Below are 72089 nucleotides of genomic sequence, written 5' to 3'. Positions count from 1 at the left end.
TGTGTGTATTTACCCAGGGCTCAGTGGGGAAGAAAGGAGCTACTGGGCTGAGTGGAGCACCTGGTGTTGAAGTGAGTATCACATCACCTCAGTGCAACAATGACAATTCAGTGGGGGGGCTTCTTTACTGTGAATAGGAATGTGACAGTGATGCGGCTGAGTGTGGAGCATAGTTAACTACTATATCACCAAAGGCCTGTTTTTTTGCTTTTTTGCTATAAGGAAAACTTATCACTCCCCCAACTCAAAGTAATGTACACAAATGAGAACAAAAAGCCAGAAAGGTCAATATCAAGCTCTATTTTACATAAAAAATCACTGTCATGCCTAGTTGTGCTAAAACTACTCATTGTGTAAACCTGATTAACAAGGGCACATCACTATCTTGATAAGATTCCCTTAAAATAACAGTGAAAACTGTGCCACTGACTTCAGACCTGTTTTTTATCACTTTCAACTGCCTCAAGACAGCATTGTGCCAACAGTGCACCCGATCACACATCATTTTATGGCCAACGCACCCAAGGGTGCACAGATAGGCACAAATGCATTTGCTATTTCCACAATGTGGGCACTGGATGGAAAAATGCCAACTGTGCTGGCTGGAAACTAGCAAAGACACTTGCGTTGTGCTTGGCACCACATTGTGCCTGGTGTAAGATAGGGCCTCTAGAGCGAAAAATGAGGCCACCGAAGGGTGGGGAAATTTTTGTGGGCTATAGAGTTGCTGGACACATCAAACTTTAAAAAAAATGAATAGGTGAACATTTTGAGGAAAGAAATCAAACACTTATAATTTTCAGCAAATGATCAAAAAGTATTCAACTGATGCTGTGGCCAGCTTTAGTTGCAAGCTTAAAGAAAATCTTACTCCCCTGTGATTTTACAACAAAGAGCTACAGTAGGTAGCCCATCTGTCAGTGTCAGTCAGGAACAGACCTGTCTCAAATAGTACTTGGACCTAATTCCTACTGTTATTTTATCCTGCTTGGAATACCAGATGGATAAGGTTTAGTATATCAGAATAAGTCCAGTGTCATTCAGTGTTAGGCACGTTGTCCATCGTTGGAAAAGCACATAAAAATGACTACTGACTCTTGTACTTAGTGTCCTACTTGGCAAACTGTACATGTCTTGCAATATAAAGGGCAAAAAAGTATTATCAAATATTATTTTGATCAGGTCTGGTTTGGAGTACATCTTTTTGTAGCAGTACAGGTCATAGAGGGGGAATATGAGAGCACAACTGAGGCAGTAGAAAGCTGGTATGATTGTTAAAAAAAACACATAGTCATAGTAATACTGGAGTAATACTGGAATAGTAAGGCTATAAATCTCCCTTGGCTGACTGATATTTGGCCTTGATTGTAAGAGACATGGGTATGCAATGGGTCGTTTTTCCCACCAAAAAGACAGTGTGACATTGGGGTTGTTGTGGAAATTTCCCAGGGACCAGTTGGTTTACCTGGACCTAAAGGAATGGAGGGATACCCCGGGCAGGACGGTGCCCCAGGACTACCAGGCTTACCAGGACTGCCAGGAAAACGAGGACGACAGGTACTCGGCATGGGCGTCATCATATTCAAAGCCCTGTATAGTTTAGGACACAAGTAATCCAGCCATTAGTGTTATCAACATTGAAATATTGTTGATAGGGTCATGGTATACCTAATAGATGCAAATCATAGTTTGTTCTTGTGCCCACACCAATTATACTCTACCTGCCACACTGAACTCATAGTCACTGGTGCAGCCACAAGGATGTTGGCATTTAGCTACACGATTGATGATGCCAGGTCTTCATTTTAACTGGATAAACATATGTGTGCCGACACACATACACACACACACACACACACACACACACACACACACACACACACACACACACACACACGCACACACACACACACACACACACACACACTCATACACATACAAATACTCACAAACACACAGGGTCCCAATTATATACTGTGCATAAAAACATCCTTGCTCAGCAGTATAAATGTAGGTCACAGGAGGAGTCTGATTTACTTGCATAACTGAACTTTAAAGAGGGCATTTCGTACTTTGTGCTAAATTTCTCTTGCAGACATGTGGTTTCTATGGAAGGATTTAAGGATCCAATGATCCTCCATCATCTTTAGCTCTACAGAACTTTATTTTCAAATTCTAAAAGCTCAGTCAGTAAGCATACAAGATGTTTAATCTCTAATGCACTGTTTGACAACTGAAAAAGGTCACAGTAAATAAAGCTGTATGAAAATTATTGCAGTCACTGGGTTGCTTGTCTGAGAAGTTTGGTGCCATCAGCCATCTAAATTACCTGTGCTTTGCTGCATGAGATTACACTTATGAAAACCACAGAAACCAGACTACCCAATCTGACCTGTGACATATTCTTCTGTTGTCTTTTGTACTGCTTTATTAGACTGTGGATCATTTAACTAGCAGCTTCTGAATGCTGAATCCTTTCTCTTGGCTCTTACCAGCTGTAATTTTAAGACTGAGACTGAAAATGATGGTCATTAAATGCCCTGTTTGACTTGATTGGCTTTTACTGGTCTCAGCTCAGTGGGAATCTTTATACCAAGTGTGCAGCCACAGTTGATCATGATTTCATGCATGGATGTCCTTGTCCTCCTTAGCCAGAAAACTAAGTAAGAGATGAGGCCAAGTCCCGTCTGCCAGTTACATAATGCTGATGTTGTGTGAAAACCTAGTAACTTGAATTCTAAGGACTGATAATGTTTTTGTTCAGATTAAAACTTGATAAAGCCCCTCATGGACAGAATGAGTTCCATAACCCTAAACCCCATGAAACTCAAGCAGATCCCTTGTATAATTTCAAAAAGACATAGCTGACAATTTGAAAATGAAAGACCATTTAGACCATTTTAATCACAACTCTTTGAAGATAGCAGTTTTTCTTGCAGTGGCAGTTACAGGCCAGTCTGGATTTTTGGCCTAGAGTTGGGGCGCTCTTTTAATGCAGGGAACACAAGGCTCTCATAGTGGGAGAGCGTGGCAGGAAACTGAGTGATTTCACACTACATACCTCCTTGGTGGGAAACAGAGTATGGCTTCCTTGTGCCTTTCCTGACAGACTGAGTCCCTGCAGAGCTATAGTTTTCCTCTTTGTCCTTGTGAAGTCATCATCACTCCCATAGTGATTGTTGGTTATCTTCCTCCTCATAGTCTTAATTTTTTCCTGCCTTGTATCCACTTGTCCACTGTTCACATAGCCAGATGGATGTATGCGTACAGAAAAAATAGCAGATTTTTTAAACATTATTTTTTGGAGCATTTCTTCTGTATTGGATATAATCATGGAAAAGTGCAGGAAAGATGATACATAAAGCAGGAAGGAAATGCAATATAGGTCATGCTGTTGGTTCAAGTTCAAACCCCACAGGAGAAGATGCATTTTGGCTCAGTGAAGACCAAGCTGATAAATTAATTTAGGGCACCAGCCAAATGCTGCTCAGTTTTGGCTGTACTTTGTCTACTGTATAAGCCAGATTTGCATGGAAACAACCATCCTTTGTGGTTCTGTTACATTCCAAAAATTTGGCAGGTTATGGTAGCTTTACATTTTGAATCCACACACTGCTGTGATCAGCGAAAAGTGTGTTTCCTAGCTCAGCAGAGACCCAGAATTTAGGTCTAAATGTTCAGGAAGCTTGTGATAATAGGCATGATGACAAAATAGATTATGGAATGTAAAACTACTTGCCCTATTTGGATACAGAATGGAGCAACAAGTGGGGAGAGCATCACAGAGCCTGTGTCACATTAAGTACTTGCCCTGCCTCAGTGTCCTTGAGCAAGACATTGAATCCCTACTAGCTCAAGCACTGCTGTCCTTCCTGGTGCCCTGACCTCCTTTTAGAGGGAAGCAAAAAAAAAAAAAAAAAAAAGAGAGAGAGAGAGAATGATTAAATTCTTATATCATTATTATAATATGCACTCAAATACAATTTTTTTCTGTGCAGTGGCAATGTTTGGAAGCAAGACAAATTGTGCAAACCATAACCTTAACCCTAACCCTAACCTTAACCCAATAAAAACTAACACCTACCCACTTTATCTCTCCATCTGACCTCTTTCTCTCTTGCTTGGCCCTGTGCCACTTTTTGTTCCTATCCTCTCATTTCAGCCTCATTTTTTCTCCTTGTGAAGCTGCATTGATGTTATAGTGTTGTTTTCTTACTTCATGTGGTTTCTTGAGAGAACTCCTCTGATACATTGTGTTTGTTTGTGTGTGTGTGTGTGTGTGTGTGTGTATGTGTGTGCGTGTGTGTGCGTGCGTGCGTACGTGCGTCCGTGCGTGTGTGTGTCTTTGCGTGTGTCTGTGAAAGTATGTGAAGTTGGAACACTGGGTCAGCCTTAATTAAATCTCTGAGTGATCCTATGAGCTGACAGGCACAGTGGCCTTTTCTTATGCAAGAGCTCCTCAGCAGTCTGGGCTGTGGGTTCAACCAGCAAACCTACAGTGGTGTAATTCCAAACCGCTTCCTGGCGATCAGAGGATTATTTTTTCATGACTTATCCTTTCCCCTCATGGTAATCTAGGAACAGAAGCCATACGTGAGGTGGCGACCCACTCGATCTGTTATTCTAATATCAATCCCTAACTTCTGCCACCCCACACCGCTGATGGAGCAGGAAACCGTTGTGGTCTGTGGTGTGAGAAAGAATGCAGCAACCGACAGTCAGTTTTATGGCTCCACATTAGGATCACATTGTCAAGAAATATTATAAGAGAGAGGGAAGCAGACTTCAGCGCTGTGGTTCACAGCTCTGACTGTACGACAGATTTAGGTGTATGTTTAAATATATGTTGAAATATGTGTCGAAACAGCAATATGGTTTGAAGTGACTGTTGAGTTATGCGTTGAAAGGCTTTGAAGGGAGAGGAATCATTTACAGTTATGATCTATTTTTGCGACATGATTTTTTCCCTTGGTTTCACTCTGCAAATACAGTGGATTGTATCCAGTTATGTTTTTATAAAGGACATGGTGGGCAAACTATTACCTCCAAACAGTGATCATCATAAAGCCAACAGCCACCACTAATAAAACAGATAAATCAAATACAAAAGGAGTTTTGTTTTGTTTAGTTTGGTTTGGTTTTTCTGTAAAAGATGTTAACCTTATACCTCTGACTTCCTTCAGTTGGTCAAATTTAGTATGAACTAAACGTGCTCTATGTTGGATAAGAGATCACTAGTATGTAAATTTCCATTCAGGAAGTCATTTTTAGTTAGGATAATTAGATTTTTAAAATATTTCATATTTTTAACTACCCATTTGTTTAAATCTTATTATGAAGTAATCATATCATATTTAAACAGTTCAAATTGAAATTTTAATTGACTCCAACCCTGGTGTGTGTTCAGGGTCAAAGGGGTGCAGTGGGACAGGAGGGACCCACTGGACGTCCAGGGCTCAGAGGAGAGGCTGGACTTCCTGGTCCACCCGGAGAGAGAGGACCACCTGGTCAGAAGGTGAAGACCACAATAGCACTAAAGTCAGTATTGACTTGAGATGCTCTCAATGATTGAATGTATTCTGGCAGGAAAAACTCAAACACTTGGGTGGTTAAGAAACAACAAGAATGGCATTTTCTATTGTTTCCTAATACTTAAATCTCTTTAACCCCTTGACCAATGACCTGTCTCTGCTCAGGGGGAGCCTGGCCTGGCAGGAGAGAGGGGAACCACAGGAATCAAAGGCATGGAGGGGGCTACAGGTGACCAGGGCAGGAAAGGAGACCCAGGACCCAAAGGACAACCAGTGAGTAGATACAGTTTTACATTTGTGAGGTGAAGCAAAAGCACAAATCAGGATTCACAAAATGTTATTTTTGTAATCTTCAATAGTTGTTATTCAGTTTGTGAACATGAAGAAGGCGTGAACTTCTATGTCAAAATGCTGCCATAGCTATATGACACAAGACCGCAACGTCTGTGATTGGTCCACTAGACCATTTTTTACTTTTGTGTTTTGTGGTTGATTTCCACTGAGTGAAGACAGCCAGATGCCAGTTGCTGATTGCAAATATGTTAGGACATTGCCAGTTCATCACTAAATTATGTACACTGCAAGATATCACTAAATTTGTGGTGAGAAATAGCTCAAAACATTGCTTTGGGCACTACCTGTGTGTCTGTGAGAGAACTTTCTGTTTCAAATAATGTAAACAAATTGCTTGTATTCTTATCTGTGCTTTATTAGTGCGGAATTAATAAAATCTTGACCCTGCTACCCAGCATTTAATCAACTGCTTCAGTGTGTGCACAGACTCCACTGTGAAATTACAAATGCTCACACCGACTGAGGCGGTGTAGCTACAGTGACACTTGACTGCAGAAGCGTACAGTAATTTGACCTTGAGAAGTGTAGTGACATGTTGCAGAGCTTTTGGAATGAATGGGAGAACAATGTTATGGACACGCTCATCTGGGAATGAGAGCAGTAAATAGTCTGAGCCAGCCTCCCATTTATTGTCTGTTTCTATATTTCCCAAAGAGTTTCTCCTGTTTACAAATATTAACTGAACTGTTTGTGACCAATGGAATAACATGTGTTTGGAATGCACAGCACTAAGTTTCATTTGAAGTCAAAGTTAGTGGGCAATTTGAATGATTGACAATTACAAAAAAAATTCTATAGCCAAATAAATTGTGGTTCTGGTTGGTTTTGAACCAGTTCCAATGTTGATTTTTCACTGTTTTGCAACCTAATTCATGCCTGTTTCATCAATGGCCCATCAAATTTTGTGTCTCTCAGATACAACATCTCTGAACACTTTGAATCTGAGTTGTTGAAATCACCACAGTGTTCTTGTTGTAGATTACCAAAATCCCAAGGAATGTTTTTCTCTCTTTAAGAAGGGGTTTATATACATTCTTTAATACCCCTCTCTAAATATAGCTACAGGGGCCTAGGTAGCCAAGCTGTGGTGGGGTTCAAAATGTGCGTGACTGACACTTTTCCACCCTGAGCAGAGTAACAAATTATTTGGGCGAGACAAGGAATGGAAACATTCCGCCTGGCAAGGCCAAGTTATGTAAGATCCTTTCACTCCAGGGACCTGAAAATGAGGCGCTCCACTTTACTTACATAACACCTCAAAGAAAAGAAAAAAAAAAAACTCTCAATCCCCTCTGCCTCCTCTCTCCCCTGGTCATCTCCATTAATGCTGGTGAAATAGAGAGTGGCATGTGGCCCCTGGGTCAGATCCCTTTACGCTTTTCAGGCAATGGAGTTTCTGGGCCAAAGCCACTGGCCAGAAAGTAGAACTGCTTGGAGGATGTGGATGACTGGCTTTGCAAACATAATGTCTGCCACCCTGGACGACAGACAGAACTCAGACACAGAAGGGGCACAGACACTCAACCCCTATCTCTGTCTCTGTGTGGGTGGGTGGGTGGATTTGTGTTAGCATTACTGTAGACACAGCTTTCTCTGTGCTCCAGTTTCCCATGCCTGCCACTTCTTTTACACTGGACAAGGAAGTATATCAGAGGGCAATCGTAGACCCAGTGTGTTGGGGCATTGGCCATCCAGATAAAATGGGACTCAATAATGGAATGAATTGTTTCATAGATCACTCACTCGTCCTACTTTAGTTATATGAACTATGTTAAATGAATATGCTGATGTGCAGTCCCAGCTCCTCTGTTGCTATGATACTTGTCTTTTCTTGCAGGGGGAATCTGGAGACCTAGGAATGATTGGTTTGCAGGGGTTTCCAGGACCAAAGGTGAGAGGTTGTATAGCAAAAAAAAAAAAAAAAAAAGAGGAAAATAGATTAGTAGCAAAAGTTTGAATAAAATCACTAACAAGATGAGCTGAAATTAAACAAGGAATGTTGAAATGGGAGATCAGGTTAGATAAAATTAAATAAGATGAAACATGAAGGACCAAGGGAGATAAGAAAGGAGAGAAGAGAGAGGAGGAGGAGCAGAGGTGATGATTAAACATAATAAAATCTGGCAGAAGGTGAGAAGAGATTATATACGCTACTTCACTAACTGGAATTGCTTAAGAAATCGCTTTGCCAGAATACACTGTATTGTCCCTGTGTCATGATACATCTTCAACTGACAAGATCTTGTTTTGTCTGGAACAGGGACCAAATGGCGACTTGGGATTGAAAGGTGTCCCTGGTCCTAAAGGCCCTATGGGTATTCTGGTAAGTATAATAGAAAGAGACAGTAGGTACACTGCTGTGCTTTCTTCAAATGTAGCACTGGGAATCATGCCCCACAGAGTGGAACTGATGTGAAAAAGAAAACAGGATATACCTCTACCCAGTTGTGTAACCAAGAACTTATAAAGGCATAAGCTGAATATCCTCTTTACTCTCAGGGAATGTAAAAGATATACCAACCTTTCAGGGTAATAACTCAACATTTTGAAGTCTTCTGGGATATACTATAACCACCCTCTCAGCAGTATACACACCTCTTGAACTACAATTACAGCATAGCCTGTAGTGAATAGGGTGTGCAGGATCCTTATTCACATGTGTATTCTTTAAACTCTCGCAGATTTTGTTTGTAAATTCCAGCAGAGTGGTTTATGCATGTTCTTGCTGTGTTTGTTTCAGGGATTCACTGGACCTGTAGGCCCTGAAGGAATGATGGGCCCAATGGGAAAACCTGTAGGTTTCTGAGTGTCTGTCTGTGTGTCTTTGTGATGTTCATGAGTGTGTAGGGGTGTGCATGTGTGCATGTTTTGTGTATATATAACTATGTCCATGCCCCACCTGAATTAGACTGAAGGGGGTCGTGTGAATGTGTCTTTTGTTAACTGGGCCATAACTGCGTCTCTGATAATGCACCCATATGAACTGATAAATCCCTTTTTGTGGAAGCAGAGGCAGGTAGAGGAAACTTCTTTTTAGTTCTCCTCATACTTTAAGCCATGCCAACATGGCTATTCTTTGCTTTGCTTTATTGGCCTAGTCTCAAATTTGAGTAGAAAACTGCAGTGATGATGCTTATTGTGGCGATGCTTATTGTTGCTGTGGGGTTAAAACAACAGCGAAATGTCAGAAAGCCAATATCAGTAAAGGAATTATCTGAACTCTAGGAATGCTTTAAGTTAGAGGTTTTTTTCTGAAGACTAAACACTCCATAAATTTATCGTGTACTTAGGGTTTAGCATTACCTGTGAGTAAAATGATATACACTGCTATATTTGAAGTTGTCGTTTTTTTAATTTTTATTTATTTATTTATTTTTTTGTGTGTGTTTTTCCCCACAGGGGTTAAGGGGTCCAAAAGGAAGCAATGGCGAAATGGTGAGATCTGAATTAGTAGTTATACTCATTTCTAACAAGTAAGCCAAAACTAGAAAAGACTTCCAAGATGATTAAAATGCACTGCAGTGTCAGACTTCCTAATTTCTTACAGAGGAAGCAACACCACCTCAAAGCACATCCTGGGTGTTAGAAGACTCACCATGGATGATGAACACTCTGTTTACAGACACATGAAAGCTTGCTGGGGTTCACCGGTGGTTCTGTTTATATGATGGTCTGAAGCGACAGCAGATGGTTGTGGCTGAGTCATAGCGAAAGTAGTTGTTTCACAGCATATCCCAGAACTCTCCATGGGGTCTTACTGTACTGTGACACCTCCTCGTGTAAACGCTGGTGAGGAAATGCCTTGTCATAATGTTAGCATGGCAAGCCACAATGCCGTCACTTCATATCCCTGGTCCCTCTCTGTAGTGTAAACTGTTGTACAATTCTCAGTTCTGCCCAAATCCCATGGCAACTCACACTCCATCTGCTTACCACACACAGTGTATAAGCACACCTCAAGTTGTCTTTTTAGTCTTGCCTTTTTCTTTGACAGTTACAAATATGAAATATGCATGTATTCCCACATGAAACACATACATGCAAACATCGATGTACACACATACAGACCACCCTCTCTACAGTAATACAGACCAGCTGCACTAGACGGCTGCTATTGGACTCCACAGTGTTATGTCCCTAAACAGCCAGAGGGGGCAGTGCAGGGCTACTTTAGATGTGAATGACAGTCAAACTCGCCTTCCAGCATCATGGAGAAGGGTGAAGGGAGAAACTGGCTCTGATTCTGCTTACTTTGCTATTGTAGTTTCCCAATAGAAATCACCTGAAAAGTCTTGCAATACTAATGGAGGATACCCTGTAGATTCATAATGACAACATATGGACATTGGCTACCACTCTAGAAACAAAATGTTCAAGTTCACAATTTCCGCACTACGGTTTTATCTACAAGCAGGTTAGCTGATGCCTTCTTAGCAATGAAAAGCAACTCACTCCAAGTATAACACATTTGGTCACTGTAAAATGGATTTAAGTAGCAGCTATTTTTTTTTTTTTTAAACTCTGGGGAATAAAGTGGAGTATATTGTTACTTGAAGCATTTTAACGTTTTGATTTTGTGTGTTTTTAAATCACAGGGGCCTCAAGGGCCACAGGGGAGCCCAGGTCCCAGAGTAAGTATTGTCTCTCCATTGTTTCTCAATTTCAACACTTAAACTTAGTGCCATACTCCAACAACTTGTAATGCTAAATGCAGTGCTGTTCTGGTAACTGTAAAGCATGACTTTGTTGTGCCAGGGGAACCAGAGATTGGGTCAGTTCACTTTTATTTTAATCAGTCCCGACAGGCCTATGACGGCATATTGTAGTGTAAATTTATACTGCCAGTACCCCAGATGTTGCATGTTTCTGGCTGCATGCTCAGGTATCTCTATATAACTACTCAGAGCTCACAGACAGAGAATTGACTGAATAGTAGAAAGTGAACTAACTCCTCATAAAATGAGATCACTTTGTACTGTAACCTTTATGTTGTCTATGTTTATTTCATCTCCCTGCAGGGACCCCCTGGTGCTCCTGGTCCCACAGTAAGTGCTCTGAGTCACATATTGATTAGATTCCCTGAGGAAGCAGCACAGTAGGAGAATAGAGGAACAGCTATGGGGTAGCTATTAGAACTATAGATTGTTCAAGGTCTTGAGTGTAGAGGTAATAGGGAACAGTTAGAGGACCTTCTAGTTTATTCTCTAAGTGTATCATTGTGGATCTAGAATTATGAAATGCTGATCTTATGTAATTGTTCTTCTTTTTTTACATTTTACTGAACCATATATCATCAACTAAGGTGTATCATTCAAATCACAGTTCAAGAATGTTGGTTTGAGTGAAGTCTTTTATCCATCCTGTTGTATGTTCTTCCTCTCATTGTGGTTTGAGAATATTGCTATGGCCTCTCTCTTCCTTCTTGAGACACAAGCTTTGTGCCAGGCCAAACATAAACCTTTACCTAGGGAAAGTTAGGCATTTTTTTGGCCAATCTGCAAAAAAATCTCTTACCAATAGCTTTTTTTACCATGTGTTCCTAAAGGTGTCTCCTAACACCTCCCAATTTATCCAAGGCCAAATCCTCGGGGAAACGTACTTTCAGAGAAGTAGGGAGAAGTGACAGATGCCATTCAGTTGACAGCAAAGCAAAGTGTGGAGATGATAGAGACAGGCCCAACTCAATGTGTTTGCAGGACAAGAGTGAAAGAAAAAAAAGCTGTTTGCTTGAAGCTATAACCAAGCTTCCACATAATCTGTTGTGCTGATAAGATGTGCGAAAAGACCTGTGGTGATGTTGTTCAGTTGGGGAATTGATTAATACTGGCAACAGCTATCCCCTGGTGAGCTTTTTTGGCATTGTTGTAGAAAGAAACTTCTTATCTCTTAAAGCTTCTGGGTAAAGGGAAGCTTACTGTTGCTTCTCACTATCTCCGTGACCCCTTTTCTGTTTGAACAGTTCTAAGAAAGAATGAAAAAAAAAAAATCTGGATTAGACATCTTTTCCCGTTTACACATATTACCTGATAATCATAGTGTTTATGCTGAATGGAATGTGTTGGTGTTCCCCCCTGCTGCAGTCAGGACTGGAATGTGAATGTGGAGTTTATTGACCTAGGACTTATTTTACTGTTTCTCTCTGGTATTAAGATGTATTCTCAGTAACAATTAGAGCTTTCACTACAAACTTTAAGCATTTTAGAACTTATTTTTTTCTCTTACCAGTTAGCAAGCCCCTGGATGAAAAGCTTTTAGTTTAATAATGAATGGTGCAATGGACTTCTTTTGTTTTTCATTAAACTGAATTTGTTGATGTTGATTTCACAGAGGCAGATATATGCTGACTCCGAGGTCGACAGTCTGTATGACTCCAACGCTGCCCTTAGGACAGAGGTAAAGCTTAATTCACTCTCTTAATACACTCCTAATACTCTTAATAAACTTGATACACTCTCAATCAGTGAAATGAATGCAGGGATGAATGAGCAGATAGAAAATTGTTGGACGGATTTTATATAGGTTGGCAGAATGATCGGTGACTGATGAATGAATTTAATCTATTTAGGATCTTAATGTAAATTTTAAAAAATAGTGGTTTTCGACTAATTAGATTTTGAGCTGGATGTTGGTGCCATTACTATGATTAAATTGCTCCAGTGTACTTGGAGAATATGAGAGTTTACAGTGATTGCTTTGTGTACAAACACACCTCTCATTCATTGTCTCCATTGCTGGCCCACTCTTAACCAGAGTTTCCAGAACACGGAAATGACACTGCCGGACCAGAATTCGGAGATCCTGAAGACTCTGCGTTACCTGAGCAGTGTGATCGAGAGCATCAAAAAGCCTCTGGGTACACGGGAGAACCCGGCCCGTGTCTGTAAAGACCTGCTGGACTGTCATCACAAGCTCAGTGACGGTGAGAACTTAATATACTGGATAAATAAGGGATGGCAAAAGATTTTTTGGTAACACAACTTTCATTCTTCATGTAGATTCCTATTTGCCCACTTCTCTCATTTTGTACATACGTGTGTGTTCACCTGATAGCACCCCTGAATATTATTCTGTCATGAAAAACCACAGTGGTCACATCGATGTTCCTCTGTACCCTAAGTGCCATAATCACAATGCAGTTGGATGCAGTTATGATTTAATACACAGGGTGTATAGTAGCATTGATTGTTTGAAGGAGTGTTCTTTCCGTGCCAAATGGATAGTGACAGTGTTAGAAACCATATAAAACTGGTGGAGCACAGCCATTGGTTGTTAGCATCTTGTACTCTGTAGCCTTCTGGATTTCATTACACCTGACTCATTAGTTTGTTTTTTACCAGATACATTCCAGTGTTTTTGTCAGAGTTGCAAGTTCAAAACCTTATCCAGAGCCGTTGGAGTTTATTTTTGGTGGGCACACATTGTATCATTTTTTAAATAACCTTGAAACAGCCACATAAACCTGCTTTTATATATGTAAGATACTTGGGTAAACTGTGTGTTTGAGTTTGCCTGCTTTTTTATGTCTTTATTATGTTTATCTAGCTCGCTTGCCAACAACACCACTTTTTAATGTCTCCCAGTTTTTATCTTCTTTTAATACATTTTACTAGTCTTGTTAGTATGCCTTATGTAACCTTGCTTTTTGTAACCTCTGCTGTTAGACAGGCTCTGTATGTTTAACAAAATTGAATATTAACATCAATTGATATGCCTCTCTTTCTCTCTCTCTCTCTCTCTCTTTCCTCTCTGTGAATGGGGATGGGGCTGTTAGGTCGGTTCTGGATTGATCCAAACCTGGGCTGTACTTCAGATGCTATCGAGGTCTTCTGTAATTTCACTGCAGGGGGCCAGACTTGCTTACATCCACTGGCCTCTAATAAGGTAACAGAGTGAAGTAAGAAAAAACATACACATCAGACTTGGTACTTGTTTTGTGTAGAATAGGTAGTATAAACAGTGAGCATTACTTACCAGTCATTTAAAGTCTTTCCTTCAGTCATTATTTCCAATATCCTTAAAGAAATGTTTCTGCAAAGATAATGACTGTACCAGTATTGCACCTGGTTTTCTTGCAGGCATCACCATTTTTAAAGTGATACTTCCACCTTTGGGAGTCTTCACTCTATCATGATTATGTTGACAGCTGCATTACAAAACCCTGTCTGTGCCTTCCCCTACAGATGGAGTTTGGTGTAGGCAAAGTCCAAATTAAGTTTCTCCATTTACTGAGCACTGAGGCCAGCCACAGCATTACAGTCCACTGCCTGAGTGATCCACCCTACGGCACCACAGACAGCTTCAGCCCTGCTGGCCCCATAACCAAGCAAAACACCCAGCTGCGGTTTCGTGGCTGGAACGGACGGATGTTTGAGCAAGACACACTACTTGAACCACACGTGCTACAAGACGAGTGCAAGGTAATGAGCAGAACATGGAAAATAGCGAATATTCTATTGGTCCATAATAAATAGACGTGAACATGGCTGAGGTAAGCCTAGTCTCAGTCTTAAGGCTGATTGACAGACCTCTTGGCCTTTTCTAGGTCTTGTACCTCTTTTGACTCAGGCTCGTATTGGTCTTGACCATTAATGGCTCTTGAGTGAATGCTATTCTGCTTATCTAAATTAATAAGGAAGGGGAATTGTATTGATGTTTGACTTATTTACTGTGTGTAACTCTCAGACATCTGTGCACTGATTAGTTAGATGGTATTGGATATAGATTTGCAGATAGATCTACTGTATCTCTATATCTGTGTGTATTCATCCTGAAGAAACACCTTAATCATTATTTTTTTGTTTGGAAAGACAGTTTTTATTTTGCCTATTTTGGTCTTGGTCTTGAATTGTGCTTGTTTTGCTCTGGTCTTAAAACTGACTCAAAAATGGTCTTCAATACAGCCCTGAATTTAAATTGAATTAAATGAATTGAATTTTATTAGAAGTATAGCTTGAAAACTGTGTTTTTAACACAGAAATTCAAATTCTCATGATGCAAAAAACAAAAAAACAAAACAAAAACATAGTCATATGTTTTAAAATTAACAAAAAAAAAATAGTCAAATACTATCGGTTCATGTAGATAATTTGAACTAGATTGGGGAACTGTAAATGAATTCTTCCTCTGTGCTAATACAGCATACAACTGCAGTTATATCCTGTATATTTGAACAACTCAAAATACATTTTGACAGAATGTCATCGACATACACAAACACATTTTTGGCCATTTATCGTCAGTTATGAAAGAGAGCTTTGAACATACTGTCATGCATATTTGAAATGGTGAATAGCACTTGAATCATACTTTCTTCCTTTTTCTCCTTCTTCCAACCCCATCCCTCTTGTCAGATCCAAGATGGCAGCTGGCATCAGTCACGTTTCCTCTTCCATACTCAGGATAGTCGTCAGCTCCCTATTGTAGACGTACAGGAACTCTCTGCATCACAGCCTCACAGTCAGCGACATATAGAAGTCGGACCGGTCTGCTTCCTCTGAGGCCAGAATCACCTTCTCTTATCATCCTTACATAAAGTGCTAAAGCAGAAGGCTGCCACACAAAATGGCTGTCTACCAAAGATGGGCTGGAACACCAAGCTGGGATGCGTCTCCGCTCTTTGTGGGAGAGAGTTGCCATGTCTTTGTGAGAGAGACGAATGCCCTGTCTGATCAGTCGTGGGCCTTAGTAGAGGAACTCGGTCTGTATGGGACATCCAGGCCAAGAACGCCAAAGGAGAACAGTGTATACCAATATTTATCAAATAAATGTGTAAAGTATTCTTTGTTTGTTTGTTTGTCTGTCTGTCAAAAAGGTGCTTTGGTTGGCTGCATCCTGGACTCTTAGTACCCCCTGAATCTCAGGGTAGGGCCTAAATACGCAGCAACCTATCCTAACCCCAAACTCATACCTCCCTCTCATAACCCCCCTACCCCATCCCCACCCCACCCCATCCCCACACTCCAGTCATCCTAAGCGGGGGCCCAGCCCGAAGGAAAGTGCCAGGCCTCTGAATAGGAGCACTGTCTAACTAAAGGGTTATAAGAGTGCAATAGCATGTGGATTATGTGTGACTGATATGGATATTGCATTTCCAATCAAACGCTATATTTTACATTGTTTTCATAATAATTTTGTCTTTTGTCCTGCCCAGTTGGACGTGTTACATCTTGACAGATGGTGCTCTACCTCTACCCGCTCATTTGCTTTTTAGAATAGATGCTTGTGTCAACTTTGTTTCTTTTTTCTTCGATTTGTATGTACCGGTTACATCAAGATTTGTTCTGTTGTTTGAGTACTTATTGCTTTGGTCATTTCTAATTTATGAACCTTTTTTTTGATACACTACATATTTTTCGTAGCTTTTCCTTCTATTTGGTAGGTTCTTCAGGGGTAACCTATCATTGGTGCTGCAGCAAAGAATGAGTCATCAGTGAGTTTTTACATTTCCTGTGTATATATTGACAACATACTGTATGTTTGATTATTTATATCCTTCTTGTTTTTGTTCACATTACTGTGCCACAGTAAGTTATACTCTCAGAGAACTATTTGGTCAGCTACAACTCAGTCTAAATAAGTATTTATGTTTTAAAAAAAAATGTGTATTTGTTTGTACACACTCATGATTGTATGTTTATCAAACCTTTACCTGAGCTCATTCAATGGTTGTTAGGTGGACTGGCAGCTACCATAGGCCAGAGTCAGAATCCTTTAAAAACAGTCATCATATTCTTAAGTTATATTACCTTGAACAGAGTGTAATTATATAAATTCTCTGGAGGATAAAGTTGGATGCAAATGTGTAAATAATAAATATGTTGACATTAAATAAATAGAACAATTTATCCCCAAATGGTTTGACACTTGTTTTTGATGGATGGTCAATATACAGTGGGTTTGTCATCTGTATAGGTCTTTTTGTATGATTGTAATTTGATTGGATTTTTTTTTTTTCTTTTTTTCTTTTTTTTTTTTTTTTTTAATGAAGCCTTGATGCAAAGAGGTCATAAACGGGTTCTAGCTTTCTTTACAATACAGTCCAAATTCCCCCTCGTCTAAACCCACCTTAACATTTAGATGTTTACTAAAATCATGACCAAATGAGAATTAATGTGTTTTTGATACAAGTCAGATGGAGTCTATCACTTCAGCAGGGTTAGAGTAATTTGAAGGAAGATGGCTCACACTCTGGCACTAATTACAAAATGAATTAACTTATATAATCATGTATATATTGTATATCATCCGAAATGGAAGTTTAAAAAGGAAATAGCCTCTTTACTGAACTTTAACACAACAGTCTGCTTTCTCTGGCTTCAAACCTTCTGTTATCACAGGCGGTCTTGTTTTTGCTCCAACACACTGGCACCCTCAAACTTACCAATGCTGGCAGCTCAAAGTGTTGATGATAATATAAAGAGAAATTTCCTTCAGCGACTGGTGATTAAATACAGTGCTTTCTCTCTCTCTCTTTCTCTCTCTCTCTCTCTCACACACACACACACACACAATTCAACCTACTATGACCCCCCGTATAAACACAGAGTCCTACTGTACATAAATGTACATACAAAAATGGTGAGGACATAGTTTGTTTTCAGAAATTTGAGCTACTTCATGGTTGCCACAAAGATCAGCAGATAAATACCAAAACTGCAAGGAACATCAAGTCACCAGAAGGTCACTCAGTGCCTTGTAGTATAAATCATGAATCATAAAAACAATACTCTGCCGGACGTAGACTATATCCAGGTCAGCTGGGTGGGCGTTTTGATTATAACATCATACAAATTAATTATAAAATGCAAGTTTTGTTTAAAACCCAGGCACGTCCTTAACTTCTGAACAGTAAAAGCTATGGAAAGTGGATACTTTTGCTGCTCATGGCACAACATTTTGATTTCAAAAAATGAATGTGTTGTAAAGCTAAACATAATCAATACATTTTAATGCATCACAGGTAAAATGCATGCTTTGGATGGTACTCTGTTGCATAATATCCAGAATCACAGTAGGCAGACATGTGCATAATGTCAATAATGTGCATAAAAGTTAGTGTTTGTGCATTGAATCTCTACCAGCACCAGGAGTATTTTGATAACTTATCCCGTGCTTTGAGGGTGATACTTGATTTTTTTTTCCCCCCTCTAAATAAATAAATCAAAGTATCACACCATTGTTTCTGATGTATTTTGCGAGACTGGTGCATTCAGTCTCCAAATGTGTCTGGCATGAACCACTATGGACACCACTGGAGGAGGTTGTATTTCCAGGCCACCAACACCAAGAGGCGCCAGTGTGCAAGCTTGTCACAGCGCGCGCCTCCACGTGCTGCACAGGCGGAAGTGGAGTTTTTGTTTTGAATGCTGAGGTGAGCTCCGTGCCCAACGTGTGGCCGCCGGCTCTCTCTCTCTCTCCCTCAGCAATGTGCTCTGTAATTGACACAATAACAATAATGTCAGCTGTAGACAGTCAAGTCGAAAACAGCAGTGTAGAGGACGAGGCGAAAGGGAGGAAAAGAAAGATTTCCCTGTCCAAGTAAGTGATTTTTACAAGGCAGGAAGCCAGTAGCGAACTCCCAGCAAGCTACCGTTAGCATGTTAGCTGTAAATTACTGTTACCTGTTTACAGCAGGTCTGGTACAAGTTGTTCAAGTCCGCATTTTTATGTCGTGTCGTTAAATATCTTACATAATGTTATCTACAGCACATGGAAAGCGCACTTGCCAGGTGCTCATTAGATAGACTATTAGCTGCTGGCGCTGATATTTGGCATCTTCTCAACGTTGACATTCCCATCTCTCTTTCTCTCTCTCTTTCTCTCTTCCTCTGAGTTTCCATACACCGAAAATGGCCATAACCTAAGTATCAAATTGGCAAGAACCACGACTAACAGTAAGACGTGGGATGATTTTAGAGTACAGTCATGAATGCAGAGTTCACTGTTCATCATAGCTCTTATATTTTCCCCAAGAGTGTCTGAGGTCATGTACTGTGAAATTTTCCTGACTGTGTATCTGCACCAGTGTAACCCAGCCATAGCTTGTACTTACGAGAAGTTCCTAATGCTATTATTTGTTTGGCCAACAGCTGCGGTGTGTGTGGATCAGAGGAGGCTAAGTACAGATGTCCGGCCTGTCTCAGACATTCATGCAGGTGAGATTAATGTCCTCAGACATCAAGTAATATCGTTTTTTTAAACAGTTTTTAAACAGTAAATGCACAAGACACTTCAACATCCCCATCTCCTTCTTCATTATCATTATTTGCTAAACATTACTTTGTAAAATGTTTTAGAGATCTTTATTGACCTCTTGAGCTCTGCCAATCCCACCAGTGGAGTTGTTATTGTCAGGCCTTCAAAGATACCAACTATGTCCTGCAGAGTTACAGGGAAATGTGTATAAATGATGCATAAGACATCTAGATATTTTCAGTTTGATGTAACATTATGTGTTTGAGTGCTTTTTAAGCACAGTGTGGCTTCAGTGAGGCAACAAGCAGATACAGTACATGTATGTGGCCTTGTGGTACAGCATGGGAATTTTTTTTTCTAAAGTTGAAGATTAGAAAGGTGAAATTGAAGCAAAAACCAGAGTTCAGGAGTTAAACTTGAATGCACAACAGCACAGAGCCAGCGCTAATGTTTTCTTTGTTAGACAGAGACATTTCAGTGCCAGAAGAAACAGAAAGTGGTAAAGTGGTGCCACTGTGCAACATCTACAGAACCGAACCCTTAACACATGTAGACCGGGGCTACATAACGCGGAGCCGCGTATGTGCACGCCGTGATGTAGTGGAAAAACTAACGTTAAAAATTTGTTCTGCCAGCTGGTTCCATGAGACTCGCGGTTACTCCCTTTTCATTTTAGAGCCTGTCAGAAAGCACAGTGTACTACATGGAATGAGTTAACAACAAGCAAAATAGCCTAGTCTTAATATAACTTGCATTAGATGTAAGATAGCCTGACTTTGATGCTTCCTGCCTGGTCTAAGGCGTTTCCAGCCCCCAGGTTGCTATTAGGCTGAGATGATCTCCCCCATGTGCTTAATAACCATTCCCCCTTTTTAAAACACCAAGGTGGAATCAATTTTTCTTCTCCATTTTATAGTGGGTGACTTTTATGAGTGACTTAAAGATGTTGGGTGGAGTTTGTTTCCTCCATGGTCAGAAATGATTGGAAATCGTAGCCGCAGCCAAAAAGACAATAATAAAGCTGAGTCAAGTTATATAACACGTAGGGGTAAGATGGGGGTGGAGGCATGCGAGCGAGTGCTTCTAATAGATGCTATCAGGTTTGTGTCTCAGAAAATGGTCTTGCATTTTTATTCATTAGTTTTTAGGCTTTGAAGGCAAACTTTTGTGCATTGTTCTGACAGGAAAGCAAGCAGAGAGAGTGATGTGCAGCTACAGCCGTAGGTGCATGGTTCATATACTGTGTGGCCATAGTCTGCAGATCAAGTAAACATCCAGGAATGATGTTACTGCAAATCAACCGTAACAAAATTCATTTGCAGTATATAATTTGCCCATGATCTTGGACAGAGTTGGGCAATACAGACAAAATGAAATATCCCAATATCTTTGACACCAAATACCTCAATATTGATGCTGTGAGAGATATTTTAGGGATAACTATTGATATTTACACACAAGAGATCTTGAATAAACAGTCAATAGTAATGTGGATATGATGATTAAACAGCTGGAGGAAAATAATGCAATTGCTAGGAGAGTCTGAGTTGTTTTTTTTTTGTTGTCCCAATAAAAAATTGGATAAGATCATATGAATAACATTAAATCTGCTTTAGTCTGGATTTTCCCTTGAACATCTGCTCTTTCGCTACAGTATAAACATACATTTTTAAAGAAGCTATATTTCATCTCTTTGATATCATTAATTAAACCGCAGAGATGATGTTCTGCCATTTCAGGTACAAACTTGTGATCACTGAGGTATTATGCAACAAGAGTCAAAGAACATTTCTTTTCTACCTTTGCATGCAGAAACGTGATTTTTGTAATTGAGTTATGGACGTGTTTTGTTTTTACAGACTGAGCTTTCCTTTGATCGATAGCCAGCAACAACATACCAGTTATAAAGTCAACAGTCCATGGCCTTTCCCTAGAATTCAGTGGATCTTGAAGCATTTACAGCACAACCTTCAAGTTCTTAATGGCCCAGTGAAGGTCACATCTTAATTTTTCATTAAGATTTATTGTTGAGGAGGGGGGATGTCTACCTACTTCTCTCATGGCTTCCTATTGTTTTGGGCATCATTCAGCATTCCTTTTGCATAGTTTCTAGGGATATGGTCTTCGTACGACCCTGGCCAAATACCTCTCTTTCAACCAGTGTCTGAAATAGCTCTGTCTATGCTTGGATCACATCCCAAGTGTTTCTCTTTTTTAATAAGATCTTTCAGAAGGTCAATTACAGGCATCTTCAGCATAATCATACTAGGCACAGTAATATTTCATTTCAAGACATCTAGGTGAAATATGCAGGAGGGTGTTGTTCACTGAACATTCATCAGTTTACCTTGGCAGGTGTGCTTATCAGGCCTGAGCCCAGCCTTATTCTTAAGAGCATTTGTCCCTCATCACCAGTGATATGAAATTCAATTGAACAGCGCACTGGATGGATTACTTTTGGAAGTGAATTGAAGCAGGTCATCAGCATTTATGCCAGGACCGGACAAGTCATATCTGGACTGTCAGTTTCGTTGTCTGGAGTCTCAGTGGGTGTAATATGTGAACTGACAGGAGGATGACATTTCTTATGTTGGCAAAAATTATAGAATGCCTCTCTTTTGCTAACTTTAATTAAAATTTTACTTTAATTTTGGTGAAATGCCAATGATGAGAGAGGAAGCCAAGGTAAGAAACAAATTACTTGCCCACCACCTCACTTGTAATGTTTTTCACAAACCACACACTGGCCATCAGTCATCAGTATGGCCAAGGTGACAGGCAGATGCAGAGGGTTTCAATCTGTCAGTGGAAAGCCCATCAGTGGCACAGTCACGGTTCTCGGTGTGCACCAAGGCATCTCACGACTGATTTACACCTCCTCACTGGACTTGCCAATGGCTCTCCGATGATTTAGATTCCCTGAGAGCAAAAAGCAGAATTTTGAACGGTGTTTTCCAGACTTGGCTGTGCACAGCATGAATCCTGAAACAGATCCTTGGAGAATCATCTGCTGGAGCTGCTTTTTTTTTTCCCCAACCAGACCTGGCACCAATAATGACACACACTCAGTACATTTACATGCACACAAGATCAAATCAGATTATTGAGAGTCACCGGGTTATTGCAGGAAATCAGGTAACACATATACATGTGCCACAATGAGCCGATTACTCAAAACCCCTGTATACATATGCTCCCCCAGTAATCGGGTTGCTCATCGGTCACCCAGCCTCCAGAGGGGTATTGAGTTTGTTTGCTGATGGTTAAAGATTCAAACGGCTGAGCCCGTTTCTGTTATAGGAATGTTTTTTTTTAGTTAGTATTTTAGTATCTGCTGTTTAATACGGGTTTATTTTAAAAATGGTCTTGTCCTTTTTGTATGTAAGAGTTAAAGTTTCAGGTTAGGATGTTTGTAACCTATTTAGCTCTATTTTTGCAAATCACACGGTGCAGACTGGAACAATAGTGGAGGTTTCTGTTGTTATTGTTATTATCATTATTATTATTGTTAATATTGTTATAATATAAGATAAAAAGAAATATCTTTGTATATTGCTAAATAGATCTTGTGCTGCAATCATCTGTTGAAATAGCTCTGTTTTCAGAAATGTTATGAATATGGGCAGTTGTTTGCTGGTCATGAAGTTAAGGCTCTGAGTCTGTTGATGTCATGTCAGTATAAAATAATTAGGGTAAAAACACTTCAATATGCTGCAAATTGCTTATGTTTATTGATGATTATTTAGGCTACCAGGTAGACTAGACTGCACTTTTTTTTTCTCATTAACCAGTTGATTGGTTGAAGAGCAGGTGAGTTCTGAAGTAGTGAGGTGGAGTACTGGACTGAAATAGTACTGTATGTAGTACTGGGTGTTGTGCACACAGTTGTAGTGAAACAGGTAAACATCAGCTCCTCTCTCTGGACATCCCACACTGCACACTAATTTTGACAGTGCTTGAAGGATGGCAGCGTCTCTGGCACTTTGGAGAAATCTAGTGTCTGTCTGCCTGCAGTGGAACCACTGTGATAAATTAATCCTAACAGTGTGTTTCTGATGGCTCGGTAGGCAAGTGTCTGTGACATTCCCTCATGTTTGTTGGTCTGAGTTCAGTTCCCGTAACATTTGTTACATTTTGTCTGCTCTTCTTCACCAGTTTTTCCTTTGGCTGCTCTTTGTGCGTTGTGTAGAGGAGCAGAAATGCCACAAAACCAAATTCCAGGAAAGCAGATGCATTACTGAAAAATATCTCTCTGTACCGTACAGCTTGCTGTGTGTGAAGAAGCACAAGGAAGATTCGGGATGCAGTGGAGTTAGAAACAAGACGGCCTTCGTGGCCCTCTCACAGTTTGATCAAATGACTCTTCTCAGTGGTGAGCCTCTCTTTTAGTTTTGAAATTCAAAAACAACATGATTTCACTAGTTTAAATATCACTTGTATATTTTTTTTATTCACATTTCTTTTAAATATTGACTAAGTCTCTGTACCCTGTGAGTTTTTTCCATTCATGTGCTACCAGGAATTGAGAAATGTAGTTTGTATTCTTTATGAATCATCATTGTGTGATCTTTAAACAAAAACTTCTGTTTTCAAGTCTTCTTAAAAGAATTGTGTCACCTTGCTGTTGAGTGCAGCCCAGTTATTTTGAAAAGATATTAAGGAATCTAACCTGTGATATGATTCAGTTCAATTCAAATCACTTTATTTGTCCCCGAGGGGCAATTTAAAAGGGCAAGCCTAAAAACAAGACAAAAAACACAAACAGTAAACACAAACAGCACACACTGCAACAGGCAGCATTCACAGAATTCACCAATGAACTGAACAAGCCAGCATGAAGCAGGTTGTTAAGTCTATTATTTGTTTGGTAAAATCCTGTTGTTGTTTTTTTTTTTTTTTTTTTCAGACTACAGATTTCTGGAGGATACAGGGAGATTTTCTGACGGTGCCAGTAGAGATGCACTCATTCGGACTCCCCATGCCACTTTCAAAGTATGTCAGTTTCCCAGCTGTTGTCAACCCGTGCCCATCTTCATCTCTGATGTTTAACTGAGGTTATATTACATTCACAGAGTAGGGTATGTTAGAATGGACCTGACTGTGTGCAGTGATGTGACATCTGAACTTCTACAGATTTGTTTCCCTGGTGCCATTTTACATCATCAACTCACAATTTACTCAAAACACACAATTCTATAGGGGAGCACTATGAAACTGGAGAATTCTTAATGCATGCATTTCCTGCTTTTATTTTGTCTTGTTTGACACTTGCTTAACCGTCTCAGTTGTGCAGTACACCGTTGGAACTGCAGTAATGGCAAAATCACAGTACATTTTCATTAAGCCTTTTTAGGGCTTTGCTAGATTCCTAGTTAAATATGTGATATTTTTAACTCTCTTAAATGTCAAACGATGAATACAAGAAACGTAATACAAGCTTAGCTTCACGATACTATAAATCCTGCATCATTTATATATTTTTCTTTTAGTGCTTTTTTTTTTTTTTTTTTTTTTTTTTTGCTTCCATGGTAGTTTGTGGTTGCAGTTATGCACTGCCTCCTGCTATCGCTCCAAACCACAGATACCCATTTACGTAAGATTCAGTGTCCGCGCCAGCTTTTACCTGTACTGTTATTACAGCACAACAGTAGTGATATTCGATAGCTTGGCTTAATGGTTGTTTTCTTCTGGGGTTTTGGAAGCACAGCCTGCCCCAGTGGTCACAAATCAATCAAAATAATGAGCCATGTTCTCAGTGAGAGATAAAGTCTGTACACATGATGGGCTTTGGGTTCCTTCCCGAAACTTCCAAGTGGAATAATCTGTTATTAGCCTTGTATATGCTTACCTGTCGATAAATCTTTTTTCCTGCCTCTCGCTACATGCCAAGTGTAACTCATTAAGGAGCAAATCACGTGCCAGAAAAGCTTGTCCTTTCAAATCTAGATGAGGACAGTAAGGAGAATGTCAGGTAATCTTTGGCTTAATTTTTAATGAAACTTGCACAGCCAGATTTATTGATGCAGAGCAGATGTTTGGTATTTAGAACTAATTGTTCTTGCAGAAGATGCTCTCCCCCTCTGACTTTTTCCACTGAACTGAAATGTCAGCCGGTTTGTGGTCCCAGCAAATCTTGTTCAAGGCCAATAACAGAACTTCTCTATTAGATTTTGTTTCAGTGGGTAGTTACTTTGTCTGAAGTATGCTCCGCTGCCTGAAACCCTGTCTAAGTTCTGATAATCCTGCCCTGTACTGTGTGGTTGTTTGAATCTCGTTATGATGTTTTTGCTGTCCCTCTGATGTTTTTGCTCTGATTTTCTTGTGAAATGGGTAGAAGATCTATACAGAACTAACATCTATAGAGCAACCCTAAACTCAGCTGTTCCTATACACCATTTCTCTGTGAAAAAATAAAATTGTGACATGCTGTGATACCATATCATCAGATCCTATCCCATCCCTCCCCATGCCATCCTGATTCCTATCCTTATACTTATCTAATGCTAATACTTTACTTATCCGTATACTATACTAATGCAAATACTAATACCATATTTTTATGTGTTCCAGGCTAAAAGGCTGGCAAGTAATGCCAGGAAGATGAACATCACACTGAGGTTCCTCCCCGTCACCTTCACCAAGAGCAGAGAAAACTCCACTTTCTTTCTAATAAAGTAAGAACACCAGTGCTATAAATTTTCAGCTTCAACCAGAGGCACAAAATATGTTCATCTAACTTTGGGCAATTTAGAGTTGCAGGTTTATAACTTGCTGTAGGCCCTGCATTAGTAAGTAGCTCTCCTGCATTCGAGCAATTTAAAAAACAAAAACAAAAACTTCAATACTCTTACATGGTTGTAATGAGCAACAAAAACATTCTCTTTATCATTATCCTCTTAATCACTGTGGGACTTTCTACGTAATTATTGTGAGACTGACTTTAATATGCTTAGTCTAACTGAAGGACAAGTCTCCATGGTCTACCAGTGAATTTTAATCCTTTCTCAGTCAAAATGACCTTTTGATTAGTCATGTTTAACTTTGCCACATGATGGCACTCTTGTTAAGTCCTAACCTCTGCTCATGTGTATTGCCGGCTCTCTTCAGGTTGTCTGCCTGCTGTGTAGTGTATGATGATGATGGAGGACCCAGCTGTATAGCAGATATGTACTGATGTCCGTTAAATGAGTGACAGATCAATTTCCTGAGGAAGCTGAAGCGTTAGTCACATTAGCATTCCTGCCTGTAGTAGACGTCGATGATTCCAGGGTGTCCAAAAGCACAGGACAGATTTAAACATAATGAGGTCTTTTACAGGTGGCATGACAGTTTGCAGGATTGCTGTAATTCACAACAGCTTAGGATTTAGGGGCCTCCATGCAGGTATGATGCAGCCTTTTTGTTGGCCTCAGATGTTCTCAGTTTTTTTTTTTTTTTTTTTTTTTTTGGCAGTCGTGGTTGTGGTTTTCCAGTACACACACATGCAGACACTCTGCTGAGAAATGGATCTTAATACAACAACAAAAATGTAAATACAGTGAACATTAATCACCAGGCTTCATGTTCCAGACAAACTCACAAAGAACATTTGCAATGAACAAGCCTCACTGATAAAATATTTTCCCAGCTACTTGAATAAGAGTCATAGAAATCACACAGCTACTAGGAATGAGCAAAAACCAAACTCCCATATCCTAACTCAGAGCTGTCATGACCAAATTCTCTTCAGACCTTGGGCTGAAAAACATAAACCCCCTTTCCTAGGCGGGTACACTTACATATGAAATGATGGGGTACACCCTGGAGGTGCAGAATGTTTGTTAACCTTTTATTTGAAAAATACAGTCTTCGCATCTATTTTTGTAACATAAACATTTTATGAGGTTGATAATACCTGATATACACAGTAAGTAGCAGTGCTGGGAAATTAATCGAAAATTAATAAAACATTTAACATTCAGAACCTCTAGCTGACATAATCTTGCCCATATCGGTAATTTCAATTTTTAAAAATTTTAATTCTCTACATTTTCCCCACTGTGTGTTCATTTAATGATCCCTTCAAATCGTACCACCGCGTGTGTTGCGTGTCCCCTCCCTGTCTAATCCGCGACATTGAAGCAACATGAACCAAAGAAAAATGTCATGTCTGTCGTTTTGACACATTTTAGCTTTAGTCAAGACGACACTGAACAAAAAGAAGTAAAATGAAAACACTGCAGAAAAACAGTTTCAACGACCAAAGGTAATACCACCAATCTGTTTCAACACTAGGAGCGCAAACACGTTACCGAATATGAGCAGTGCATGGCTCAGCAACAAGTGTGTCCACAAAGCAGGTTTGAAATATTCAATAAATAACCATAAACAGTTCATCTGTATGTGTTTCCTTCAGTTATTTTAAAATCACAATGGTAAATATCGCAGCTTTAATAGTTGAGTGTATTTACAGTAAAAAAAAAAAATACACAATCGTTCATTAATCAAGTTAAACTGTTCAATTAATTGTGATATTGATTTTAGGTCAATATCACAATATTACCCAGTCTGATTAAGTAATATCAAACCAATGTAAGTTATTTGAAGATATGGGCTTTTAAAGGGGAAAAAACTAAATTTGTTTTTTTTTTTTGTTTGTTTTTTTTTACATTGGTGAATGTTTGCCCTGTGATGGTCACTGACTGGAGGTCATAGTTTACCCACCTTTTTATTTACCATTATATCATTGAATAAACACACTCCAACTGCTCAGATGGACTTGATGTTGTGTTGCCATAGCAACGTGTTACACCATGTCCTCCACTTTGAGTCATCTTAAAATGCTTTCCCTCACTTTTTCCCGCAGTTTCCTGTTTATCTGTCCTTTTCCATTTTACATGATCTGCTGCTGGAGTACTACAGGTGGTCGTGTCATGTTTGGCACCTTTTTTCCACCTGGGGCAGCTGTCTGCCACTCATTTCCGAGCTCTGCTGGGACTGACCGTAACACTCTCCCCTTCAACCGAAGAGTACAATTGATCTAAACAGTTTATTAGAAAAAATGGAAAATGGTTTTTGAACTGCATATTAAAGTGTAAGGCTCTGAAATACCCAGGGACACCAGAGAGTGCCAATCAGAGCTGCTACTGAAAGAAGCCTTTGTCATTCCCACCAGCTGTTTTTATGTCAGTAGCCCCCTCCACACCCTCTTTTCCAACCTTAATGTCCTCTACTCTGTCATGTCTGTCTCTGGTGCTTTGCAGGCGGTTAGTTAAACGTGCACGTCACATATCAGGATGAGGCAACATTATGTAAGGTTGTAGTAGCAGGCTTTGCCCGCCCCCAAGCCACTAATCCCCCAAGCCTAACCCCACCATTGTCAGATGGTGGGTGTCTCACGGTTTTTGTGGGACAGCACTAGCACGTCAGTGAGCTGTTAGTTCACTCATAAAGGTTCAACACTGGAGAGTGTGTTAATGGGGGGCTGTATTCCCACGGTTGTGTCAGCTGTATTGAGAAAGGCAGAGGTATCCATATTTTTTCTATTGCAGGATCCGTAGAGGAATCTTCAGCCAGCTGCAGGGCCTTATTTTTTTGTTTAGTCTGGTTAGTCTCAGTAAGTCTGTGTCCGGAAGTTTTTCAATGTCCTGCTGACAGAACAGCTAGTGGACACAAGGGATGGGATGAAAGGTATACAATAAATTGCAGGGGTTAGGGAGAGAACGTGCTTCAGAATGTACCAAGTACATAATATAAAAAGCAGATGTGTGAGCAGTGTGACTGCAACTGGTTAGCGACATATTCATGCTACGCACTCACACTGCCAGAGAAGGATCATTACTGGCAGACTGCTGACTAGAAGGCTTTCATGCCTAGCTGTGGTGTGTGTGTGTGTGTGTGTGTGTGTGTGTGTGTGTGTGTGTGTGTGTGTGTGTGTGTCTGTCTGTGTGTGTGTGCCTGTGTGTACTCAGGTATACGCATGTGTTTTTGCATGCTGCTGTGCGTGAGTTTGTGAGCATGTGTCTGTGTGCTCAAATGGTTGTACGCAAATGGCTGTGCATGTGCTTTCTTCCCACCTCTCTCCAGCGACTGATTTCAAAACCAGGGCACAAACATTAAAAGACTGACACGAAATTACAGGCCTGTGCTGCCTTTCAATCCAGCCTTGGGAGGGTAGATGTGTAATGGCTGACATGTGGCAGAACACTGGGAGTAGTCATGTTAGGGTGGAATCATGTTTTCTACAGCCTCAGCCTGGCATGACAGGGCATTTCCCCACAGGAGCTTGGGTAGAAGAAGAAGCAAGAGTAGTTGTTACTGTGGCTAATAAACGCACTATTATTTTGTTTAAAAAAAAAAAAAAAGGAAAGAATTCATAATGTGAGAAAATTTGGAAAAACAGTGTGTGGCCTTGCTTAATGTTCTTTCTGTTGAATTATCTGGTGAGTCAGAACATCTGTAATTGTCTTCAAGTAGATTCCCTGATTGGTGGAACCATGCAAAAGCATTCATTAAGGCTAGAAAATGTGCTCGCTTTGTGTTGAAGACATTAACTGTGGATAGAAACTCTCACCCCCACAGTAAATGATACCCTCACACACACAAATTATGCAGTCCACTTCTGGCCTATTAGTGACAAATTTGTTGCCTTGTTTTATTACTGTAGTGTCCTTATTTGGTCAACATATAATATGCATCCTTTCCCCAAGTTTCATGGAAATCTAGTCAGTGGTGTCTTAGATGGATGATAGATGAACAAACAAACAAATGGAAATGACGCTGATCCCCTTCCTCATGGGGGACAGCTGCTAATCCCTCTGCACCCACATACGCGGGCCTAGAACTGTCACTTTCCAAAAAAGTGTGTTCAGATGAAACTATTATTAGTAAGTTCAATCAGATGTATTTTAATTTCCAGCGGACAACCTTGGGCTCTGTCAGTGGTTTGATTAACCGCTGCTGGTGGATAGCAGGGGCTTTCACCGCCGCTGTCTGATGCAGGCTCCACATCAAAATGCCGAGCAACAGGTTCATTAAAGTGTGGCAAGTAAAGTCGTCAGATTAGATTGCCTAACCAGAGGGGAAAATGCTGCTCTCCTAACATTGTCTGACTGTAATTCAAAACTAATATAAGTAGTAATGTGATTCTGCTGCATGTGCCAGTGAAAATATAAAAGGGTCCATGTAATCAGTTATGTTTCTATTAGGGCTGTGAAGTGATTAATTTTTAAAATCACATTAATCAAGGTAACCGTGGATTAATCATGATTAATCGCATATTTAAAATGCATAAAACTACTTGCGAGCTTAGCCTTCCACTGTTGTATAGTCCACTGTTCCACTGTTGGAAACGAAAAGTCGTTGCTTTTCAAGGGGATTTATATGATGGATCTTTGTCGGGACGTTTTCTTCAGTAACACTGATCGGACAACAGTCCATGTCAATCCATTTAGCAGCTGCATCACTCAATTTTGCTGTGTTGACAGATTTACCCCTTACGCACTCCACAAGTGTGGTTATGTTTTTTTTGTTTGTTTGTTTTCTGCATCTGTGCTGTGTGTTGCCTATGTGCCAGTTGTGTTTTTCCATGTCAGAGGGCTGCGTAATTTTGCGCAGAGGAAAAGAAAATAGACCAACTGTGCAAAAATACAGATCGGTAGCACGAGGCCTGCGTGGGTTTGTGCCGCTTCTGTGGTCAGTGTAGCAGCTCCAGTTGATTATAATGGACGCGTTCCGCTGTTGCAGCCGTGTCCTGCCACTTCTGTTCCTGTTGTATTTTGGCCATGATCAGGGCAAAACAGCTAGAATGTTTAGTTACATGAGGTCTTCATTAGAAAATTAGTCATTTGCAGCAATTTTATCACATTGCCATTAGGTTTTATCTGATTTGCCAGCCAAGAGAATGTCTGTGTACTACCTCTTCAGTCACTTCCTTACACCTCCCTTTTAAATTGCTCCAGTTTGTTACCTCTCATTTACTTCTGTCAGTTAATCACACTGGATGGCCTCATCCTCTCATTCAGAGAGTGTGTTATCAGATGATGAATTGAACAGATTTAAACTACATGACAATGTTCAGTCGCTGAATAAGTGAAAGTCCGTAGCACCTTCGTTCTCATGTCCACTGAACAGATTCAGTGAAGGAGGCTGATGCAAAACTAATTCAGCCAGCTTACATTTGAGTTCTGCCCCAGCCGCATTGAAAAGATGTGAAAACCGCTGCCTCCCTCTCCCAGAGACTTGGAACTTAAAATGCCAGCGAAAGATGTGCATCTTCCTGAGTTTAAAATGAAACTTAACTGGGTGATTGGATGCACCTGTTTTTAACTCTTTCCCCAGTATGTGTGGGGCTTTTGACTTGGCAACACCGGCCTCGCCCGCTGAGTCGGCTCTGTTTTGAGTCAGCCTCCTCACCATTATCTGGCAAATAATAGGGTGCCTTCCCTGGACACGTTGCTAGTGAATTGACTGCTTCTTTTTGGATTTTAATGCAGGATGCGTACCTCTCAGCATCACTGTGTATATAAACAGTACACTTTTATAAATTCTTTCGCATTTGTTGTTAAACAGATAAATAATCTGTAATGGAAAATCTGCTAAGAAATGGCAAAAGTCATTTTTCATTTCATTTTGACCAGCAGTTCTTGAACATGCATGCACAGGCACTTACTGTATTTCCTGCAAATGTCAGCATCTTTCTTGCTTGTCCATGAGTTGTTTTCTTCAAGAGGAATGAACAGGCTGTGCTGCTGCGTCAGTATTGGCCTCCTCAGGGAAAGGATATACACCAGACCCATGACTACCTTTTTCGGAATCAGTCCAGCAGAGATTCAAGCCAGAACCTACAGATACATCTGCCTGTAATGTTCTCCTTTACTCCCTTTCCTCCATCACCCTCTCTTCCTCCCCACCCTCTAAGGCTTTAGAGCAAATTGCCAAGGATGTTAGGTTAGTTTGCTGCATCTCAGCAGCCACAAAGTCCTGTTGTCTCCATCCACCCAAATTCTGGCATGTACTTCTCAAGCGCAGATGCACAGGACACATGCTTTCATGCTGGTGTGGTTACACCATTTCTGCTGAATCTGTCCAATCCTTCATCCAGCCAGATGGATTTGTGCTCTGCCAGACCCCCAGTCAGGCTCTCTGCTCTCTGGTGTTGATGGTATCAGCACCTCAAATCATTTATTCAATCAACACAGTGCGTTCTTATTAATGAAGTCATTTGTCATCCTCTGAGGCTGTGTCTCCCTCTCTGTCTCCTTCATGGATGCAGTCCGTTGCTTTGTCTCTTTTTTCTTTCATTCAGTGCTCGAGCTAAGGTCACATCTTGAAATGGCAATGATATGCGTAGTTGTTACAAGAAGTTGTGCTTATGCATTTTAAGCATGTCTAAAATGTCACACTGTGTATCCATAGGGATTTGATGTTAGATCTGTGGAGAGAGGGATAAAAAGACGTATCCACCACAGCCCAGGCACCAGGACTCGCAGTCAGAGAGCTTTCCATGGGAAAGACTACTAATTTGGGGATCAGTGGGAAAGACCACTTGTCCATGTAATCTCTTTAAATGACGAGCTCTGATCCTGAATCAGCCCTCACACCTCAGCTGATTTGTGTTTTGATCCAGGCCCTAAGTAAAATGACTTCTGATTACAAAGTGTAACTCAAATGTGACCAAATACCTTTTCTTTCAACAGTTTCTCCAAGAGAATTAATTTTCACCTGTTTATAAAAAATTATTAGATTATGAGATTTTTGAGTTGATTGTTGATTTTTTTTTTTTTTTTTTTTTTTTTTTTTTTTTTTTTTTTAAATAAAGCTGTAGGCCCACCTCAAGGGCTTCTGAGTTCTCATAACTAATTCAGACCAGAGGTTTTAACTGTTTTTTATAGAAGGGAACCTAGTCAGGGAAACAAAATGTGATTATGCTGCCAATTCAGGATGGAGGAAACAGTCCAGCAGCCACTTTAGGAGTAATGAGAGATGACCTTTTGCATCGTCTCTACTCCTGAAAATGATTTGAAATCCCAGTGGTTGTTTTTGTTTTGTTTTGTTTTGTCTATATTTTTCTATTTTGTTTCTGAGTTTCTTTCTGTCTCTGACTAGATTTTGGAAGTAGACAAAATAAAAAGAATCTGAATCTGAAGCACACAATATTACTTCCAGAGGCTAAAAAAGCAAATCACTTACATCACAAGACGGTAATGAATTGTCTTGTCTCCCTTCTGAAAATTGAATTCTGAAATTTGCAGGTGATCATCTTAAGAATCAAGTTTTGACTCTAACAACAAGCCGAAATGCTTGAAATGTTTGTTATTTGGTCGTTCATTATTCATGATAACATCATGACGTGTTTACATTGTTTTTGTTGTGGCGACCTGCAAAATCTACGCAGATGGGTAGACTTAGTTCTTGTGGTCCAGCAAGCTGTTGGATGAAGAATCTTGCCAGGAGGGAACATACTTTTTGGTGCAGGCCATTTAAGGTAACCACTCTTTAGGCTTGGACGGTATCCATTCTTTCATACTGTCATACCTTACTGACATTTGACCACAGTATATCGTGTATATAACAGTATTTCTGGGAAAAATAAATAAATAAATTAAAAGCGGAAAAGCTAAGCTGCTACTGATAGACTGATACCCAGTCAAGCCTACAATGCTGGGTGTCTAATGAGCAGTTAGCCTACTACAAGTTTTGTTGGGCTTGAGTTTGAGCATATCTTGCTTGAGGACCTGATGACACATGTTTCCACAATGGATACCAACACGTCAGTGGGCTGAACGAAGGCAAATAGTGCACACAGCTTCCTCCATGTTGGCTGGCTCACCTTTGTGACCCTAAACCCAAAATAATCCCAAACAGGGGCAGAGACATTCCTCTTTTTACTGGTCCTGTAACAATATCCCCACCACTCACAGCGACCATCTTTCTCAGCTCAGCTGTCTGTTCCACCAGTACAGACTGACTGCTTGTGGCTCACGCTGTGCACTACAATACATCACCTCCATATCAGATGGCTTTTAAAACCATACCTTACCTTATTTTTAAATACTGTAATACCTTGATACCACCCAAAACTACAGCTTACTGTTCTCAGTGGATACTTTTCCAAGTTCTTTCAAATAATTTCAGCATTTAAAGGTGAGACGCTGAAATGCCCAGAGATGCTTAAACAATTCAGGTTCAGGTTCTGGACAGTGGCTCTTGATGTTTTTTTTCCAGCAGGTTCTTAGATTCAAACTAGTCATCCTCTTTTTGCCAGTCTATCCTCCTCATTCCTGACATTGAATGATGGCACATATCTGAGGTATGCACCATGACCTTGCCTGAAATGCGCCCAAGCATCTTTGGGCAAGCCCTTTTTCCATTTGAAGACATAGTTTCCATTTGCTGTAATGGGAGATTAGTGGCATCACACCTGGTGTCTCACCCTCATTTGCTTTTGTGTGTGCAGACACACACTCACACACATACACACATGTGCGCGCCAAGGATGAAACTGCCAAAACCAAGCAAACACTTGTAAATTCCTCTGACAAGGGGTTTTGGGGTGTTGGGTACCTCCCACACCTGCGTAGGGAATCCCTTCACAGCCTCCTGCCTACACTCCCGCCTGCTGCTGCCCACACTACAACTTTACCTCTCCTCCCTCTCCCCACAACCAAGTGGAAACTCATAACCACCTTTCATTGGATGTTCTGCCAATTCTGCACATATTTCTCCCCTTTTGATCTCCTTCTCCTCATCCCATTTCTGTTTTCGTGAAAAAACATGTCTCCCTGTTGTGTAACACTCCCATCTGGATTCATAAAAGAACAGCACTACCAGCAGCATCAGAACCAGGCCTGCATTCAAAAGGAAAAACACATGAGGTGGTATAGAGCATCTCAGAGCTGGTGATGATCAAGCTTTTCAGAATGTGTGTGTGTGTGGGCATGCAGTTTCTTTATTTTCATTTATTTGACAACTCCTGACATATTGGCCCATTTCACACAAATACTTATTCAAAAAGATGGCCTGGCAAAGTGTCTTCTTCCTCTTTGCTCACTTACTCCCATTCAGTTCCAGACAACAAAGAAAACATCTCCATATTGATCTAATTCAGCTGGTAAAGGTAATCTGTCACTGTGAACAAGAAGCCACCAAGTTTTGCAACAAGTCTAATATCAGGCTAGGAGCTTTTACGATTTGAAAGAAGCCCATTTTACTGTTTCACATTGATGTGCAAACAGTTGACAGGAGAACATGTCTCACTTTAACTTTCTTCTTGCATACACATTCAACTTCTGGATCATCTGAATTTCATGGTCGTCTTCTTCAGAACAAGATAAAGACCAATAGCTAACATACTCTGCAGTTGCATTAAGGCTCAACCAACTTAATGTGTTAAAAGTATTGGACAATAGGGTGTTCTTCTGTTGCTCAGCTGGTAGACCATGTACCATTTACCATAACCAAAAGGTCATGGAGGTCAGGACCCAAGAAAATCATTTCCCTTATCCTGTGAGACCTGTAGGTCTGCAAGCTTCTTTGTCATACACAGTATTAAAATGATGTACTTATCAGACTTGCATTTTTAAGCAAATTGTAATGCATTGCAGCTTGACTGAGGCATACATGCAATTTAACTGGAGGATTTCATTACAACTGAAATGCCCAGGACACACACCTCAGAATTACTTCCATCCTAGATAGAGGCAATCCTGGATAACATGAGTTGGCTCAAAAAATGATTTAAGTGACTCTAGTAATTATAGCTTTTGCATATTTTTTACATGCTGCACATCATTACTCAAACTGAGGTTCTTGCCATATACTATATTTAGTATGATTAGGAAGCATAGCGCCAACTTTTGTGTTTAAGAGTTTTTCTACAGTTGCTGTCTTGTCCAGTTTCTGCCTGCTTCATGTAATAATGGATAGATGTACTCCAACATCCTTTTTACCAGTTTGAGCCAGGACCACCCACTTTTCAAATCCCACTCTTAAAAAAAAAAAAAAAAAAAAAAAAACAGAGGGATAGTCTCACCAGAATAAAAGCAGTACAATAAAAAAAAAAAAAAAACATTGGGTGAGATTTTGGAACATTTGTCGTTGTCCAATTTTAAGAGGTGTTTCTAAGTTAACTTTGCAGAGAAACTTTTGAGAGGTTTGTTCGTAAATGGGTCACAAAAGGTGCAGAAATATTCCATTCCAGTTTACAAAAAAATACTAAATTCTCCAACTGGTGCTCCAGATCTTACTTGGTGAGTGCTACGCCCTAATAACAAGGTTTCTGATATGTGCCTAAGCATTGACTCCATGCCAGTGTGTTTCATCTTTATTTGTGGATCCTACCAAGGCCTCGGTTCCCTCTGCCCTGCTGGAGAAGGGGTTGATGGGTCCACTCTACTCTATAAATGGCATCATATCTGGTCTTTTTCATCAAGAGTCTTTGTAGTTCAGTTCAGCCCACAGCATGTGGGGTACCAAGGTTCTGGAAGCACACTTAAGGCATGGGTTGGTCTTCCTAAAATGTTTATTCTTACCATAGGTTCTCCTCATGTGTGTGCTTATACACTGCATTTATTTCAGAAGACCATCAGGAATTATACTTCGATTCGTGTAGTTTTAAGCTTCAGTGTGTTTTATCCCCCTACAGTGCCAACTTTAGTGTAGTACAGTGTTTATAGGCTGTCATGCCTCATATTACCCTGACTGTCAAGTTGCTTGTAATTTTTCCAGTAATTGTAAAAGATGATAACAGTTGTCAATTCAATTAATTTACTAAAATATATATATTCAGGGATATATCTGCACCATGATTACCCTAAGGTAAGGACACAGTAACTGTTTACTGAGTGAATGTTTGGTTTTAGAGCACACCCAGCAACCCAGAAAATCCATCCTTATTTTATAGTTACTGCCCAAAGCATTACCCCAGAAAAAGTGATCATTATGTGATATCCACCAGCTGGTGTCCTAGTATTCAGTGTATATGTCATGGTCTCCATGGTGACTCTGGTTTACTCACTACACACACACACACACACACACACACACACACACACACACAGAGTCTCACAGATGGACAAGATCTTGGAAGCAGCCAGGCGTATTGTCTTGGATAGATCAAGGCTGAATCCGTTTTACTCTGAATTCATACAAGGGCGTTTGTGTTTAACTGTGAAGGAGATACTAGGAGAGCACCAGTTAGCTCAACTATTGATACATTTTTAAGTCAACTACCTAACACATGGCTTGCAAGGAACAAACAATATTATTTATAATGTTGAGTAGACAACAAATATTTGGAGTTGCTCACTGTGTTTCTTCATCTTTGTCTCATTTAGACAAAATCAGTTCCTTTGGCACCTGAAATTCATCTTCCCTCAGAGCAGCACAGAATTTAGTCAGAGGAGGTGAGTTGCACAATTTCTTGAATATTATATATCCACGCACATTTTTGACCTATTGTGTATGCATATCATGTGTTTTACTAACTGATAAACTGGTGAGTTAACCAGGATTTTATCATAGCTCTTTGAAATTAGGTAATTTCAGTGGAAGGCACTACTCATTGTAGAAACTTCAGATATTCACAAAAGTGCCCAAAGTCAAAGCAAAGCAAGCAGTGAGACCAAGAGGTGTATTGCTTGCCAAGGATTATAGAAACAACACAGGGACACCATCCATTAAAACCATGTTTTGGTTGTTGACATTAACATGTTTCCTTTCTGTTTTCTTTTTTCTTCCAAATCTCTTGCTCTTATCAGGGTTCCTGACACAGAAACCCTGGAGCAGATCTTGACCCCTTACATTCACCCTACAGAGTCCGATCCTGTGAAACGGCAAAAGTAAGATGACCTCCCTGAGTACTTAAGTTCCACTTTCAATTTTTGTTTTGATTGTCGGTTGCATTGACTTACAGGTTTTTTGGAAATGGTTCCATGTCCAGGAGGGCATGAGACAAAGAAAATAAAAGGATAACACAAACAACAATTTTTAACTGCACCCAATTTCCTCCACTTATTAAATCATTCAGTCAACATTGTTCCATTTTAATGCATCTCATATGCTCATACATTTTGATCCAGGGCTGTCACCAAACAAAGATTTTCCAAACCATTCAAACCATTAATCGACTAGTCGTCACATGTTTTATGGTATTAATTTAATCATTTAAATACATTTTTTTGGTACTTTTTTGAGTTCTAGGGCTAAGAAAAATTCTATAACATTTTTAACACTGTGTTACACTAGAGAAATACAGAATTGTAATAATGAGCCTTTAAAATATAAGTTTTACAAATGCAGTCACAAAACAAGTCACCTGTCAACAACACCAGCTAAATGTGTCTGAATGTGTCAGAATGACCAGCAGCCATGCTAGTTCTAAGTCATGCTTGAGGTTGATGAATGATAGGCAAATCTTTGACTGCAGAGTTTGCATGTCACCTTCTTGAGGTCACCCTTTACCTTCTCAAAATGATCCCACATTTTGGATTTCCTGCCTGACAGTTTAACTGCTGCAGGGACCAGCCATGTAAACAATTATGTCTTTGTCTCAGTGTGACTGAGGGCCCTATCTTGCATCAGAGTCCCTAAACCCGTTATTAGCCATGATTTAGCATTGCGTAAGAGGCGTTTCCCCGCAAAAGTTGCCTGCCGTTATCCCTAAAACACTTGCACTACCCGTTACATTATGCATAGGTGTGGTTTGGGCGTTACGCCAGTTAAACCAATGAGTGTGCCAGGTGCCATTGCCTTTAAGAGCAGGCTGCGCTACCCCAAATCTGCAAGCCGAAACCCGTGATGGAGAGAGGAAGGTCGCGATTTAGTACGATCTCTGCCATTTTCTCAGGGGTTCAACTGAGGCTAAAGCAAGGTGGCTTTTTATTGGCGAGTTAATTCGGGAGGTGGAGCCACATGTCCACGTCCACATGTGTCCAAGTGGATGCGCATTGAAGCCGCCTGGGCGCGCTCTTGTAAAAGCCCAAATGATAGTGTGTGGTTCTGAGGACCCACTATCCGCTTTCCCTAATGTGTGTGGTCAAGATAGCAATTGTAGGGAAAGCGCATAAACATGCCCACGGACACACCTCCAGGCGCAAATAACGGAGTCAGCGTAATGTATAGTGGGTAGTGTGGCCGCAAGATACCATTTAGGGATAGTGGAAGCTGCTAAATGCATAATTCACTGGTAGCGAGTAGTGGCAACAGGTAGCGCAGTGTGAAAGATAGAGCCCTGAGTGTCCCCAGTTCCTGTGTCCATTGTTTCAAATTTAACCAACTAACCAACCAACCAATGAAAACCTGGTCAGCTAAGACCCTTCTCATCAACTAACGTTTGGTCAACTATACAACAGCAGCCCTGTTTTGTTGTTTGCGATTACATGTTGTCTTGTCTTTGCTGCAAGCTAGCAAATAATACAAGCCATGGGTGGTAACATCTTAACCTATAATGAATTAGTGAGGTAATTTAGCGCAACTTCACTCTACACCTACATATAGCTCAAGTCATTTTGGTTGCAGTCTCTGATTGATAGAACTGCTCTCAGTCCCCTCCCAGGATGATCAAAGCTTTGACCCCATTCACCAAGCATCAATAACTCTCACGCATGTGCACATGCACATGCACACACAGACACTCATATATGTAGACGCAAACGCACTTTAGCGTGATATTTAGAAAAGGTCATATGGGCCATTTCACCATCCCTTATTGGTCTCAGTCCTTTGGCCCTGTTCTCATTCTGATGACACCTCTAATGTATTTTAGAGGGCAAGCATGGCTTTGTCTAATGAGCCACATGTAAAGGTTAGCACTTGCATTCATCGTCTGCCTTTCTGCTGCCTTACATTTTCTTTCTTTCTTTCTTTCTTTCTTTCTTTCTTTCTTTCTTTTTCTTTTTTATGACTTTGGACTTGTACACTAGGAGTTCTGCCAAGACAAGGAATAAAGTTATAATATGTTGCCATTACTCTTTTTAATGCAAGTCTCTCAGTATTGTATTTTTTAGTTTTATTGTGTCAAGTTATCACTGCTGACTGCAGATCTCTTTAAATTCTGGACTACACTCAGAAACTCTGCCTCTTGCATTCCATTCAGTGGTAGAAATTCAGCTTCCCGGGTTGTTTGGGGTCCACCACAAAACTCATGAATCGAAGTAAAAAACTTCACAATGTGATAATAGACCCAGAAATCAACACCAGTTTGATGTGTGGTTTGGAAGGCCTCTTTAAGTTCAAGGAAAAAACATCAACAATAACAAAAAAAAATAATAATGATTTGTGCTCAGTCCATTGTTTTGCCTTCAAACGCTCAAACGAGGAGTTTTACTGTTGGGAATGCTCCACAAGCTGTGTTTAGTCACTGGATTCTCAGGAACGAGCGACTAAGCAGGCTGTGCTTAGTCATTGGAATCTCATGTTTATAAAAATGGTAACAGGGACAAGGAAAGCATATTGTTAAACATTACACCACGTGATTGCATCGTATTGTCTGAGCAACAATTCATGGGAATTTACATTGTATTGTCTTAATCTGTGATGACAAAATGCAGACCTTGATGGCAACATCACCACTGCATATATGAAGCAGCTGCTATAAATGCTATAAAATTCTTTGAAAACGCTTTGGCTTATTGTATTTCAGATTTATGTGCTAGGCTCACCATCCTGTTCTGTCAAAACATATTGTAGCCATGACTGCAGTTTTGGTTTTGATGACCTATAGCAGGTCTACAGTTGCATGCACGCCAGGCCAGAGCCCCTGTAATTGAGTTTGGCTGAAGTGTGTGTAAGGATTACACTTCCACTGCAGACTAACTATAAATCAGTCTGCACGTAAATGAACCCGTGTATGAAAGGGATTGAACCAAGGCACAAATGTTGCTCTTAATGGTTTAATGTTCATGGAGAATTTATCTCCACACAGATATTCAAATCCCAGCTGTCTATATTTCCTTTAAAAATGCATAATGTGAACTGGCATGATGCCGCCGCCCCATGGCTGCTGACTAAATCCTGCTGACTCTCTGCTCATAATCACACTAACCTCAAATTGGATTTTTACCTTTCATGGCAGCGAGTTCTCAGACAGGGGTTTGCTAAAGAAAATTAAACAAATTCCTCACTTTTTAAAATGTTCCTCATTTTGTTATATGTTTATATATTTATTGTTAGTTCCTCTAAATGAGCAGAGTATAACATTAAGTGCAAAACCAAGTGACTTTTTCTCAGATGGACATTTTCACTTGTGTCTTTCTTGCCTTTGGAACAGATTTTTCACAGCAGTTGATGTCTTGCTTTTGTGTTAAAGAGTTTAACATTTCTGTCACACTTCTGAATTACAAAATTATACTGAGCTCTGTGAAATAATTAGAGCCTCAAGGGTCGACGCAGTTCTTGGATGATGAGGGTTTGATAATGGTTTAGGGCTCTCTTTCCACCTTGTGTAAAGAAAATGGGAATATCAAAAGTTGGACATAATAAAAATCAGTTAATCATGAGTCAGTCTGTAGTCTTTGGATAGCAGCTGATCTTGTTCTTTTTTTTTCTTAATATTCTTGTTTACACATTTTATGACAGTAGCATTTATTGTGCCCCAAGATAGAAGGAACTAGATAGAAGGGACTGTCCATTCATCTGTCCATTCAGCCAACCATTTGTCATTTCTGAACCTCTGCTTGTCTGTTTTGGGCAAAACTCTTGGGAATGTTGGATTTTTTTTTACACTGATATCCAGTATCTTAATGCTGCAATGTCACCAGCACCACCACACATCACACAAAAACATTAAAAAAAAAAAAAAAAAAAAAAAGTACCACCACTGCAGTTTGGACCTGTCATGGCGGACATCATGGTCACCGTTATTGGATAGTATAGTGTGAAATGAAAGCCAGATAAGAGGCTGCCACACAGCAGAATTTAAATTTTACTGTAGAATTTCAGTGCTCCATATTGCATGTGCATAGTGAATGTTTCTACCAGCCTGCTGTGTCCTGTTTCTGTGTTTTTAATTCATTACTTAATCTGCAGCTGGCAAAATCATGCCTTGTGCAAATCAGTGGTGTTGTAGAGTAGCATTCTGCCATTTCTCCAGTCCTTGTCGAATGCAGCATCTGAGCACCATGTCACGTTTAGGCTCTTGACATGCCACAGCTGTGCTCACCAGGAGACATACGCAGAGCTTGGTCTACGCTCACAGCCCTGTGAGAGATGAGCTGAGGGCTTTAACTCTCGAAGAAAGTGTGAATTCTCTCCACCAGGGAAAGTGAACAGAAGATTGTAGAGCTGTGCTTTCTGAATTTCATTAGGTTTCACTGGCCATGCAACAAAAGAGGAGGGATAATTCAGTTATTTGCACCTGCCATTCAAAGATCCTTTTCTATCCTGATAGTTGATATGAATGAGCCATATCCAGTTTCAGTCACTGGGTCTATTTCTGTCTTCATGCTGTGTTACATTTTCCTCAGTGTTTTTGCCAACTTGTTCTTGTTTCACTTTCTTTTTACTTCTCGGGCTTGTGTTTTTCCTAACTTGCACTATACTCTTTTAGTAAATTGTGCTCTTCGATAGCAGAACACTACTGCCAGACCCCTCATTATTGCTAGTCCAAAACACTAGCCTAACAGGCCTCTGTTTCCCTTGGCCTAAGCTGTGTATCAGTAAAAGTCAAAATAATAAGGTATCTAAAACTTTATAAAGTAATAGTATAATGAGCATTCCGTTAAGGCGCACTGTGAACTATCAGGGCTCTTGTGATTTCAGTGTTATAACTAACTAGAGACCCCTGACAGTGCCTGGCATTTAGAAAAGTCTCTGCTTTGTCTGGACTCAAGTGAGTAGGTTTTAACTCACCGTGGCCCATTGGCTGACTTTATGCAGCAGGTTCAGGCAGCGTGGCCATCACCAGGATAGAGGAATGAAACCTCAATCAGAGGTGTGCATCAGTCAGCATTCCACACAAGTGTACATTTGTGGCTCTAGTGTGCTACACAGTCAATGCAGTCTTTGTGCCTCGACCTTTTGATTCACCACCTTAGAAAATAGTGCACAGTCATACCCTTATCTTTTGTCCTTCTCTTTCTCAGATTAAGGCAGTGTTGTATCTCTAAGCCCCTGTTTTGATGTGAATTTCTGTTTCAGATTGAAGATGTATGTCCATGCCCCATTTGATCATATAAAGGTCTTCATGAAAGCGGAGGGGAGAAAGGCTAATGCTGTGAGGTAAGGTCCAATCCCTCCTTGAAAAGATAAATGTAATATGGTACTTGATTGATTCCCATAGTGGAATATCTTATTGTCTTGCCTCCTCATGGATGTCCGGGTTCAGAGTCAAAACAGGCATCTACAGAAGGAAGGGTCAGTGTCTTGCTCAGCAGTGTTTCAGCAAGGTGGTAAGGGATGTGGAAATGGCAGGTTCAAAATGGCTGGAACCACTTACCAATAATTATCAATAAATTGATAACAAACAAACAACAAAACAAAGCAACCACAACAACAGTGGTGGAGCTGGGCACCAGTGCAAAAGACCGAGGCCATGATGTGCGGCTGCATTTAAAAACCAAGACAAAGTGAAAACTATCACTTGGGGCTAACGCTGTTGAAACACTGAACTAATGTTAGTATTTTCAGGTAGATACTAGCATTAGTTCAGTGTTGTCTTCATTGTCAGGTAACTTTAGGCAAACATTACCTGACAGTGAAGGTTGGTGTTTTGTTACTGTGTGGGGGATAAAAAAAAAAAAAAAGTGACCCACGCCGAGCTAATGAAATCTAACTAATGAAGTTTGCCCACAGAAGTCGCTAATAGAGACACATTTGAAAATTCACTTGCACCAGAAAAACAAGGAATTGTTAGGTGACAACCTGACAAAATCTCATGGTGAGTTGTCATATCTTCATGCTCCTTTGACTTTATTTCTTCTCTATATATGTGCAGTCATACGAGGTAATGAGTTGTGGGCTGCCCAGTCCCCAGGGCAAAATGGATGCATCATCTGTGTTTGAAGGAAAAAAGATGGGAGGTTTCATGACGTTTCATGGTTGCCTGAGGGGTAATGATTATGAGCATAGAGAATCATCATTGACTCCATGACTAAGCGGAAATGGAGGACAGCCAAAGAATGCAAAACTAGGCAAGGCAAATTAGTGCTATCAACACTGGCCCCCCAACCCCCTGGAGAGGTGGGCGGAAGATTGGGGAGGGCATGCATATTAAGAGCAACAATGAGTGAGTCAGCGAGTGAGTAACTAAAAGAGAGAAACCGAGGGAGGAACTTGTAGGTAAAACTTGTACGATTGTCTTGTTCAATGACATTTTCAAAGTTGAAATCAAATGTGTATAACAAGAGAGGAGGGAACAGAGGGGAGGAGAAAACCCCTCCCGGTCAAGCCTCTCTGCCTAAGTACTCCGTAGCTTTGCAGGAATTTACAAGCCAGTGATGTCATGTTCATAAACCAATTTAGTCGATTTCATACACGCCGAATAAATTCGTCACGAGTGGCAAGCCTAGTGGAATGGGAGAAATTGTCACACAGGCAGAACATTTGAGCAATGACAGGATTCTCTCACATTGTTGCAGCTTACAAAAGTTTTGTCTTTTTTTTTCCCCCAAGAACAGACCAGTATGGAAGAACTGATCATTCCTCATTGGTGAATGAAATAACAAGCTGTTCTGATTAAATGTCATAAACATTTCATTAACATAACAAAACAAAGCAATTGTGCTACATAAAAATGACTTCAAAGCCTATTTGATTTATAGGCTTTCAGTTCAACATTTGCTTGAATCCTTATTTGTTCTACTTATTTTATTATAACAGGATGGGGTAATTTTGGCGGGGGGACTGGTTGAACCTCTAATCTCATTCTCTGTATTAAGTCTTGTGCTTTTGGTTGCGTCCAAATATAAAGTTTCTCTCAGATGCTGAGCACCTTTTTTATTCAATATATGATGAATCATCCATAGCATGTATATCAGTGGTTCTCAGAATTGGGTCTGCAGACTTCTGGGGTCAGTGACACATGGCCAGAGGGTCCCAAAAATAGCTGAAAAAAATAATGAATAATTGATTGCACCACGCCGTGCAATAAAACAAGCGCACCTATGAGTCACTTACTCCCAGCTGTTCATTTCAAGCCAATAGAGATACTGCTAAGCTGTCATTCTTACTGCTGTAAGTCAGTCACACATGGGTTTGAACTAGGCTTGGGAGATTGGACAAATATAAACATCGCACAAAAAGTAAGGAAATTTGTGTTTGGTAGATTATTTCTGTGATGTAACAATGTTTCTCGGCAATAAATCTTATTGCCAAGAAGAGAGGATTTGGCAAATTTTTCATGGGCACATACTCAGCTCTGCTGCTCATCCCACAAATGCATGTTCCTTACAAATGTGGCACCATTTAAAAGGGAAATAAACAGGCTTTCCAACGGTGTAAGATTTATTGCCAAGAAGCATTGTTACAACAAAAAATAATCTACCAAACACAAATTTCCTTACGTTTTATGCAATGTTTATAAATTGGCTGGGTCCATGGCTGGTGTTTTTTGTGTACAGTTTAGGCTATTAACCAAGACCCTAGCATAGTTCCTGTGTCTCTTAGCTCTGAAGTTAGAGACAGTGGGTTAGCCAGGCTCACTCAATGTGGACTGACCTTCAAGGTGGGACATCTGTTCTCATTTCAGTGACAATCTCAGCCTCCTTTAAACAGAACAGAGAAATGTCTGGCTGCTAAGTCTCTCCCGGGTTTTGCTCAGCATCCCCCACCCACACACATACACACATACATACACACACAGCCTGCACCACACACCCGGCAAATATATTGGCAATCACTTGGTTGTTGGGCTGACGGTGGGTGGTAGGAAAATTATGACATATCACCCAACCCTAGTTAGGACACTGGTCAAAATTGAAGCCAGCCAAGCTGCAAAACACCATGCTAGCAAGCCAGAAGATGTTTTCTGATGCGAAAGTGAGGAATATACCCACCAGAAGTTTCAAATGGTAAACCTTTCCAAGTTGGCTTGATGGATTGCTAACAACAAGAAACCACGTTCAATTGGAGAAGAACTCATCCTTGACACAGCTCACAGGAGTGTCCTGAACTCGCTGCTGAAGCCATGAGAATACTGCCTCCCTTTCCTACCAAGGACTGAGAAACTGTAGAGAGATACAGGCCAAATTTTCTCATTAATTTACAAGGTAAGCCACTGTGATTGAAAATATTTAGAAAAGGCCAAATGTGATGCAAATCAAAGGTTTTGTGGTAGATTAAATAAAAGGTGTAATTACCATGTGCTCTGTAACATGTTGCTGGGAAAAAAATTCTCCCCTCTAAGGGGTCCCTGGCCTGAAAAAGATTGAGAACCACATGTATACAGCAAGGCATATCCTCGGGGAAAGTGCACATGTAAATCTGATTAAACACATGTAATATGCAAACAGATATTAATACATTTCATAAGTAAAAGTTTCATTTTTATTAGAAAAAAAATACTACCCCAGTGATTGCTAGCTGTTAAAGTTTCCAAAGGGGTGTTAGCATTTAGGTTTGTGATTTATTTACTTTTGTATATTGTCACAGTGGCTCATTGTCCATGTTTTGTTCATGATCAGATAGTACACAGACACTCTCACACATGGCTCATAGACAAGGGGCACTGGTGCCTCTCCATTACATAAGCCTTGGTCCGGGAATAGAGGTTGTCAAAGCCTGTTAAACCCAGACTTTTCTCCACTTTCTCACACACTGAATACATTCTCTAGTGTGTGTGTGTGTGTGTGTGTGTGTGTGTGTGGATTCCCCTCCACTGGTGGCAATGCTACACATATACATAGTGTGTGTGTGTTTTTGTGTCTAACAGGACATTAGTGTTCAGATGTTCCTTGATGTGGAAACTTGTTTTAGTCCCTACAGAAACAATCCAGTGCTGAAGAACATAGCACTAACAAAGTTTTGGTGACAGTGTGTGCATGAGAATATTACCTTCAGCATGGTCAAGGATTATAAAATAGACAAAATGCACACAGATAAACATGTGATAAATGTTTCATATGTGACTCTTAGTAGCTATTAACATGATGAGTTAGAGCCAAGTGATGTCTTACCTATTGTTCATTCAAAATTTCAGTTGTTGTCAACCTTATAGTGTTAAAGTGGTTCCACTTTTGTTGTAATTTGTTAGGCTTTTGTAGCTGTGTCATGTTAAATTATTTTTCTCACATTTTTCACAAAGTCAATACACATCTTCTGCTTGTGGTGGAGTTTACTATTGAGATGAATGATCCATGGTGTTGTTTAATCAAAACTGATTGTGGCTTGCGCCTCCACGGAAATTACAAGTTTTCCACAGGGTCATTTTCCCTACGAATGGTTTTGCAGTGTGCCCTGCAGTTTAGGCCTGTCCTTGGTGATTATTATTGGTTTTGCAAATACGAACAGAGCACAACTTTTTTCACTTATGATCAAATGACAACAAAGCTTCTGCCAGACCTTTCTCCTCACATTGTACAAAAAAGAGGGAACTTTCATCCTTTAAAATTATCCTCCCTTTCTTTTGTCTTAGCCTGGTTCCAAACATGTTAGTTACATGTTCACTCAAAACAAAGAAAAGATTCATACAGGTTTGGTGTTGCCTGATTCAGTTGCATTGTTTGGTTGGAAAAACTAGCAAGGCCAATCATTGCCCTTGTATGGCGGGACATTTGTTATTGCCCGTTATACATACAAATTTACTTGACATAAACAGAGAAAGTGCCAACATTGACAAGTTGATAAGTTAGACTGATTTGCAACACTGCAGTAAACTGCCTAAAGCAGCTACTATGTCGACTGAAAACTGCATCACAGTGGGTGGACGCGTCAGTAGCTAGTGATTGCTTTGCAGAATTTAAATCCATCTCCCTGCAGAAATTGGATAAGAGGGGGGCAATTTCAGACTGAATAATGGAAAGAAAACAGAACGGTCATTAAGTCTGAATATCAGGCTACTATTGTCTAGCATTGGAGTTTAAAACAAAAAAAAAGTTTCCAGTCTGTGAACACTACAGAGGGTCAAGCCCAGTTTTTTATTAATGACCACACTCACTATGCAATGCTGTTGAAACACGTTAGGGATAGGTGTTAACACAGCATTCCCCTGTAACAGCTGCACTGTTATTGTTAAATTTACAGCTACCGTTTCAGTTCTGTGGTAATGCTTATTTAGTGCTGTCACACTAGTTCGGTTTTTGTTCTATGGAGGTGTGGATGTAGAAGCAACAGCAGACGTAGCAGATTGACGGCAGAGGAGGAAAACTTGGCCTACCCCTTCCATCAAACAAACAGCCGGCTCGCCCACTCCAGGGCTCCAATTTACCCCCCCCATATCTACCCCCTTCATGACTAATGTGATGTTAATCCATCATCAACACCATCAAGTCTGGACCAAGAAGAGAGGGAGGGAGAGAAGATGGGCAGGGTATGAGAGGTGTTGCGAAATGAGAAAACAGTGCCCCTGCCAGCAACATGCGAAATTCTCTCTTTCTGCCTATAAACCTTTGCTCTCATACCTTAATAGGTTTGAATATGGGGTTATATAATAGGGTCCTGTTCAGTATTTAATGTTTACTGTCAAGTGTTTATTGTCAACATTGTGCTTTTAATTAGGACAGAAGTGTGTTACTTGTTGAAGGCGGAATTACCTCATATCAGCGTGGTACAGCTACATAACAGGGCCAGGGCCGCAAACTAAAGCTGTAATAAGAAGGCAGGCTTCTTACAAACAGGGGTCGTATCCTATTGTAGGGGTCACAAGCAGAAAGGGGCCTCCACTCTTCCAATAATTCAGTCCACGGGGGGAGGACAAAAACAAATTTCAGCTGTATGATTAATGTTATGAAGTCATGTTTTGCTGTACACAATCAGCCATTCATACAAGGTTATGGACCTTATTTTGTACCTGTGTTGGGAAACAGTTGGATCTGCCTTGTGTTGTTACTGCAGATAAAACCACGGAAAGTAAAGGACTAATCTTGCAGCCTTAAGGCAGTGCACATGTGCATTGGGATTTGTTTTTCTTTCTTTTTTGACAACTTCCAGTTACTTCTTATAATGATTCCTATATTCTTGCCTTTTCCTCTCAGAATTTCCCTTTTTGTTTTTCTGATCAAATCCCTATGTGCAGCCATGGCTATCTACAGGTCATCTGAGGCCAAGTCTAAAACAATGGGTTTGAAAGAAACAGTACAGCCCACAGTCAGGCCACAAAGGCCATTGCGTGTGTTCGTTTTTATTGCTCAATGTCTCCTGGAATATCAGCCCTTTCCAAAAAAGTGGCTCTTGTGCTAAACTAAACTTTGCTATGTAATCAGTCAACATCCTCTTACTGGAAAGGAGACCTACAGTGCATTAAGAGGACCATTCACACCCTGCTGGGTGTTTTGTTTGTGTAATGTTTTTTTAAATGTTTGTTTATTTCTTATTCATCCCACTCTTGGAATTCAGAGGATGTTCTCCCAAGCCTCCGTTATTTTTTTTCCTCCCAGCCATCTGTATACCACAGAACATACGCCTCTTGACGTGTCAGGGGGAGAGATGCTGCTTTTACATTTGCAGCTAAAAGAAAGGAACCTTTGTTTGTGTGTATGTGTGTGTGTGTGTGTGTGTGCACAGCCATTCTGTTTTTTTTTTTTTTCAACCAAAGTTCTGAACTCATAAAACAGTAGTATCCCTATCCATCCACACATTTCTTTTTCTTTCACATATTTGTGGTATACCCTCTCCTTAGCACTTCTGAAGCCATCTATCTGCTCTCCCTCGGTTTGCCATAAAGCTTCGTTTGAGTTTGTTTCTACACAGCAGTGCCTCTTGTAGTGTGGAGCCAGTTTTGGAAATCGCTGTGTGAAATAGCTGTGTATTAATAGTAGGAGGTAATAACAAAATTCCTCAATGCTACAGCAGTAGTGGTGTATTTTTACCTGCACAGATTTATGGTCCTCTTTCTATTGATTGTTTTGTCACACACAGGAGGAGCAGACCAATTAAATTCATGCCATTTAGAATGACTTGAAGAAAATAGATATGTGCTATTCAAAACAACATCAACAATAATAATAATTTTGTAATCTTGTTGTGAGGTCATGGCAGGTGACAGTAGTATTTTTAGATGACAGAACTTGGCCATCTCCTGGTTTCTCTATGTGTTTGACATATTCTCAGCAAGGCCGTTTAGACTGATAATGAAGAAAAGCTCACATGTTACAGTCCTGACAAACTCAACAGAAACAAGTTTTCATGGTATCTACTTTTTAAAGAACATAGCATACTCTAAAGCAGTGTTGTCAACCCAGTACTCAAGGCCCATCTGTCCTGCATTTTTCCCCACCGGCCTTGTCCTTGCACACCTGATCCAACTAAGGGCTACGCTTTTTCATAACATATTAATTCCATCAGGTATGCAACAATAGAGCTGGAGTAAAAACTTGCAGGATATGTGGACCTTGAGAAACTCTCCAAAAGGGAGTTTGTTTTGCACATTTAAAAAGGTTTTAATGATACATGTGCTGTTAGTAAGGAAAGGGATGTATGGAAAACACATTGTAATGTAATCAACAATCCATTAAATAGGCAAACAGAAGAAACCTTGTTAAATACTTATAAAAAAGTATTTAAAAAGACAGTGAGTTACATTGACATTTTAGGCAGTTAGCTGATGCTCTTATTCTAAGTGACCTAAAAGCTGCGTCAGTGGTCATCTCCACACTTTCTTTACCGTAGATGTTTGGAGGAAAACCAGGTACAATCAGGTGAAAGCTACAGGCTCAAGGTCTTGTCAGAGAATTTCTGCCTCAGTTATTGTGTGTGATTTTCACTTTATTTTCTTAATACTAATGCAGTGCCTCAGGTTTTAGCCTTCAAAAGAATAGCGCAGAGTAGAGCTTATTGATATTCATATGTTAAAGGAAAAACTCACCCTAGTTAGACAGCTTTAAAACTGTTAAGAAACAGCAATTGATGATGTGTTGTTATATTTCCTGTCGATAAGTGGCTAAGCATACATCATGTCCTGCTGTTTCTAGTGCAGCTCCAGCAGTGTTTGATTGAAAGCTAGTTGGTTCTTCCACTACTGGTGCCCTGTTGGCTTGGTACTTATTGGGAGATTGCAAGTATTGAGATAATGAGATTTGTACGTTTTGTCCTGATGTTGATGCTAGAGGAAGGGTCATGAGGTCGATAGGGTTCATCCTTTTGGTAGATTTTAAAATATCAAAATTGACATTTAGGCCCAAGGGCGGCGCTGCAGGAAGGTGCTGGAGTGAAGGTTCATCAGGTTCTCAAAATTGACATAGTTCAGCCTCTGACAAGCATGAATGTACACTATATTGCCAAAAGTATTCGCTCATCTATCCAAATCATTGAATTCAGGTGTTCCAATCACTTCCATGACCACAGGTGTATAAAATCAAGCACCTAGGCATGCAGACTACTTCTACAAACATTTGTGAAAGAATGGGTCGCTCTCAGGAGCTCAGTGAATTCCAGCATGGTGCTGTAATAGTAATGTAATAGGATGCCACCTGTGCAGTAAGTCCAGTTGTGAAACTTCCTCGCTACTAAATATTCCACAATCAACTGTTAGTGGTACTATAACAAAGTAGAAGCGATTGAGAACGACAGCAACTCAGCCACGGAGTGGTAGGCCACATAAAATCACAGAGCGGGGTCAGCGGATGCTGAGATGCATAGTGCGCAGAGGACGCCAACTTTCTACAGAGTCAACAGCTTGAGACCTTTAAACTTCATGTGATCTTCAGATTAGCTCAAGAGCAGTGCGTAGAGAGCTTCATGGAATGGGTTTCCATGGCCGAGCAGCTGCATCCAAGCCTTACATCACCAAGCACAATGCAAAGCATCGGATGCAATGGTGTAAAGCACACTGCCACTGGACTCTAGAGCAGTGGACACGTGTTCTCTGCAGTGACGAGTCACGCTTCTCCGTCTGGCAATCTGATGGACGAGTCTGGGTTTGGAGGTTGCCAAGAGAACGGTACTTGTCTGACTGCATTGTGCCAAGTGTAAAGTTTGTTGGAGGGGGGATTATGGTGTGGGCTTGTTTTTCGGACGTTGGGCTCGGCCCCTTAGTTCCAGTGAAAGGAACTCTTAATGCTTCAGCATACAAAGACATTTTGGACAATTTCATGCTCCCAACTTTGTGGGAACAGTTTGGAGATGGCCCTTCCTGTTCCAACACGACTGCGCACCAGTGCACAAAGCAAGGTCCATAAAGACATGGATGACAGAGTCTGGTGTGGATGAACTTGACTGGCCTGCACAGAGTCCTGACCTCAACCCGAGAGAACACCTTTGGGATGAATTAGAGCGGAGACTGTGAGCCAGGCCTTCTCGACCAACATCAGTGTTTGACCTCACAAATGCACTTCTGGAAGAATGGTCAAAAATTCCCATAAACACACTCCTAAACCTTGTGGAAAGCCTTCCTAGAAGAGTTGAAGCTGTTATAGCTGCAAAGGATGGGCCCACATCATATTAAATCCTATGGTTTAAGAATGGGATGTCACTCATGTTCATATGTGTGTGAAGGCAGCCGAGCGAATACTTTTGGCAATATAGTGTATTCACCAAATTTGATAGCAATCCACCCAACAGATTTCAACATGTTGCCGTGGAGTTAAGTGTTGAACAGACAGATGTATAAATTGGCGAACTGACAAGGCCATCCATAGGTCCCAGATGCCAGTGGGGGAAAACATTTCAGCTATTTAAAACATCAGTTGTAAATGTCAGCTTTTGTGTCAGCTCCTCAGAATTGAAGAGCAAAAGTAACTTTCAGACTCACCAAATTGCACCGACACTGAGCAATCATACCAGGAGAAATTCTTTGTAAAAGAGGAATTTTTTCATTTTCGATAAACACTTATTTGTATTCAAGGTCATGGCCGGGCTGGACCCTATTACACCATTCTGTGAGTGGAAAGCTGTGCAGTGGCCATGGCAAGCTGTCATTCCATCAGACACACTCACGCACATATTCACATTTTAGAGTTCACCCAACTTAGAATTACAATTCACATTTGGCAGACGCTTTTATCCAAAGTGACGTACATATGAGACATGCAAAGATCTATTCAGGAGAGAAGAATAACAAAGTCCCACGAAGCTCAGGTTGTGGTCCAAAGGACATAGGTTCATCTCTTTGCATTGCAGTAGGAAACTGAAGCTTTGGGCAGAAACCTACAAAAACAGGAAAAAGATGCAAGTAAGATTCTTGGCTGAGATTAGAACTCAGGACCTTACTGCTGTAAGATGACAGTAATGAAATACCATGCTGCTCTACAAAGACACCAATTTCCCAACCAACTGTAGACTCGGCTGAACATTATTAACCCTACTATAGCACAACTTTGATCAACATTTCATTAAGTAACCAGGCAAGTTCCTAACTTGAGATGAAAGATGACACATTTACCAAACTTAAATTACTAGCCCTAACCAAAATAGAATCCATTAGATACAAAACATATGACATAAAACAACACAAAACAAAACACAATACATACATTAAAATTAAAATAATGGTGGTGTATGAGATTTTTACTCTGGTGAATCAGAAGCAGCAACTCAGCTATAGTGTTAAAATCCAAAGCAAGCAAAGCAAAAAGCAGCAGAATGCATCTCAACTAAATGACACAGTTTTTAAAAGCTTCTGCTTTTTTGAAGTAGGCCCTGGAATATTTGACTTCCACTTTAGTTTCACTCTGTAGTGTTGATTTCCTCCCAAATAGTCAGGTTAAGTACTCTGCACAGATCCCAATTAAGATAACAAAAGGTTACAATTAATTAAATGTTTCTTGTATGATGTGAAAAAGTTAATTCACTGTCATTTTGGTAGTGAGTGCATTTGCTCATGGCACACATGTCTGATTTGTGCCCACCGGAGGCAGAAAAAACAGACTCTGCTACTAAACTCTAGTTCTGGACACAGCACTGAGATCGTAGCACCACACTGCTCACGCGCGGTGTTTGAACAGCCTGACCTAAGTAAGCACTGAACCACGTTGACCTGCTTATATGGCGGCTGAAATGACAAAGCTAGACATTCAGCATTGCGCACACAACACAGTGTGTGCCCAAGGCCTACTGCAATGCTTCACGCTCTGTGTAAGAAGCAGGATTCCCCTTTTCTCAGCTAGAAAAGCGTTCATTCTGCTATTGCATTTTATATTTTATTGATTCCTCCACCTACACATAAAGCCAACAGTTGAGTGTAACAAGTTCAGGCCCTTCTCTGGGGTTTGGCACTTTCCTTGTTCAGTCTCATGAACAATCCTGCATGCACAGCTGATTTGCACTGTGTCTAAAAGCACAGTTTGTGCTGCACTTTGGGAATGAAATGACCAAGTCAGAGCAGTCTATTAGGCTACCATCTTTATTTATGAGATTATTTATTAAAAATAAAGATCTTATATTTAAAAATTTGCATTAAGACAGAGCTTTAGCATTACACTGTAACAAAAGTATATCAAAGATATATTTAGGTCTTAATTTTACAAAGCTATGCCGGTAACATCTAGAGATGTTCATTTATGTGTTGTATTTATCTTGGTTTTTCAGAGTTGGCTGACGTAACGTCTTCTCAACATGAAAATATTTGCTATGTTTCTTTACTTTTCCACCTTGCCACTGCTATCCCTTCACTCATAGGGTGCAGCAGTGGAGGGGAAAACAATAGGAACCCCCCAGGAGAGAACATCATTCTTGCCCTCTGTTCATTCACTAGAACACTATATAGAGAACAGATGTGTGCGTGTTCTTGGCCAACCTTCCAGTCGTGTTTTAGCAGTGGCCAGGGCTTCAACAATTCCATCCACACCACAGGGAGCTGGAATCTGGTTTGCCATCAAACCATCCTGGTCTGTTGTTTACAAATACTTATGTTTTAGTTTAATTTGTATATCCATACAAATAAAAAACATAAAAATGTACTAAAAGTAGACATAAAAACAAGAGGTGAAATCGTAATATTTATCCGGTATGCGTAGTGCAAACTGATACAGCCATTGTAGAGATCCAGCTGTTTATGTGTTTGCTGCACTGTTGCTATTATTTTGTTCCACCGTCTTGTTCCAAGAGGAAACATTTGTAAGCTAAAAATTTTGAGAAATTTGCACAAACTGTCTTGAGGTCGATTCATTGTCAGGTTAAGATGGCTTCACAGCTTAACTTTTAACAATTGTCTCCATTATAGACTTTTTTGTTTCGTCCTGAGACATATAGGCTATGTTAAATTTACCCGGATGTAGGCCCACACTAAGGCAAACCTAATTCTTCGTGTCCAGTGCTGAGATCTATCACCACATCGGACACGTTTGGCCCAAAGCTATATCAAGTTCTATGTTGGGTTGTCACACATAAATATAAGTTGTACTGTGGCAATTTTTTTCCCCCAGGTTTGGAGAAGTTGCTCAAATATGCCAGCCCAGAGACTATCTCTTGTCTTTTCTGTCCGGTCCTGCAGGAAATGCCAACAGATATTGCTATTGACTTTTGGGATTATGCGAGATGATCCTTGGCCCACCCTAGAGAAACTACTAGGAGAGAGGGTTTCTTGGAATCTGCCCACCAGAAAGGACCTGTAAATGTCACGTTATAGCGCAGTGCTTTGATTGGCTTAGCGAGTGGGTGTCTGCCTGGTTCTCAGTCTCCCTGTGCTGTTAGCAAAACAAACAATAGTTCTCACAGTCCCAACTCTGTCAGGCACTCAGCAGTTGCTGGGGGGCACCAGCTATATATCAGAATTATATCATGCCTTGGATTTGGGTGATGACAATCGAAGCTGGATGGTTTCGAATTGGTTGAATGTAGAGGCAACCCATGTCCCCCCTGGAGTCCAGTCAACCATTTAGTATCGTGATTTACAACCATCCCTAACGCATGACAGGTCTACTCAGAGGCAAGACTACACTGATGTCATCTCATAGAAGCGTCATACGGAGTGGGAGGACAGCTGCTTCAAGAGCTGAAGTGTGCTTGTGAGAGATGTTATTGACTCTCAGTAAAGACAGTTTCCATTTTTTGAGATGAAGAGGGATCAGCCAAGGAGGGTCTTAACTATGCCAAGCCATGACTCTCATCTCCATCAATCCTCGAAAGAGTCTCGGACACTAACTTGCCGCAGGCTGCTGGAAATGAAGAGCTGCAACTGCAAGTGAGAACTCTCAACAACAGTGGCCATTTTCACTCAGTTACAATTAGTGTCCTCACCTCACTCTGCAGTGTCTTCTATTTATTCATCCAAAAGGTTCATTGGCTCACCAAAACCACACTTAGTCATAGAAAAATATCCAACAAAGGCCCAAAGTCAGGATGAAAAAACAGACTGAATAGGAGACGGTCAAATTATGTACATATTTCCTTTTCTTTAATCATCATTTCAGTTCATTCTGTTCTCAAAGCCAAGCACGTACTGAAAATTACCACAGGTGGCATCTGAGTGACATCATCATCACAGTCAATCAGTGGCATTTTTTTAATCAGTCATTAACTTGTTATATCAGGATAGCATAGATCACTAAAACTATACTTTAAAAAATAAGAACAAAGCTGTAGATATCATAAAAATATTTTAAAATTGCCTTGATAGATGGATGGAGAAATCAATTTGTCATTCAAGTGGGTGGACATAATTTTGAGCCAATAACTGGGAACCTTTTTATATACCACTGCCAGTCTTGTAATCTGCTTTTTCCCCGTTTTGTTGCTCTTACTTGACTTAATTAGGTACCATGAGCTGGACATCAAGAAGAGCCTAAGGGACAACCTGAGCTACAAAACACTGATCGAGTATCCAGTGCTGCATGTTGTTGTCAGAGACCACTGGCAGGACTACCCACTGAAGGGAACAGGTAAAATAGCACTCTTATCTTACTTGACAGCCACAAAGAGTTTAGACTACACAAGAAAATAGCTCTACCATTAATACATTACATACATAATATCGTCCATCCCTTTCCGACCCAGTTTTATCACCTTATTTCTGTAACAAAACTAAAAACAGATAATGACATGTATCTTGCCTTATTTAGCCTCAAAATGCCCCCCTCCCCGATTCCTGAAGTATTGTATCATGTCCTGATGTCTCCGGCGGGGACTTTGAGATTCCATGTCCCCTTATTTTTCACTATGGCAACGTGCTACCCCAACGGAAACGAGTGTGTTCTGCATAGCATCACACACACCAGCCTAACCTCAGCTGGAGCCAGAGCCAAGAAGAACATCAAAGATGGCTTACGGTATAGAACAGCGACATCATGAATTGTGAAATGTCCAAAAATGAGCGGGATTAGAACAAGGGAGCTTGGCCTGTGCTTTCTCTCACCTATCGGTCCGTCTCTTCCCGTGTGAGGTAGTGAGGGCCCTGAGGTGTCAGTTTTGACAAAGTAGGGCCATATTTTATAAAGGAGCGTGCAGCTGTTTGTTTCTACTCATGGGTCCTGTATCATCATATCGTCAGAACCAGACAGGCTGAATGACAAGGGAGGTAATTTTAGCCCGTGTGTGTGTTTTCAGTGATAAGGTTCGGTGCTAAGCTGGTTCCCTGTACTGTTAGCCATAGAAACATGCTGATAATTGCACATGACATGGCCTGGGAAGCTGGGCAGGAAGTGATAAAGAGTAATCGGACACTGTGGCAGCTGTGTATCCAGTGAGAATAACATAGTGTTTTGGGCCCAGCAGGCTCCAAGCATGTAGCATACCGTTGATCATTGTTCTGGTTTTAATTACCAAATACAGGTCACCAGGACTGACTTATTATTTATGGGGCTCATTTGACCTACATTTGTTACATTTGTAGACCTACATTTCTTACATATTTATTATTTGTACTAGTTGTAAATTAAAGTTGCATAAGTTGGCACTGTGACGCCCCAAAATGGTTACTGAGAGGCAGGCATAACCTTAATCTGTCATTAGCTCAGTTGGACACATTTGTAAGGGATCAAGCAGTGTGTCTGAGGTTCCAGATGAATTTAAAGTAAATCTTACTCCCTGAATTATTTTGCATGCATAATAACGGTTTCATAAGCATTTTTGCAAGTTTTCATAATTCGCCAGAATGTACAGAGTTAATTGTTGGGGGAGTTGTAACTTACTATTCACTAATGTCATTTTGCAGTCTTTATTTTGCGGCTTTTCTTTCACACGTCCATTCAGCTTTATTGCATAAGTTATGGCTTGGCACCCTGCCTCATTTTGGGAGGCATATGAAGCCAAAACCAGAGCATCAACACTGCCAAGCTGTCTGCCTCTCTTTCTGTCTCTCATCATCTCTCTGTTTGTGCATGAACTGACTTGTGTTCCACCCTTGTTTTTGTATGTGCGCAAACTGTGGTCACCTCATGTATGGCATATATTTAGACATATTTAAACTTCTATTTGGAATTTCTTCTTGTGCTTGTTCAATAACCGTGGCCACTGATCAGTTTTGTGTACATCTGGGGTTGTATTGTTACAGGTGAACCTGCATCAACCTGCAATAGTTTTGCAACAAAGACACAAGGGGTCGACCAAGGGAAGAGCAAGCTGACCCACGCTCCAGGACCCAAGCCGGGGTCCTGCACCCCAGAAGAAATCAGTAGCTGGACAGGAATGCAAGAGACCAGTGCTGAAACCGAACCTCCAAAGGAGAAAAGAGCAAAGAGGGAAACAGGGGAGGAAGACCTGGAGGAGGGAGAGATCATAGACAGTAGTGAAGAGGAGGAAAAGGAGGAAGAAGAAGGAAACATTGAAGAAGACACCTTAGAAAATAAGAGCTGTATTGGTGGTGATAATTCCAAAGGCCCTGCTAATGTTATAAATGATATGAGGGCAACTAAAGATGAACTGTTACACACTGCGGGAGATGATGATGATGATGAGGATGATGATGATGATGCTAGTGTCAGTAAACACAATACCAGCAGAAAGGATCAGTGCCTAAGTGAGCACATTTCTGTTTCTGCTGATGACAATGGGACTGTCAGGGAGAGTGCTGAGGTCAGCATGACTAAGGAGGACGCTATGAAAGAGCCCGGGCCTGTTCATACCCATCACTGCCATGACGAAAATGAGTCAGCTCGTGCTGCTGAGCCCTGTGGACAGGAATGATAATGACCTTATTGCAAGTGTATAGGATGAAAAGCATAAAGAGACAGCCATATCAGCAGGAAGTCACAGAGTTAATCGTATGTCAGTATACAGTAAGCTTCTACTGCTGAGAGGGTTTCAGTCCCTTTATCTCTGTTTTTTAAGAGGTGGGGATGATGACCTAAGAATATTGTTACATACAGAATAATATCTATGTTGTGTTTATAATAATTTTATGTTAAGAGAATAGATTTGACAACATGTTTTCTTAAATAAAGACATTTTTGGAAGATCACTTTTTGCATTTTTTTTTCTTTATCACTTGTCCATAGCAAATATATGTTGGATACTGACACTTGTATCAGAATGAACCAAATGCAGCTCAAGGTAATTGTGCCTTCCATTCCTACATTTGCATAAGGCTACTTTAGCTCGATAAATTCAAAGATTGGAGCCTCCAACATTAACACAAATTGGGTTTAATTGAAAAGAAAAACACAACTGTATAATAAAATCACCATCACCACTGCAGTTGAATATTAATTGAGTAGATTATTAATATATAATAAAAATAAATATTAATCAAGTACAGATCATTAATAAGTCTTGTTTTGCATTGGCTGATAAGGACTGGTGTTAATGTGCTTGTCTTTGTGACACCTCTGGAGGGTTTTCCTATGTGGCTTTATGTGCGCATGTGGTGCCTCTAGCCTGTTGTTATAACCTAATGTTAATTTATTACGGCAGAGTGCCAGTAATAATAACTGAAAATGTAGTTCACTGGGGACTCTGTATGGATGTGTTTTTATAAACCCCGTTAACCTATTTTGGATGTTAACCCCTATGGATGGCCTTTCTTTTATGTCTGGGCTGTGATGACGCATTTTCCACCCCTTTGCACAGGGAGGGGCGATGATCTCACATCTCAATGTGCATCTCTCCCACAGCCCAGAGACCCTAACTTCTTTACTACTTGTGTTGGCCTCCAAGTGCTATATTAATTCTTATCTAGCTTTATGCTATGCATTTTTGTGATCCCTGTGTTTATAAAACATCCAGTTGTGACCTCCACTTAAATCCATGCAGTCATATAATTAAGCATCACTGGCTCAAGGCAAAGCTTTTATTGTTTGATGGAAAAAATAAGCAATTTCTGGCAGCTTTATTATACCTTCTACATTGTAATCCATGGGTGGATTTAAGAGGACGTGCAGGTACATTGTTTTTTTGTTTTTTTTACACTTTCAGCTTTTTATTTAGCTAACAAAGAGGATCCAAGCTGAGGTTTTATGGTTACAACGGGGGTGTCACAACCTCTCATTTCCTCTCTAATCATCCTGTGATTATAATACCACTGGCTGGAGCTTCCTGCTTGTCTGTAGGAGGGCAGAGCAGTCCAGGTTGCTGCTGCTGCGTTTGGCCTTGTCCTACCAGCCACATACAATGTTGTAGTTAATGCTGCAGTCTGCAGCATCGGTGGCCATTAATGTTCTACTGTTGTTTACTGATGATGTGATGTGCTATTTCTCAGGGAGTAAAGCAATAAAATTGGGCTTAATGCTCACGTTTTCTCTGATTAGACGGGGTGGAATGTTACATAACATTCAAATAGACTGTCCATCCAACATACACTTACATACACTGAAACATGATACAATATACCCATCTAGCAGACCACCCTACCTTTTGCAGTTTGGAGAATGCAGCGTAACAGGCTCAAAGTACAGCAGAATAACCTCTGCTGCCTGCACATCTGTTCCTTCTCTTGGTGTGGCTTTCCCCAAGCTGAATTACCACCCATTTTTGTTTTAGCAGTTCTCTTAATTTTCTATCTCAATAAACTCACTCAATATAACCACACAAAAGCAGCACTTTTGTTTCTGTTTGCTGTTAAAAGTCGACCAGAGCTGTTTTTAGTCTGTTGGGAACACAAGGCATTGGAAATAATGCCTTCAATTTAACTAAATTGCCCTTTGATATTTCTGAAGTTGGTTTGCACTTAATTAGCCTTGATTTGGTGGTTAGGGTTCAACTGTGCTGCGTGCATAGCTGTGCTTTTATGAGACCAACTTTGGTAGACAGTTTTTTATTCAGAAAATGGCTAATGTTAGCAGAGCAGTGAACACAAGGAAAGGCAGGTACTGAGGTCGATGACTATGTTTCCAGAGCCTGATCTCAACAAAAAATAGATGGAAAACATTTTCAGTGGTCGACCTCAGACACTTTTCATCTGCAACTTGGTCTTTGAAATTTTTGCATGCATTTTCCATCTTTTGAAATGATCAACTGATTTTTGACTTGATCGCTGCTCCAAGCGTGGAGAATTGTTCAATAAACATGGCCATCTGCTCGTGCTAAACAAGAATGCCGTTTTGTGACATCATCTGTTGGGAACATTTCCACCACATTGGCTTTCCTTTTGCCCCTCTCTGCGTAGAGCCTGCAGAGCACTTATGAAATCTGGAGACTGTGTATTTGGGTAATCCCAGAGGTTTCCTTTAGTGGAAAATAAGTGACCAGCATGTCAACAAGACACACAGGCACCACCCATGCAAATTTCTTGGCTGTTTCCACGCTTCCCTCGTAAATCCATAATCACATCATACACGTTCCGCGCGAGCCTGTATGTATGCAAGCATCTGTGTGAGAGAAGTGCAACGTGCCTCCTAGCTGCGATTAAATCACCCCTCAGGACAGACCGGCGAAGGATGCTCTCGGGGCCCGGGTTGAGCCACATGGCCTTGTGCTTGTAATCACCAGTCATCACTGCCATAACTCAGCACAAACAGACCAGCAGTGTTGTTGTTGTCACTTTGTCACTGCAGTCACCTTGGAGACTGATCCCAAGCAAGCTATTCGCAGGAAGTGATTCACTTATTCCCTTTTTGCCTGTTTTGTGTCAACCTGACAGTCCACACTAAGAGAGACTGCTTGTTGTCCCTGTTATTCTCCTGCCATTATCAGCCTCCAGCCCTCTAAGCTATCATGGTGAAGTCATTTTTAGAGCACCTGCATGCTTGTTGCCTCTCCGCTTCATCAGCTCAGCTATTTCACCCAAGTTGTAACTATTTAAAGCCCACTTACAGGCCTGACCAATAGTTTGGACATTTTTCAGCTACTTGGAAATGATTAGTTAGACAGTCAAACTATGACTAACAAATGGTTCCTGTAAATTGTAGTGGTGACTGTGAGGCCCATCTCCACCCTTACTCCTTAAATACACACTTGAACATCATTTCAAAGACAATCACAACTCGTGCGAACAGTTTTTGAGAATGATTTCAAATATGCAGCTACAATCCCTCAATTCACTGGTGGCAGTTGTGTACATTTGTGTTAATGTTTTGTTTTGTTTTTTTCTGTTTTCTGTACGCAATAGTAAAATGTTCACTGTTATTGTAGGTCACTTAGGTCACATTACAAATGCTTAGGTTGTGAATGTTTTACAAGCTACTCCTTAGACAGGTTCAAAATTGTAAAATGGCAAATATCAGTCATAATCCATGTGAGACAAAACTGAATTGTGGTAAAAAAAAAAAAAAAGAAAGAAATCCTACATTCATCATTTTTACTTTTTGACATAAGTCAACAAAGATGGACTAGACAGGGAAGCTCTCTGATAATGTGAAGAAAAGAGAGACCTGAAATTACTCAGCTTAATTGTGAACATTTGCTACAGATGAATTTTCAATAATAGTAATAATAGGATTTTACAAAATAAACATAATTATTTTGTAAAGTAGGATTGCCTTGTGTGCCATAAGCTGTGATGGAGTTTGACTTTCCACAGATAGGGAGGAGTGAAGTCTACAAACTTATCTGAAAATGCTCTTTGGCTCTGATGTCGGGGGGAAAAAAATAGCAACTTCAGTAAACAGATGTTGTTAAATGACATCCACAGTGGCTGGAATATGCTGAACACCTTTTGAAAGATAAAAGAGTATCTTATTAATTATGCATTTTGTCTTTGTAGCTCTCAGAAACAGCTAAAAAAAAAAAAAAAACATTTTCCATCTGCATCATTTGAATGTCGCCACATTCTGCCTTTGCTTATCAGATTTGTATATCTGCAGACTCTGCCATGGAAGACTTAATGTTAAGCCACATTTGGCGAGTGTATACATGCGTTTTTTTTCCTTATGTCTCTCTGTGTGTGTGTGTGTGTGTGTGTGTGTGTGTGTGTGTCTACTTTATTGCAGTCCGGGACAAAGCCGGCAGACTGTTAGTGTATGAACCCAAGAGTCATACTTGCCACTCATTAGCCACTTTTCCACGGCAGGGCTCAAAATGTTTACAACACAGGATCAAAAGATGCTAAAAGAGCCTCAGAAATTGTGTTACAAGGGAATTTGGGTGGCATTTGTAATGACCAAGGCCGTACTAACCCAGTGTCGCCTTGTCGTGGAAAGCGGGCTGACATTACCCAGCATGGGGGACAGGAGGGTAGGAAAATTCGTCACTCTCGTCACTTTCATGAGTTCCATAGGAACACAAGCAGAAATCCACAGCTGCATCCTGAGCAGAGGTCTGCCTCGGTTCAAAGCACATTCTTACATGTTAACCAAGAAAATTGCATTTTATGTTATTAGTCCTTGTGGTACTGGTTTGAATTAACTGTGGAAAAAAATGACCATATCCCATCTGTGTGCATGTGTCCCAAATGTACTGAAAACCCAATCTAGTGTTGAGTTTTTGTCTCTCCAATATTGGAATGCATACATGTTTTTTTGAAGGCAAGTGAGCCAATTTGCTACTGGCAAAAGTGTTAGACAAAACTATTAGACCAAACAATTTTGTCTAAGGTTGTAAAAAAATAATAAAATACATGTAAAACTCAATTTCAGTTATCCTCTGCTGTCATTCCCTGTACTCATTTCAGTCAGTAAATCTGGGAAACATTCTGCAGTCCAGCAAAATAAATCACAGAGCCAGTGACATGTCTCACTATATAATGATTCAGGATTTAGCCTTGACATAAAGCAATTTAAGTATTTTGGTATCAAAGTCATTTTCAAAAGCTTTTCAAAAGCCCTTGAGATGTTTTTACACAATATAGCACAACCAACATGACATAATATACTGCTAAAAATGTAACTAATGGAGCATTGAGTGAGAGTTAGCCTTTTTATAGTGAAATCATCCGCAGTGTTAAATTGTTTTAGCATTTAATTAAAGGGGGAAATTGAATCAAAAGGAGTGAAAAGGTTGATTATGTGACTTCATGGGTCTGCCAGTGTTAAAGCTGTTTAGCACAATAGCAGCAGCAGCAAATGCCAGCATTAGCTCAGCCAGTATTGACGGCATGTGCCCCCTTGGAGATTATTCTGTCCAACATTGTCTCCACTGGGCTGGGCCTTTAAACGTCCAAAGACTCAGTGTTGCCTCTCCCATCAATGCTGAGTTTGTTTGAGCAAATAATCTGTCAAGAAGTCAGCATCCCACTGGGGACGGGCTTAACAATCCAACAGCCTGGGAGAGAATGGAGTCTGATTTTCCCCTAAGCCTGCTCATCAGTAACTCTTATGTAATTGCAGTTGGGGGATCTGACGGGTGTTTCAGCAGACTTGCGTCACTATCATTATGCTTTTGTGTGTGTATGTGTGTGTGTGTGTGTGTGTGTGTGTGTGTGTGTTTCCTTTGTATGTTTTGCTGTTCTTTGTGATTGCACTTGGTTTGAGTCGGAGAGGGTCCCACACCCTATCAGGATTTGGCACTTGGATGTTCTTGACATCATTTTACAGTTGTTTTGGGGACATTTACCAAGTAATAAGCTAATAAATAATTTCGTGCAGCATTTTTAATATGTTCAGTCAATTTCAGCTGCAAATTTGACAACACTGAGGTTTTCAAGTTCATCTTCAGATGTGTTACACTGATAACTATGTTTAATCAAAAGCCCTCCATATATGGAAATGATATAATGATTTAGTCAGTGCCCTATATAGACAGGAATTTTATGAGATAAGCAGAAATGTCTTTTGTCATTATGTAAAAAACATGCTATACGCCTATGCCACTTATAGAGAGGGTCTTAAGGTCCCCCTCATGGGACCCCTTGCCTGCAGTTTTAACTTTCAAACATGCCTTATAATCAGCTGATTGGTATACATCGTAAAGTAGTGGTGACACTGTCTTTAAGTACAACAGGGAGGGTTGTACCCTGTTTATGATACTCAAATTAATTTTGACAGGAAGTGTGACAACTCTTTTTCATTTATTTTTTTAAATGAGCCCCTCCCGGGAAACATTTTAAAATATCTTGGTTCCAATGTAAGATAATAAGACAAAAAAATAATGTTTTTGGGAAATCCAACACAATTCCACATTAAATCTGGGCTCTGCTGTCAGCCGGCTGGAGATGTCACCCTGTGTTTCCATTGATCCCGTGTTTGTTTGCACAGTTTGACATGAAAATCTCTTTGGGAGAGCTGGAAGAAAAAGAAAAAAAGAGTAGTCTGTTGCACAGTATTCCCACCTGCTATTCAATAAACTGTTAACGGTTGAGTGGCTTTGAGTTGCTCTGTCCAAGAATCTTTGTAGAAATGTGAGTCCGTCTTTCCCTTCTCACATGCAAACTAAATTGCCTTGCAACCCCCTGACAGAGATGGCAGCAGTCTCTTCCTTTGCCTCCTCCCACTCTGCCTCTCTGTCATTATATTTTACTGAGCTTATTAGAGAAGAGAGACATTTATTTCACTAATAAATGGCAACTTGTTAAGCACTGACAGACACTGTGCTGACTTGCCCCATCTTATTGAGGGCTGAGTTACTTAATTGCTACCCTGTGGGGAACATGTTTGTTCCCATGGACAAGCAGATCTAACATACAGGTGTCTGGGATCAGAGCTTCTCATGAAGGGCCATCAGCCGGGCAAGCACAATGATTTAAAAAAAAAAAAAAAAAAAAAAAATCAAACACAACATGCATTTTCCTATTGAAGCCAGCAGATGGCTCTTTTTTAAAGGAAGTGGCAGCTTCTCCATTTGGACTTGTGGCCAGCCTCTAACCCTCCTTGCTTCTTGCCCCTGATTTCCCTATAACAGTGAATATTAACCTGAGGTTATAGACAAGGGGGCTGTAAAATAGCTGACATCAGTGCTCAGCAGCTTCCAGAATGCTGTAATGGCCACTCTCTATCCTGTTAGCTTCTGGGTGCACCGCATTACGTAGTGCTTAATGAAGCTTTAATGCTAATGTCTTTGTCATATAAACACGCTTTGGGTTCAGTGAATGAGGTAGTCGCTGAGTGATTTAATTGCAGGGGCGCCTGTGTGTGAGAGCCTTGTTTTCCTGTGTGTCTGAGCGCAATAGTTTTAACAGGTTTGTGCCCTGCTGGTGAGACCACCACAGTGTACTTCTCACAATAATGTGATCTTTGGGTTTTCAGAGGAACTCAAGTCTGAAGTGTGAACCCCTCTGCTGTGCCTGTGTGTACATTATAGAGGAATGCTACGGATGACCGAAAGACTGCTCATATAACATAGAGATGCCATTACATAACCAAGTTAGCTGCATTGTGTTAACAAGACAAATGACAGTTGAACTGCACTGCACTTTCCAAACTACGAAGGCCGGATTGAGAATTTTCCTCCCTAGGAAGCACTAGAAAGAGTGAAAACAGGGCTGCTTGAAAGTGTTTTGACTGTAAATCCGAGCTGCAAGGGGCAGCCACACATCTTTGTGATTAGGTAAACCTCAGAAGCCTTTCATGTGAGCAATCTGTAAAACCTCAGTGGGCACATCCTGTGCGGTATGCAGCTCAATCAAAGGAAATGTGTCCTGCTCAACCTCCTATTAAATGCACACGATTAAACCTTATTTCCACCAGCCATGCAAGAAAGTTGTGCAGAGGTGCCTTGTGGTTTCAGATACACAGGTTTTTCATGCTCATTTTCTGGGGAGATAAAATGCCTTGTGCAGATACAAGTGAGTATTTGGGAGTGTTTGTGTATATTTAGAAAATCTTCTCAGCTAAAGTGAACATGTTGCTCTGAAATATTTTCCAACATCTGCCGCCCATCAGGATGTCTGCTTTCTGAGCCACTGCTGCATTCCTGAGCCGCTCCCTCTACCTGGATCAAAAAACCCTCCCTGTCCTTGCCCCTGAGCTCTGCTCTCCCTACCCCAGTTCAAACCAGAGGTATTTTGCTGTAGTGACATCAGATGAAATCCGTGCATTTCAAAAAATAAGACCAAACTCAAGGCCAAACCCCCTCCTTTTCAGATTGATACTCAGATTGCCTTTTTTTCAAATTGTACAATCGGGTCTGAATGGCTGTCATGGACCTTTGGGTCAAAACTTTTATTCACACAAAGCACAGAAAGGACCACAAAAAAATTGGCCTCAAATTATCAAATAAATACAAGTAAGTAAAAAACACAAGAGATGGAGCCAATGAGTGTTCATGTGACACTAGCAAAACAATGTCTTAGCAGCAGGAGAACAGCATTTGATGGTTCTTTGACCACGGAGACGACTACGTCACGCCTGTTTCCTGCCTCTCCCCTGTTTCTACCTCGTAATATTCATGCCTGCTAAACTGAAACAAGGAAGGAGGACTTAAGCCCTCCCTAACTTTGCAAGACTGTTTACAACTACTTAGGAGACCCCTGCAGCTTAAGAGGCATACAAAGCCAATGCAACTAATTCACTTTTAAAGGCAACTTCTAATGAATTGGGTCAAATTGGTATTGCTATTCCAATGTGTTAAAAAGCTTACACGGGGATCCACATTCTTTATACAATAATAGTTATTGTCCTTGTTGCATGGTGTCTAATCCAAGCCCATTCAGAGCAGCACTTAAGATTCTTGGCATAATCCCATACTCATTGGTACTCATGGACTTAATTTTTTTTCTTTTTTTTCTCAGAATCAGTCAAGTGTATGGTTTAGCGAGATCAAATGAAAGCTTGCTCACTTCAGAATGGCATTCCAGAGAAAGTCAGGAGAGTCTCCAAGGTTGTGTTATATAAGAACAGACTGACCCTGCACAATGTCTGTCTGAGAATCTGTTGTGTCTACGGTATGATATAACTGAGGGATTTTCTCCACTGGAAATAATGACTTTAAATAACCTCCCTCGCCTCTGTGCATGTGTGCACGGTAACCTGTTTGGACTGTCGTGCAGCATAGATTGAACACAGTGAGCCCAGGCAGTGTTATAGTTCATAAATAAATCAGTTTTATTTGTAACATATAAAATTAAATCATTTTACAGTTTATTCCAGTATAACACATAATATCCAAATAAAGTAGCTACATTTCTTGATAAATAATATTAATAATAATAAAAACATTCATTCATTCTTTGACATGTTTCGCTTTGTCTTTTTGATAAAGGGATTTCAATAGCTGCCACAAAACATGAACACTAATGCCCACGTCAGGAAGGAATGAAACCACACACTTGTTAAACAAGTTGAGAGGTTACATTTGGTGTCTTGTTCTTAGGATACAGGGTGGTATACTACTTAAAGTTGCGCATGTGTATACCTACATATACACACACAAGTCTACAGTTTGGGTCATGTCTGATGTTAACGATCAAAATATACACAGCGAATTGATATCAACGACTAACATACATTTACAAATATTAATTACATGTTGCTCCATAACGAAGCTACCTAGGATGCTCCATTAATATGAAGCGATTCGTAGTTAAGAATGCTGATGTAGTCACAGCAAACAGTGCACTTCATTAAGTCCTCATGATGTAAGCCCACAATTCCTTGGGAATCTTGTTACAACAAGGAGTTGGTAGTTGATCGGCGGTCACTTTACACCCCTGCATTCAGATGGACTGCCACTGGCTGCCAATGTTGCTTATTTCTTATTCTCTCTCTCTCACTTAGGGGCTGGGTCATTCTTAGCCAATCAGACTCAGTCTCTGAACTTGTGGATGTCATTGGAGAGGCGGTAGAAGGGGTAAGAGGCTTCGTTGGCATGGGGACAGTTGTAGGTGCACTTGCAGGACTTGATCATCATGACGTTCTTGTTGAAGGTCTCGCCATCCTCGCAGCGGAACTTGACGCGGATGGTTCTGGTGTCATGGGGGGTGCAGCAGCGCCCATCCACACAGGCCCCGCAGTACTTGGGCCTGTACTTCTTCAGGCTGGAGCAGCCGGCGTAGGTGAACTTGATTGGCTGGCTGGACCTCTTGGTTCTGCTGCACTTCTTTCCTTTCTGTAGAGGGAGGAATGAAAGAGAGAGGAACTTTTAGTCATGTAAACACACCCAGTGGTGATATGTTTTTGGTATCATGCATGCATCCATAATACAGTCATGGCGGCTCAAGCTTACCTTCAGACTGGAGTAAGGTGACTGGGTGCATGGCCGCACTTCACAGATTCTCGTCTCTCTGACCAGCTTGCACTCGCTGTTGTTGTTGGTGACTCTGGTCGAGATGCCTGTTCCACAAGTCTTGGAGCACTGGGACCAGGGCGTGGTTTGGACAATGCACTTCTGGTTGTCAAACATGTGGCCCTCAGGCTGCACTCTGAATGCTGTGATAAAAAGAACAAATGAAAAGATCACATTAGCATTTTTTCAAATGGTCTTCCCAAAAGGAAAGCAATGGAAAATATGTATTCAATGTGGAATATTTCCAGCAGAAAACAAACAAACAAACAAACAAACAAAAAACTGGCAGACAGGCTGCTTTCTTACCAGGTAGAGACTTGAGCCCGCCCTTGACAATGGCGATGAGCTCGTTCCTGTTGGTGAGGTCTCTTTCTGACTCGTCTGTGACTGTGTCTTTGCCAAAGAGCTTCTCCAGGATGTCTGTCTCCTTGCCATCATCGCACACCCACTCTTCGCAGCACTGGCCTGCTACCTTGACCAGTCTGGGGTTGGCGCAGCCCAGATTGGGTAGGGAGAGCTCCTGTGGGCACAGCGGGACACATCCCACCGCCCCATCGATGCACGTGCACTGGTGTTTACAGTTGGGTTGGAAGCTCTCTCCATTCTGGTAGATCCTGCTGTTGTACTCGCAGGGTCTGCCTTCCGACTTGGCTGCAAGGGGAGAAAAAAAGAGAGCAAAGGAATGTTATTCTTTCCTGCTCTGCTCAGAGACGTCTGCTGAAGACATCACATGGCTGCAGGATAAGGATCAGTTAAACTGTGAAATTCTTCAGGCTGCCTGAGGAGTCACTTTCTCTCCACAGTGGGCTCTCTGTGCTTTGAGGGTTAGACTAAGTTTCCTCCTAGCTGCATTCCACAGTGTTGAAATCACACAGGTTCTCTGGCTCCAGACTAACACACAACTCTTTCAAATGCTAACTTCAGAAACTTTTAGATTTATGCATAACTAAAGCTGGATGGTCACTATACATACCTCGGCAGATGCCACGGGTAGTAGCAGCGAAGCTGGCCCCAAAATTACACTCCAGCCCTTTCGTGTGGTCACAAGGCTCAGTCAGGCTGCAGTCCTCGTTGAGCTGCCTGGCGCAGACTTTGCAGCAGCCGCAGCCGTCCAGGACGACGCTCACACCGGGTGCGCACTTGGGCATCTCCAGCGGACACTCACACACGGAGGGGCAAGAGGAGGAGGACGAGAAGACCTGAACAGCCAACAACAAAAGTCCTCGTTAAAGACCGAAAGTTTTCCAAGTTATACCACACGAACCCTGATACTAACAGCTCGAAACTACAGCGTGTCTCTTGCCTCTTTATCCCCTAATAAAAAACGAAACGTCTATTCATTTTCCCTTGTTGGAACAATAACAAAATGTATAAGCATGCTGAAATCCTTTCCTCTCAGACTTAAATGAAAGTATAACTCACCAAGTTGAAACTTCCAATGAAGATAACGAGAACAGTAAGCATCAGCATGATGGATATATTTTTCTTGTGCGTATTCAAGAGGAATCCTGGTCCCAGTTAGATTTTCTGAAAAGTAGGTAGTCTGTCTTCGGGAGAATCCTTAAGTGTTTTTCCCCAGTCAGTCGTCTGTCTCTCTAGATTTGTCTGGTAGTAGTCTCTAGTAATAAGAGGCTCCTCTAGAGTAGCTGTTGAAGCTCCTGGTAAAGCGGTTGCAGTCTGCTGAGGTCCGGCCACCTCCGGACTTATATACCGTAGTGGGAAGCTGACGTCGTTCCTGGGCTGCCTCCTGAACTGTTCCCAAACTATGCCAGGAATGTTTCTTGGCGCATTTTCCATCCAAGGCCTAAGCTCCACCCTGTCTAAACCTTTCTCTTTTTTCTCAAATGGATTTTTTTCTCCCCTGGATCCCATCTGAACACACTTTTCCGTCTCACATTTTTCCCTTCTTCTTTGCCCTCCTTTCATTCTTCTCCCCTGCTTACTTCTCACATCTATCAACTCAAGTTCAGTTGGCTTTGCTGTGGAAATAGAGGAGATTAGATGGTTTATTGCAACAGCTTTTGCCTGGGATTAAAGAATGCTGTCGTGAACATTTTCCCCATTTCATGTTGTCACTAAAAAAAAAAGCCAGAGAAACAGATCTGCCCTTATTTTCAGTCAAAAAAACGTGTGTGACTTTTATCTCTTGACACCACAAACACCAACTTGTGCTTTTGATCATTTATCGCTTAAGTCACAATATTTATAAGAAATATTGTAAAATGTATGTTGCAAAAACTATGCAAATATGCAGATACTTTATGTCAAAACATAGCAACACCAATGGAAATGGTACACTGTATTAAAACCATAGGGGATACAGGAAAAGGTGCCATAAGTATTATGAGGTCGCCATTAACGCACCACTGAGTATCATAGACACAATATAAGTCCCTGTAGGAGCACAAAAGAGATGCCTTAGTGATTTCTGCATCAGGGTATGCACGATATGTTTATTGTTTTACCAATGCAGTTCGTGTAATCAGTTAAATGCAGCTTTATAGTGTGTTACAGTGGCCACACGTCTAAAATAGCTGTAGG

General features: G+C 40.7%; 3 protein-coding genes across 3 annotated transcripts in view; 2 read left to right on the top strand and 1 right to left on the bottom strand.

Moving 5' to 3' along the window:
• Positions 1-16728, top strand: part of col24a1 (collagen type XXIV alpha 1 chain) — a 115770-nt gene extending 99042 nt beyond the window's left edge. Inside the window, exons 46-60 of the mRNA XM_030050414.1 lie at positions 18-71; positions 1450-1557; positions 5408-5515; positions 5697-5804; positions 7723-7776; positions 8146-8208; positions 8626-8679; positions 9285-9320; positions 10481-10516; positions 10904-10930; positions 12213-12278; positions 12636-12804; positions 13657-13766; positions 14066-14302; positions 15236-16728. Of these exons, the coding sequence (XP_029906274.1) occupies positions 18-71; positions 1450-1557; positions 5408-5515; positions 5697-5804; positions 7723-7776; positions 8146-8208; positions 8626-8679; positions 9285-9320; positions 10481-10516; positions 10904-10930; positions 12213-12278; positions 12636-12804; positions 13657-13766; positions 14066-14302; positions 15236-15382 (1377 nt within the window). The 3' untranslated portion in view covers positions 15383-16728. The remainder of the gene's footprint in view (positions 1-17; positions 72-1449; positions 1558-5407; positions 5516-5696; positions 5805-7722; positions 7777-8145; positions 8209-8625; positions 8680-9284; positions 9321-10480; positions 10517-10903; positions 10931-12212; positions 12279-12635; positions 12805-13656; positions 13767-14065; positions 14303-15235) is intronic.
• A 1502-nt stretch (positions 16729-18230) lies between these two features.
• On the top strand, positions 18231-59472 carry znhit6 (zinc finger HIT-type containing 6). Its single transcript, XM_030050238.1, has 10 exons — positions 18231-18422; positions 18974-19039; positions 23345-23451; positions 23986-24071; positions 25650-25753; positions 37394-37462; positions 37817-37897; positions 43194-43274; positions 56838-56962; positions 58573-59472. The coding sequence occupies exons 1-10, from the start codon at positions 18310-18312 to the stop codon at positions 59202-59204; spliced, it is 1464 nt and encodes a 487-aa protein (XP_029906098.1). The 5' UTR covers positions 18231-18309; the 3' UTR covers positions 59205-59472.
• An 8884-nt stretch (positions 59473-68356) lies between these two features.
• ccn1 (cellular communication network factor 1) lies at positions 68357-71218 on the bottom strand. Its single transcript, XM_030050326.1, has 5 exons — positions 70971-71218; positions 70522-70747; positions 69855-70199; positions 69489-69691; positions 68357-69371 (listed from the first exon to the last, which is right to left on the bottom strand). The coding sequence occupies exons 1-5, from the start codon at positions 71016-71018 to the stop codon at positions 69069-69071; spliced, it is 1125 nt and encodes a 374-aa protein (XP_029906186.1). The 5' UTR covers positions 71019-71218; the 3' UTR covers positions 68357-69068.
• Positions 71219-72089: the final 871 nt, after the last annotated feature.

This window comes from Myripristis murdjan, chromosome 4 (genome assembly GCF_902150065.1).
Source record: "Myripristis murdjan chromosome 4, fMyrMur1.1, whole genome shotgun sequence".
NCBI lineage: Eukaryota > Metazoa > Chordata > Actinopteri > Holocentriformes > Holocentridae > Myripristis > Myripristis murdjan.
Note: the sequence above shows the minus strand (reverse complement) of the source record. Positions and strands in the feature narration are given on the sequence as shown.

Excerpts from the sequence above, each read along its gene's own strand:
- znhit6 (XM_030050238.1), top strand. The coding sequence starts at position 18,310 with ATGTGCTCTGTAATTGACACAATAACAATAATGTCAGCTGTAGACAGT. Across the intron at positions 18,423-18,973 it reads AGAAAGATTTCCCTGTCCAA|CTGCGGTGTGTGTGGATCAG; the intron begins GTAAGTGATTTT and ends TTTGGCCAACAG. Across the intron at positions 43,275-56,837 it reads AGAAAGGCTAATGCTGTGAG|GTACCATGAGCTGGACATCA; the intron begins GTAAGGTCCAAT and ends TGACTTAATTAG.
- ccn1 (XM_030050326.1), bottom strand. The coding sequence starts at position 71,018 with ATGCTGATGCTTACTGTTCTCGTTATCTTCATTGGAAGTTTCAACTTG. Across the intron at positions 69,692-69,854 it reads CGGGCTCAAGTCTCTACCTG|CATTCAGAGTGCAGCCTGAG; the intron begins GTAAGAAAGCAG and ends TTTTTATCACAG. Across the intron at positions 69,372-69,488 it reads CACCTTACTCCAGTCTGAAG|AAAGGAAAGAAGTGCAGCAG; the intron begins GTAAGCTTGAGC and ends CTCCCTCTACAG.